This window comes from Meleagris gallopavo, chromosome 17 (genome assembly GCF_000146605.3).
Source record: "Meleagris gallopavo isolate NT-WF06-2002-E0010 breed Aviagen turkey brand Nicholas breeding stock chromosome 17, Turkey_5.1, whole genome shotgun sequence".
Taxonomy (NCBI): Eukaryota; Metazoa; Chordata; class Aves; order Galliformes; family Phasianidae; genus Meleagris; species Meleagris gallopavo.
Window position 1 is genome coordinate 3861430 of NC_015027.2, and position 72089 is coordinate 3933518.

A 72089-nucleotide genomic window follows, 5' to 3' on the forward strand; every position below is an offset into this window, starting at 1 on the left:
TTGTTTAACAGAAGGCCCTGGAAGTTCTTACTCCTCATTTTGTTGTAATTTGCATTTTCTTAAGCACTTGATGGCGCTGAGGGGAGCTGCCCCTTCCTGAGCAACACCAGACAGCCCTGCAAGCTGCACCACCTGCTTTCCATCTCCCACCAGCCAGGGCTTCCCCTGAACCCAAAGCCTTGTGATTTAACTCTCTGTACATCCAACGCTGCTCTGAGGGAGCACAGGGTGCTCTCTCTGCAGCAGGAGCTGAACTTAACAGCACACAAACTTCTCACAGTCACAGAGCAGCAAGTGTCCTGCGTTCATCACCAGGATCCAGGCAGCTCCATTTGACAAACCTCCGCCGAGACACTCCACAAATCACTTTCCATTTCTCTGCCTTTGTTTCCCTCCAGCCAAGGCAAATCACTCTGAAACAGCAGCTGTTAGCCACAAACTTCCAGGCCCGGGAAAACAGCGTAACTTATTTCATAAGTCTGTCTCGTATGATTTAGCAAAGAGGGAAAACCGTTTAAGTTTACTTGACATAACCAACAGCAATCATTGTGTGTGTCTGAATTTCATTAATACCCGTGGTGGTGATGTATGGAGGAGATGAGCTGAAGCTTTGGATCAGAGAGATGAGTTTGTCCCTGCAGGGCCCGATCATCATCCATGTCAGATGTGCATACACACAGCCAGAGGTGCCAGCTGTATGGCAGTGAGGTCTCTGACAGCAGAACTGCTGTGGCAGCAGCTTCCTGGGGAGGCTCAGGTGTGGAGGGGAAGGCTCCTACAGCCTGCAGTCAGCTTGCTCTAGGTCAGCAAGAAGAACTCATGCACGTTTTGGCATCAAGAGGCACACAAAGATGGCACGTGGCTGGGTACACCCTGTGCACCAGAGCTGCTCTTGCCCATCCCCTCCTTATGAAAAAATCACCTCACATCCCAGCCCCAGTTTCCCTTCGTTTTAAAAAGGGCAAACAGTCAGCTCTTCAAGCCATTCAATGAACCTCTATGGTGCTTTAAAGCACCCAACACCCAGCATTTAACACCTCCCTCAGCCCACAGGTCAGGCGCACAGCTGCTCCATTGCCAGGCAGTGTGACAGCCTTCTACCAGGGGCTCTATCCTGCTTAATTACAAAGCTTCTGCATCATAGCCCGGCTAAAGGCTACACTGACACTCTTCAGTATACATTATGAGGCAAAACTGAAGCAGGGTCAGAGAGGGCAGACCCCTGCCCCCAGCTGCCTTCAGTGGTCCCCGTTTCCCTCTGAAGTGAGGTCCACGTTCTTCCTAAAGCCACAGGGAGGTGATTTCCACTAACACCTACAAACCTCTTAAAAGACCCTTAAACCCCGCAGAGGAGGAGAACATGATCAAAAACCTTTTCCACTCCTCTGAGCCTCATCTTGTGATTAGGAGCAGCAGGGGAGCTGCCTGCCTCCCCTCAAGCTTTCCTGTCTCTGCAGAACCTCTTTGAGGAAAGGTTCCCTCCCATGCACACCCCCAGCTTCCTTCCCAAGGCAGTGGGGAGTTGGCACAGCACAAGCCAGGGCTGCTCCAGGGCTCTGCAGGTTAAATCCACTGCTGGAGCCATAGGAGATGCCTGAGGCCCAAAACAAAGAGTAGTAAAACACACGCAGGTACAGCAATAAAACTAGAATAGACCCTGAAGCCTTTGCCTGCTGCACTGGTATCTCCCTGCAAATACACTGTCTGGCCATTGCTATGTATTAAAGATCTTTGAAATCCCCAGAATTTCCCCAGCTTTTGTTTTGTAAAAGGAATGGCTAAGGAATGCTTCTCTTCATTCAGAAACACTTCTGAATGTGATTGGAACGCGGATTCCAAACCAGAATCAAGAAGGCACTTATAACAAAACTTCATCAAGGAGAATTTACCTTTAGACAAGCCATTGCTTTACTTCTATTACCTAATGCACCACAAGTGATTTAAGATGGTATAGAACTTCCTGCACAGAAATTAATCCACTTTATGGCAGCAGATCAGTCTGTGATTCTTTTCAGAAAGCACTCGCACAACAATTAAGCAAATACCAAAATGCTCAGCACCACCATGGATTTTATCCATAAAGATGTTTCTTCTTAACTTGCCAATATTTTCTTTTTTTCTTTTTTTTTTTGGTTTCAGTAGCAGTTTATAGCATGTAGAGAAACAAAACCAGTATAGCATGCACATACACAGAGTCATGGCAATAAACTGCAGAGCAAAGCCTTCGGTCACAGAAGGCCCAGAGTCAGGGAGCTCCAAGGATTTTGCTTTTCCCTTTCTGTCTCCACACGACAGTGCTTTGCTGCTTTGTTTTGCAGTTTCCAGCTTTTATGAGTGGGGGAGAGGGAGCCTGTGCTAGTGCATTGTGAGGGTCAGGCTTCCCTTTGATAGCCCGAGCAGAGAAGACTATAGAGAACTTTGGTTCCTAAGGATAAAAATCATTGCTTGGTTAGATAAATGATAGCATACAGCTACGTGAGTCATATGTGAGACTGGCCTACCAAATGACACAAAGCAGATCTGTAGTTGTCACAGCCCTCAAGTTGGAAGGAAAGCTTTCGAAGATTTCTGGGTAAAATCTGGAAGCACTGGTGAGAGAGGACTGATTTCTTCTTGGAAGAGTGATTTAAACCACACTCAGGAAACATTTGGCATTCAACCATAAAGACAGACCAAGATTTCTGAAATGTTTCTGGGAAAACAACGGAATTTTAAGATGTTTTTAAACTGCACTGTTTTTTTTCCCCCCCTCTATGTGAACACCTCGATCACATTATTACGTCATCTCTTACACTGAAGCACAGCTTTCTCCTGGAACAAAAACTTCCTTCTGTATGCACTGCAGATGTAGTGCATGCAATGCTTTGAGCTCAGTCAAGTTAAACATGCACATAATGGGGCACGAGAGGAAGCAGACAGGCTTCACTTACAGCACTGCAAACCTTCTGAACACAGAGCTGGAGGGTTCCAGCCCCATGTGAAGGTGATTATAGGCAGTGTCCAGGGCAAAGGTGCGCAGAGGAGACCAACACAGTGACAAGGGCAATTGAATGGAGCCTGTCAAGAAGGAGCAAGACAAATGTATCAGTGCTCAGGTCCCAGCCTTCGTGTTCCATTATCTACAGGCACCGGCTGAGTAACCCTGCCTATAACGAGGGCCTGGGAAAAGTCCCATGAGATGCACTGGACAAGATAAAAACTAAAGAGCTGGAATAGGAGATTGAGTGGCATAATGAGCTTCAAAAGCTGACCGAGCATCACAGGAACTGTCACTGGAAGGCAAAGGCAGCATTCCTAGGGGATGTGTCAGAGGCTGCAGACAGTGTTGACAACACAGGGAGTTCTACCCAAATTTTTTTGGCCAACATCTGTATTTAAAAAAAAAAAATCCTAGAAGTTTTTAATTGAAGAAAAATAACGTCTAAAATTATTCAGATCAGAAAAAAAAAAGACACCCTTGCAGCTGGGTCAGATCAAGTGATGGGCATGCATGAAATCACAAAGAGGAAACAATTTGAGAGGCATGAAAAGCAGCAATCAAACTTCAGAAGACTGATCAAAATTCAGTCTTCCTGAAAAGGTCATGGTATTTCCCTTACGTTTGTTCTGTCCCTGGTTCTAATCTGCCAGTTTTTCAGATCTTCCCACTCCCTGGAACACAGCAGCTCACTTTCCTCATGCAACACTCCCTGGCCAGCAGAGTCCAGCTCTTACCATTACCTTATTTCTTCTATTGAAAACAATGCAGAAGCACTTCCAAGAAGCACTATATAATGCATATGAAGCAGGTACACAGGTGCTCCAGTCCAGAGAACTATTGGCATTCTGCAGAGGTCAGTAACAACACTGGCTTTTCTGATCCTCTTTACACTGAGCAGGAATACAGAAAGTAGAAAAATAATTTTACAAGTGTTTTCTCCCTCAAATTACTTTTCTGTTTGTGAAAGTGGTAAGAAAAAATGACCAGCAGGAGCATCTATCTCCAACCTAGCTACAAACTTCTTCCCAGTCACAATTACAACTTCTCATCTTAATTTTTAAACTGTTACTCTTTCAGAAAAGCATTCAGTTCCTTCACACAGACATTTAATCCTTCTTCTGCAGCTACTACACCTGCTACATTCAAGGTGCAGCAAGTCTGATGACACCACATCTGTATTTGTAGACATGAATTTTATGCCTTCTCTAAATTCATGCACTACTGTGCTACCCAGAGGGCAATTCCTATTCTCCAGAGATATCCAGCAATGCCAAAATTACACTACAAACACCCAGGGTCTCTCAATAGAGCCTGAAAGTCACCAAGATCAAATGTTTCAGCAACAACTTCTCATTTGTAATAATAATAATAATAATAAAAAAAAACTCAACTATTTTCCTGGATGATAGAACTCTTTTAGGCATAAGGATGCAGCTCTTTATCAAATCCATGCTGTATTGATTATACAGAACTCCATACAATCAGAGCTCTGGCTCTGCGCATGCATTCCCTGCTACCCAGTAGATGAGGAGTGAGCAGAGAGGACTCTGAAATACGAGTGCCATCTTCTGGCAGATAGCACTGCATGCCTGTGATTGTACGTACAGCACTCCTACTTCACCAACGACAGCAACACTTAAGCAGCTAATCACATCTAACAACCTTAGGAAGAATTTCTGCCTAGGCGAGAAGTTGCTAGTTTCACTATGCCCAGTCAGCACCCAAGAAGTATCTTTGGACTATTCAGGATTATACCAGTTCCCCACTGCCATCATGGTTTTAATTAACCTTGAAATTTTAGAGCTATCTTTTTCTCATGATAAGTGCATTAGAGTTTTTCTTCATAAACATCATAAAGATGAAAGCTTTGGATGGATGCCCAGGGCAGGCAGTGCCCAGTCCTGGGGGGCATTCCACAATGCCAAATGAGCCCTGCTCTTTCAGCTTGAACATTTTCTGCCAGGTAATTGCTAATGTTTCTCCTAGATGAAGAGCTATGTGATCAGGACTTTCTGGAGCTGGATTTTACTGACTCAGAACTCAGTACTTGGCATGATTTTAACTGTTTTCCACTAGATCACGTCCTTGAATCCAAGAACATCAAGTTCTCATTTAAAACAAAGGACGTAGGCACTTACTAACACCCACATTTTGACCAACTGCCCAAGACTGAAGGAACTCAGTTCCTACAGCTCTGCACTAAGGGTCTGCAGGAGCTTTCACATTGCATTTTTAACCAAAGTCACCAATAGCTGAGGGAGATTTGGGAGTTCACAGTTCCAGCAGATCAGCAACGCTGCATGGGACTGAACTGATTAAACTTGTCTAACTAGGTGATGAGGCTCTGGTGTGAAACTGCTAGCAGGCATATCTGCAGGCCTTACAGAACCTGGCTTGCAGTGAGGCCTTGCTCAGCCATCCGTCACTGTTTAAACACACAGTTGCACTTGTTTGTGTGAGGTCACATAATTTGCTCCCAGGAGCAATTCCTGCATTACCTGTAAGTGAATTCCAGCTTTCCAATAAAGGCTCTGGGCTGAAATTCATGATTATTTTTGGTTGCCTTATTTTGCCCTTCCCACTAAAGGGCTGTAGATCCCTTTCAGAATCTGGTGTTTGCTCTGCCAACTCAGTGCAGTGAGATTCCCTAGTCCATGTGCAGCACACATTTGCAGACAGCATTTGAAGAGATGTTATTCTAAAGGGTGACACTACTAAGAACCCCAAAACCCAATGTACAGCACTACCCACATTGTTTTTTAATCTAAGGCAGGAAATAACTGTTACTAGAACGACGAGTGATGAGAGAAGAGATAAATGGGCTAATTAGGTTAATACTATTTCTTAAAATGATTTCTCAGCATATGAAGATTTTTATGTCCATTACCTCAGCTCAAAGGCTGACATCAAGCTTCCCGGCTGGCCTCTCCCTCCCTTCTCTCATGTTGGTACCAGCCTATTTCTGAAAGAAGATATGCTTACTGCTAACAGCAGGTTTTGCTAGGTAAAAAGGTCCTTTGCTATAGCCTTTGCAGTGCCACAAAGGATCATGCTGGCAGTGCAGGACACTGCTTCACAAGGATGCTGGTGCTGATGAAGAGAGGTGAGAAATAGCCAGCCTGATCTGCCCAAGTTTCCCCAAACGTTGTTGTGATAACTTCAAGAGAAAGAGACACTAAAACAATATGATGATCAGCTCTCTTCCCTCCCTTGTATGCTCTCTTTCTGCCTGTAACAGAGGTAGACATTCATACGTTCAGTAGTAACATCCTTAAAGCAAACACCAGGCTGTGAATATTTCCCCTTTCTAAAAAACAGGGAGTTCTAAAGAGAAACAGAGTGGCACACAGCTCAATCTCTGCCTCCAGATCTGGCTGGAATACTCAGTGTCATCAAAAGAAAGGAGAACGAGACCTGACTAAGCCACGCATTTGCTGCTGATGCTGGTATTTTTATACACCATGTACATGCAAATCAGCTTTCTGCATTCATCTGCACTGAGGTACATCCCTGGGAAGGGTTTAATTTAACGTCCCATCTGCACCTTCAGCCCACATGCTTATGCCCTTCACCAGCAGAAGGGTTCTGTTGGCCGAAGCACTGCTTTATATCATCAGCTGAAAGGACTTGGCTCCTCCATATGTTTTTCCAATGAGACCGGTACAGAGCAATTCCTCCTAGCATCAACCCTATCATTGAATTTGATTACCTGCTGGTTTAATTTGGTGAATTGTTAATATGAATCCACTGATTTATAGATTCAGTTTTAATCACAGGCTATGTTTGATTGCAGCATTATTCCATTCTGGTAGTTTAGTGAAATTGTACCAGATTAGTAACGTGCCTGCTTCATTTTATATTTATTTTCTTGTCTTTTTAATAAGATCTGTAAGTACGTAGAACTGGTTATTTTATCAAAGCGTATCCTGGTTCACAAATCCAGAGCTAAGGGCAATTTAAACTTGGGTATTAAAAATATCGAACTGAAATAAGCCATCACAAAAGCTGGGAAGACAGACAGCCCTTCTCTCCTCCTTCTGCCCTTTCATGTTCCCTTCCTCACCATGCAATCTTGTGCAACGGGGGCATAGCCTGCTATATGCATCTGTGCAATGTGTGCCAACTTACCCAGGGACAAGATAACTGCAGGAACATGTAAGCACTGTGCAGCTGTTCTAGCCCTGGAGATGCAGATCCCATGCCACTGCCCCTGTCTCGCAGTATCAGGAAGAGCCTTCCATGGCAATGCCCTGGTCATTTAAAAATTGAGGGGTGTGCCCATACCTGCAGAATGTGAACAGAATGGCACTGACAGCTTCAGCTTTAATCCTACAGCCACCTCAGTTTAACTAGACTGAGCTTTTCAGCCCAAATGGTTCCTGCTGGAGGGAACAGAGAAAAGATCTGAAGAGGAAAAAGAAAAAAGCCCAAAAGCACTGTCTTCAGCCTTTTCTAAACAAAACAGATGCGTTTCAATCTGCTCTTTTTATAGGTAAAAGCTAAATAAATACAATCCCTACTACAGTAATTAGTTCACAGCCAGATGACGCTACTCTAAGGACTTCCAGGAAGGAACCTGAAACACAGAAGGCTCTCTGAAAACCTGTATTACAGGAGGTCTGTACTCAGAGACTCACACAGACACAAAGCTCTGCAAAACACATTGGGAAATGCTACACTTCATAACCATTCATTGCTGTGAACCATAGCAATCACTCACAATCCCACTTTATCACAGCTGATAATTCACTCCGTCCACTTCCACAGAGTGCCACACTCTTAATTCTTACAGAAACATTTTCTTCCTACCTCAGCTGAGCTGCTTATCTCATTAGCACAGCCTAAAAATCTTCTCTTCAGCCATAACTGTTAGGCCCCCACCAGGTTGTATCACCCACGTCCAACAGCTTCTATCATAGGGCAAGAACCAGGACAGCCTCATGGGAGACAAAGTAAGAGAGCAGACATTCAGGTTCCCTCACTTCCCTTGCAATAAAATCCTCACTCAAGTACATTGACTACAGCTACCTGGGTCCCATCAGTACTACCTGATGGAAAGTAGAAGTCTACAAATCTCAACTCATTGCAGAGGTTTGGTTGACACAGGTCATGGAGAACAGCACTCCTGTATGAGAAATATGCCTGGATTTATTACAGTTGTTTTTTTTTTTTCCTCCAGTTGAGAATAAAACCCTCCTGCTGCATGTCTGGGGGAAACTTGCAATTTTTTCAACATGCTGTGTATCCAAAAAGCCTCAAAGCTGTCAGTTTCCCAACACACTCACTTCTCTCTTCCCTCGATATCATCTTGCATTTTGTGTTTGTAATTGTAGGCTTTAAAAAGAGTAAAACACAATGCCCTGCAAAGCAGAGAAGATTACTTTGAAGTGCTCCAAGAACGTGTGTGTAAAGCTCATGCCACATGATGGATGTAGTATGACGAACCTAGGGGCATGATGGCAAAAGTAAATGGCAGACCCCAAAATGCAGGGGAGGAGTGAAAGAATGGGAACTGGTGACTTGATTTGCCAAATTGTTTCTGTTAAAAAAATATTAATCTTTTCAGACAATCCACAAAAAAAACCCTGTAGCAATATCATATTAAATTAATAGAGCCTCATCATTACAGTAACCTCAACTCAGTTTTGTAAGATCTATAGTGTCATCATAACCAGAGAGGAGTCCCTGAATAACTCTGTTCCTATAGCAATTGCTGCTAAATGGCACTGAAGTGATAATTATTAGCTACACAGTGTTTTGGGCAACCGTGTGTTCAGACTGGGGCTTTCTGCCCACAGTGCAGTTAAGCTGGAGCCTCACACACAGTACAATTCTGTCTGGGAACGAAAATCTCCCCTAAGAAACATTTAGCCGCGGACTGCCTCAAAATAATGAGCCATCACAGAATCAGCCCTTACCAGCAATGCTGTTCACCATGCAGTTCCTTGCATGTTAGCATCAACTGTCAGACTGGATGCTCCAGTACCTGCTGCGCTGCTCCTACCCCACACAACAATGAGTAATAAGTAATCAGGAGGGAGAGTTATTTGCTAATTTGCATCATAATCTGTGTCTGTTGTTGCATTTTGCTGACAGCTTATTTTTAAACACTGAAATCCAATTTAGGAGCATTTCAAAACAGAACAGTCTTCTGGCTGCTATGGCTACTTTCCTTCCTTGCCAAGAAGGAAGGAAAATGAATATGTGCAAGCGTTGAGTGTCACTGTCCTACTGCCATCCCAGAAAGGAGGGCACAGCACTGTGAACTGACTGTTTTCCAGGTTAAACCAACATCAAAGCATTTCCTGAAGCAGAAGGCAAGTCAGCACACTCACTGATTGAAGGAACATGCACTTCCCAGCAGAATCTTTTGCATTACAGTTGAGTTATACTAGAAAAGTTCAGGATCCAGCATGTGATTTAAGAAGATTCACGTTGGCTTTCCTTTCTGAGGTGTTTCTGTGTGCACATTTCAGAACAAATGATAATCAAAACACTTCATAGAAACGATTCAGGATTTCCGTTGAAGATGTGTTACGTGTCACATGCTTATAGCCTAATGAACTGGCACTCTCAGCCCATCCCCAAGTCCTGGTCTCTTGAGCCCTCACGTGCTATGCAATCACCTATCACCTGGGTGTTGTTCTGAAAAAACCTTTGTAAAGTACATGCAAGACTGAGACAGGTCACTCCAAAGACTCCCTTTAAGTAGGCAGGGGGGACAAGATTTGCCAAGGGCAAGGCAGAAACAACACAGTTTCTCACTTTTCCCCTGTTTGGGACACCTAGTCAAGCAGGAAGATTTCTCCTTCCCTCTAAACAACTTAGCAATAAGAAAATCACAAAGAAAGAAGGACCTTTTCACCAAGGTCTACTTTGTGCCAGCAACTAACCTCCCAGTAACCAAGAACTTCTCCTCTCACCTTCATCCATTTCCTCAACCCACAACCACCATTCTCCTGTCCCACAGTCACTTCTCACAACATTAACACCATCCCACCAACTTTCCAGTCCCACCTACAGAAGCTCTCAAGCAGTGCTCACCCTTCAGCTGCAATAACCCAGGTACTCTTCTGTCCCCCATCAGGCTGGACTCCTCATTACTGACTGCACCAGCTGATTTCACTAATTACTTCCCTGGGGCAGACATGTCTAGGCCTTGCACAGGTGTAGCTGAGTTTCTGGGCCTCAAAAGGGGACTAACATGCTCTGTGGGTGCTGTCTCACTTGAAAAGCTAGGTCCTCTTTGGGCTGCTTGCAGCTTTACCCTTTATCAACAATTGGAAATCATTGATCTTCTCAGATGAAAGACTCTCTTCTAAGTGAAAATTATTATTAATGAATTTCTATCTTGGCTCCTTGACAGAAAATTGTACCTTGCAGGGTGTTATCTTTGCAACCATGCACCCCTGGCACTTGCAGATTCCCTCATCTGGCAGAGTGAGGCACACTGCCAAGAGTGATGTTCAGAGGGGCTTCCTGTGCCTGATCGCAGTGCCTTTGTAAGTGCAGCACAGCAAGGCTTAAGAAATGTAAATCCTGGCATTTGACCTAATGTGAATTTCTCAGATAAATATTTCCCAGCCTGGTTTCTTCCCAGCTGAGATTATCATTTTCAGAGTGTCGTTAAGAATAGGACTTTGACGGTATTTTTGGTAGTGGAAGATAAATTGAAAAATTTCAGCATCTGCCTCTGAAACTTTTTTTCTGTAGCTTCCAAAAATTAAATGCGAAGGCAGAGCTAAGTTTTTTCTTTCTTTCTTTTTCAATTCTTTCAGTTGTCTCTTGAAATATACCCCTTCTTCCTTGTAAAGAGCTAGATGTTATGAAGTCATGCTCCTGGTTAGCCAGCCAAAAGTTATCGGGGCCAAAACCAGTGGCCTCTTCTAGGCTTCTTCTGGGCTTGAGACCTACAAAGAACACAGAGAACCACAATACCATGAAATACAGCCCTTCTGTCCCCTTTTTTTTTTCTCCCTTTGAGAAAAAAATAAATATTTATTATTTTAGAAAAGTTCAATGACCACTTACTCTACATCCTACAGACAGTTCCCTCGTATTCAGAAAATCTATGTGGATAAGTGAGGGCTGCTCTTAATTTTTATTCCATGAAATGCTGGGAATCCTTAACACATCAAACCTACAAAAGGATGTGAAGCAGCGTTTTTGGACTGGAGAGATTTCCTGAGTGCTATCAATCCCCACCAGCACAGGCCTTGCACCATGTGGACTGGTTGCTGAATACCTCATGCCCCATCTGAACGGATTTACCACATTTGAATTGTTATCACACACACAGAACCTGGAGCAGTTGTTGTTCTTTTTCATAATAATTAGATGTCATTATGTCACGTGTCTTCCACTTGGTCTTTCATCTCCAACTTTGTACCAATGTGTAGATTAGCAGAAGTTCATTAGCTGATAACTCAAGGACTAAAAGACGTCAATAACAGGCATGTGTTAGTGAAAAGAAACACCAGAGAAAAACATTTCGAGTGCTTCGGGGATGTTCAGCTTACATTTCAGCCTGCTTGGGGAAGATGGTTGCAGTGACTGTTTCAGCAGTGCATACAAAGCCTCTCAAATTGGCCAGGCGTGTGCTCACGTGGGCAGTTGTACATGATTGATTGTCAGTTTGAAAAATGATTATTACAGCATAGAGAAGATAAAGAGTAAATCAGAATTGTAATGAATATCCATGGTAATTTTCAATGTGTGCAAAATGCTGTGCGTGTGTAAGTGGCCAACATCCAGCCCAGTGCTATAGGCTGCAGTCAAGGGTCTGTATGTGTGCAACGTCTCTGAAACCACCTGCTTCAGAGAGGCTCTAAGAGATTACATCTTCTAAGGCAAATAACATGGCAGAATACTGTCACTGAGAATTGGCAAGGGCTAATCATTAGTGAAACTTAGCTTCCAAGGAGGCATCGTTTGTGCTGGTCAATAACATAATGACCATGACTACACATTAAATATAAGCTCTTTCCAAAAGGGAGTTATTTCAAACAAACAGTCTAACCCTAAATCTGAACAGCAAGCAGAGAGCTATAGATGCAGTCAATAACTGGAAAGGAAATGATGATTATCTTAACAAGTACTGAAATAATGAATAAGCTATAATTTTCCTATTCTTAACAGAAGAGCTCTGTTCCTCTTTGGGAACGTTGAATTCAATCTGAGTTCCATTCATACAAGAATGAGACTTTCAACAAAAATTTACATCACTGTTTTTGAGAAGGAATTGCAAAACAGTTTCTCATGGGAAACTGATTTTTTCATTTTTTAATTACAATGACGATAAGTTCCTTACTTGAAAAAAACTTTTGAGGTTTTGGAGAGGAAGAGGTGAATTAGGAGTAATGTTTTTGTTCACTGTGGGATACATTTCCTGGACAATACAGTGAGATAGCAAGATTAAATATATATATGTATATATATAAATAACAACCATATGCATTTCATTATGAACATGAAGAGTAAGATGAATTCTCCTCAATAGGTTTTCTCACAGCAGCCAACTCTTTGCTATGTTGGATGGAGATACCCTTTTCTCTTCTGATCCTATATAGCCTCAGCTGCCAAAAGCAAAGATAGGGTGCAGGGACTAGAAATAGAGATGGCCATCATTCCTTTCCTCTCCACCAGTGCTGTACCAGTATCGCAGAGAGCGTTTGGAAGCACTGGTTTATTGTAGATGCCATCCTTCATGCTGTAACAGGAGCTGCTCAGCACATGAATAGCTTCTTAAAAACGCATTTTGAACAACTGCATTGTGTATGCCTGTGATATCATGGTGAGCTATTTTAGTTCCGTATATCTTTTTTGTTCCACTCCTGTTGTATTTTGCTGCTCGGCACTGTAAATGTCTTTTTCACCTCAGAGGCACTTGCATTTTCCCAGGAAGATATACTGATCCCTGAGGTGTGGCTGATGCATCACTGCAGTTAGCTTGTGAAGTAGCTCGGGGTCCTTTGGGATGCAGGGTGCTTTGTATTTGTCAGTTGTGATTCAGCGAAACTTGCTTCCATCTGAACCTGCTGTATCAATCAGAGAAGCAACATAATTAATCATGACTGGGCTGCACGAAAGTTGCACACATCAGAAGCAAGAGTCCTGGAGTTGTTCGTGCTGATGGTGGGCATGGAGATGAGCAAGATTAATAGTGACACTGCCATGAACTGTGCCTGACTGCTGTCTTCTCCTGCCATCCATCATCATCACCACATGTTGGGTGGGAAAGGGAAGCAGTTCACAAAAGAAGGATCAGAACAGTGAAAAACTTTCATACATCTCTATTCTCTCCTCCAAAAGCAGCTTAAATTTTGTTTCAGCTGTTAAGCAGTGGATGCAGTACTTCAGCACAGAAATGACAGAAGCAGCCCCCTCCCCTCAGAAAAGAGAAGTTAACTTGTCAAGCCATGTAAAGCATTTTAATTACAATTTGTATAACATGTATAAATAAATATTACATTCTTTCAGTCTACAATGCATACTAGGCTTATCGTGTTAAAACGTCCGTCTATGTTACTGGGTGGCAGGATTGATTTTGTCTCAGTAAAAAAAAAAACAAAACCAAAAACAAACAACAACAAAAAACAACAAAGGAACAACAGCAAAAAGAAAGCTCCCCTAACAACAAACTATTAGAAGTTAATAAATTAAAAGAAAAAAAAAAGAAAAAAAAAAGAAAGAAATACATCAGTAGAGACAGGACGATGCAAGTGCTTCCAGCTAACAGTCAAGACATAATACTGCTTTCCAAAAGGCTGGATATACCATCTTCCTTGGAGTTACCAAAGGTTTGGGATGTCAAAGGTTTTTTGATCTGCGTCTCACTGGTGTGAACTGGCACTGAGTCAATGCAGTTCTGCCAGTTTATACAACAAATAACTATTTTGTATTTCCTTCAGATTCATTACTGGTTTTGTATTATTTTTTAATACAAGATAATGGATGTACTGTCTAGTCAAAAATTTTCAATCTTAGCTGGGTTAATGGCAAAAATATAAGTGTATATGTATATTTTTTAGATCAATACAGAGCTCTAGGTATTCCTTGATCTTGCTTCAGTAATATTTCTCCCCCTCTGAACAGCTACAAGGAAACACAAGTCTGGGGACAATTCGTTCATTCTTCCAACTCTCAAAGCTTAGTGGGAACTGGTGACTAGAAGGAACAGAAACTTACAGAATGAAATCACGAACTCATGAACTTGGAACAAACCCCCACCAAAATCCAGATTGTATATATTTGACCTGTGACAGTCTCTGTTCCAGGTACACTTAAAATAAACCAGTGGATACTTCCTCTGGTTGTAACTTCGACATGGTAATGCAACACAGCACCTTGGTCCCTTGGTAAAACATGGGAATTTTGGTTGTGGAAACGTAAAACAAATAACGAAACAAACAATCCAAACCTGAAATTAAAATGAACATTTCTTCCAAATGGAACATATTTCTAGCTAGAATGAAACAATTGAGGCTTTTGCTTTCAGAAGAGACCACCATAAATGAAAACTGTTCAATATTTGTCCTCTGAACTCTTTAAGTGATAGGAGATCTTTATAGCCAACTTAGAAATAAAATATTCTTGGTCCACTGCAGACTTCCTATATTGAAAATTTTCCTGGTTTTAAGATAATTAGAAGAAAAATACAAAAGGGAAAATGACTGTGTTTCAATCTAGAAGACAAACAGAAAAGTAAAAATAAAAATAGCAAGTAATTTCTTTCTCCTTCATATTTAATGCCAAAGACATATCTTCACTTCAAATGAAAGAAGAGAAAGAACCAGACTGAGTTACAGTATGAAGTCTTCTTATGGGTCGTATGTCCATAACTGGGATGTTCTATTGGAAATATAAACAAGCAATTCTTTGCTTCTTGCTTATTCTTTTTAAGGTCTTATATTATCTTTATCTTTTTTTTTTTCCTGAATATTTTTGGTACTTTGAAACATCAGTATAATTATTGTTTCTGTGACCCATAATATATATTTTCACAACCTCACCTTGCCCAGTTCATTATACTGGCCATACCATCTCCTTGTTCCTTTCTGCTATTTATATCCTAAATCCATGAAAAGCTTTTGGGAAAGCAAAGCAAAGTGAAAAACCTGAAGAAAAATACACGTAGCCACAGACAGTTTGGCAACTTTCTTTCCCTGATTGTAAAAAACTGCCTCATAATTTCTCCTGGGGATCCTTTTCCCACCCCCTCTTCTGTCCCAATATATACTGTAGAACTGAAGGCATCAAGGTGTGGTTAAACCCCCCTCCCCCCAAAAAAAATAATAAATCCCAGCAAGGAGCTACACTTTATCTTTGAGCTTCTCCATGTAGTTTCTTATCTCTTTGGAGTCCCCCAGGTCCATATCCTGGCACACCCACTTAATGTCATCGTCATTGCTACTTAGGATTGAATTGACAGTCGGACAACCGTCGTCGGGTGGGATGGTGGTGAATGTTGTGAATTTTACCCGCTTCCTTTTAGAAGTTGGCGAATGTAAAGGTTCGGATTTCTGTTCCTTTACGACCTTGCCCCCTGAGTCAGCACTCCTGTGAATCTGGCTCTGAATGTTCTTCTGAGCACTGCCATTGAGGAGCTGGTTGCTCTCCTCACAACCCGTCCCTCGGTCAATAATAGTTGTGTGTTCATCCTGCTGAGGCAATGCATCTGCTGTGTTCTCCAGCAGTTCTGCTTCATTTCCCAGCCAGACCCAGTCGTGGGAATGGGTCATAGTGGTCTGTCCTTCCACCAGAACCTGCTTGTGACGGTACTTAAGTGCAAATGTTGCACAGTTTATTAGGAAGACTAGAATTGCCAGGCAGAAGACCCCTAGCAGAGCATACATCCCAATCTCCAGATCACTAAGGCCCCGAGGTGTCTGCACCAGATCATTTTCCTCCATGCCTGCGTTGCCTTTTGGGAGATCTACTTGAGCAGGGAAGTTGGTGAAGTCTATGGGAATGTTCTGCAGCTGGCTATCATCCGAGAGTTTGCCACCATCCAGCTTGTTGTTTTTAATCACTTTATTTTTTATTACAGATTTTGCTGTGGTGCCGACTTTCCTGATGGTGCTTTCCTCTCGCTCTGCTGAAGAGCCACCATAATACCGTCCCTCCTGGCCATAACGCTCCTGGTCAGGTGCTTTGTGCCGGCGGTCGCTGGCATGGTTTTCAATCTCCTCACCATCGTAATCTCCACCTGTATCAGAGTCTGCATCATTCTGGCCAAACTTGACTTTGATGTTGCCATTCCCCACAGCCAGGATACTTTTCCTCTTAGACTTCTGGCAGGCTTCAGAAATCATCATGTCCACCTTGACTAAGGTGCCCTGACCTTCACCTTCTGCTGCCACAACCGGCCATTTCAAGGCAGCATTCTGATGGACCGAGACAACAGCTTCATCTAATGATACAGCAGAAAGAGAGAAGTCCTTAGAGTCATAAATGTCCAACGGAGTAACAGAGCTGTCACTGAACTGAATCCAGGTGCTTACCACAGCTTCCTGAAAGGAGAGGGGTATGGTTAAAGACAGGATCTCAAACAGAACAGCTAAACCCACGGCCGCTCATTGATCTCTCAGCTCTGAATGAAAGCTGGAGGAAATGGGAGACAAAGTCTCTGCATTGCACTTAGAGCAAACCAGGCTTCAGCCGACGGGGCAGAAGGTTAGTCTCATTTTTCACTGACATTCCACTGCTACCCTTCCTGCAAGTATTTTGCAAAAGAACATATGAAATAATGGATGTCAGATGCCCGCAATACCGAATATCCATTGGTGAGCTACAATTTACATAATTCACAAAGAAAGCCATTCCTGTCATGCAAAACCTGGAAAAGACAAAACAGAAAAATTACTATAGGCACTTGAAAATTAGAAGTTTTCTTCATGTTGCCCATGCACAGGTATCACAGGAAGCTGTCAAATCCAACAAGGCATAAGTATCTTTGCAGGAATAAAGAGCTACCCAGGTATCTTGGCAATGCTTGGAGCAGAAGATTCACCTGAAAGAAAAAGAGTCATGGAACAATTCCATTTTTCAGATTTGTTCTATCAAAACACACTTTATCCTTGAGATAGTGAAAAACTCTTCTGCATTTCTGTGTCAAGGAGAGGAGGATGAGGATTCTGGTATGATCTCTGTGATATCAACAGAAATGGCTTGGATTTAATTGGACTGTCTTTGTTCTCTGCAGGAAGCACCACTAGAAGTCATCGTTAGAAGAAAATACAAAGCTAGAGGTCAGCTGTTTGCCATTTGAATCCAATCCAGATGATACAGATATTTACTTCTCCATGTCTCAGTAGCTTTCTTTGCAGGAGATTTCTTTATTTTTTCATTTGCTCTATGTCTTGCCTGTTAAGCCAGCAGACATGCAGGCAGATTGCTGGAGTGCAGCTTCACACAAAAACTAAGTTCTTTTCTTCACCAGACTTAAACTGCAGATGGCCCTAATAACTTTACACACGGGTACATCAGAACAACTGGGCTGAAAATCACCACTGGGGAAAAACATTGCCACCCTGTTACCATCCAGGCATAATACAAATTTATAACCCAATATGGTTTCCAATTGGTTACAATTTGCTATGCTATGGTTATAAACAAAGGGAATTGCTACCCTTCTAGTTAAATTTAAAGCTTTTCAATGAAAACAGCAAGGGGAATTTAGCTACTCAGAAGGTTGGACTATACTGAATACATGATTTCCAAAGTACTATCAGCAAGTTCCTGGGGGACTGAAAGAAGGAAAATAAGTTGTGGCACAACAAGAAAGAAGGCAAAGTTCTCAATGATTCACATGTGCTTCAAATAGCTGAAACAGAGCCAGAGTAGCTCAGGAGCTGTTAAGGGTAAAATGCGTATGGAAATTTAAACAGCTGATCTTTCATTGGAGAAACAACCCTAAAATGGCTGAAAAGGCTGAAGCATAGAGCTAGATGGCACAGCTTAAACATACATCATAGAAATCTGTAGCAGAGCAAACTCAGCCATGGGAAAATAAAAAAAAGTTCTATGGAGATGTGTAGGGAGAAAAAGATGCCTCTCCACTTGTAATTCAACACTATTGCCTTCCTTCACCCTAAAAAAGGAGGAGTCCAGCATTGAGAATTTCAGTCCAAATGGCAAGAAATTTGCAATCAAAATTAAAACTTTCATTTTGGCCACTATTTCTTTATTAGTCTGCATGCCTGATTTTATGAAGCAGAGGTAGAGAAGAAAGAAATGAGATGAGATTTCCAGACACACATGATTTACTACAAATATCAGCAGTATGCAATACCTTAGGTGCTATTTTTTCCATTACTGAGGTTTTTTTTGTTTCCAAAAGACCATTTTTTTCAAAGGAAGAACCAATTTATTCACAACACAACACAACACAACACTGTCATGCTTATACTATGGATGGTGTTAATTAAAAAGGGGGAGAAAAAGAGTGAAAAAGAGATGGAATCTCAAATCATGCCAAAATATATTGCATCAGTCCCAATATTCCATTCAGCAACAGATCATTTCCTCTCATTCACATTGTTAAAGGCAAGCTGAAGGCAAAGGAAGGAAGTGAATTTCCCAAATGATTATAAATTCTGAAAAGCTAAAAAGAAAAAGAAAAAGAAGTGATTTAGTACCATGTCCTTCAAAGAGCTGTTTCTGCAAATCCTATGTACTGCATCAATAAATCCCCTCCGAATCTCTGACAGGGACCTCCAATTACTATCAGCAGATGAAGATGGATTGGAGCCTTCTTACCTGCAAAGCTCTTGCCCTCAATCTGATGCCCTCAAGACTGAAGTGACAAATACTTGCATTCATTAATTATTAAGCATAAACAAATAGTCTGAGGGATTCTCTCTCCAGTCTTTCTTCCTTCCACTTTTCCTTTCACTTATGCACACACACACACACAAACACTCAGTTGTACTCTGTGAACAAATGAACCACAACTACACATTAGTGTCAGCCTCTCTTAGAGAGCAGGATGATTTATATGGTGGCAGTGATGATGTGAAGTGAGTCAGATACTGCATATTAGATCACATTAATGACAGCACAATCCAATCCAGAAGAGATGAAGAAACTACTTTCCACAACCACTTATAAATACCATGTTTTTCCTAAACACATAAAATATTTATATATTTTATATAAAGGACATATTTTGTCTATATTTTTTCTTGTGCTTTTGCCATTCTCCCCCATTCTAAGTACAATTACACAGCAGATCAACAAGTGTGACAGTTTTTCTTCATCTGCTGCAGTTTCACCACCTTTTCTAGCTCTGTATTATGTTGCTGTTTATCAGTCCAAAGATGCCACTTGACAAATCTTTTTGGATAGCCTTGAGTTTTGCTTTCTACTAGTATTGTTATCTTTTATTATCCACATAATGCTTAGGTGGATAAAAATAGGGGGAAATTACCGGGGTAAATAAGTGACATGATATTAATGGAAACTGAGAAGATATGTATTGCCTGATCTGGAATGCTCCAACTCCCCCTGTATGAGTCAACCAAAAACACCACTGTTTGCTGGCTATGCCTGTTCCACCTAGTGAAAACTACCAGGCTCACTCTGCAGAAGGCAACCTGAATGCAGGAAGCAGAGCTGGTTGGGAAGCTCAGCAGAAAGCACATAAGACAGAGATCTAATGGGTCCTGCGGAGCTGGGACTTGCACAAGTTGCCTGTGAAAATCTAGGAGCCATACTGCTGGTTATTTTGCCCTCTAAAGCCTCAAATATCCTTTGAAAGTCTGGCATCTTATTGTGTTCCACCGAGCCCATCTGTGGCATCACAGAAACCTTTCAGCATGAAAGATTGTGATTACAAAGTATCCTTGCTCAAAAAAACCTGGGGTTAGCTTGGTACCAGGGCATGATACCTTGTATTCTTCAAGCAAAAATTAGAGAAATAAGATATGTAGGACTGATTGCATTTTAGAGAATGCTGATGCTTAGAAACATGCATGAGAGGACTTATCAATATATTTTACCTCATCCCATGACAAGAGTTTTTCAAATGGCCTTCATTCACCAAAGCACATGTAATAGAAGCTGTGAATAAGCCTTAAACTTCTGGTGTCAGCTGCAATAGTCTTGGAGCGAGGCAGGACATCAAAGGAAAAAAGGACATCAGAACAGCTCTGCAGAAAATACCACCCCCCCAAAAAAAATAAAGGAAAATGTACACTGTTCTCAGCTTCCTCTATTAGACCAGCTCTGATAGTTTCATCTGGGGACTTGAATGCTGAAATGGGTTTCCCAAAAAATATCAAAGTATTACATGTCCATTTATTTTTAAGCCTGCGGCTTGTGTAGTAAAAACTCGGCTTGATCATTATGATGTGGAAATGAAAAGCAGCCAACACTCAGATCTGAATTCAAACCATGCATTCCTTTACTGCGTATTTCTTTCTCTCCTTTTTGTCCAGTCTGCTAATGTGACATTCCTTTCCAGTGGGAATTTGCTTGTATTTGTAAGGGAAGAATTCAGATTCTTATCTAACAACACATCGTTTCTCTTTCCCATGCTGCTCAATCCCTTTATCACACAAGGTGCCATTACATTCATTGCTCTATCAGTTTAAAGAATATAGAAACACAATTTAAAAGTAATTTACACTGCAAGAACAAAGTAATGAATTCACACCATAAAAATACCCTCAATATCCATTACTTAACTCTGAGATGTCAGTGAACTCCCAGAACTAGTTTTCATGAAGGACATAAGCTAAAAAAGGACAGTATTGTGTCAATCCAAAGGGCAGGGATGTGTAAGAACTCCAGCTTGTCATCCTGGCTCAAGTGACACTGAGCACCCTCACCTCCTATCAGAGGGAAAGCTGACATCTTGCAGGACACTTCCTGAGGTTACAGATGACCTCATAGTGCTGGGTCTTGTCACTGATGTCAACATGAGCTACACGCATGGAGGAGAAGAACTTGGCCTTTAAAAAGTGCTAACACTGCTCTTTTTGATTCCATAGAAAATATCTTCAGTTTTCTAGTAGCACTGAGAGATGCTTTAATACATACAGCTATTTACTAAGGGCTTTCTTTTTTCTTTCTTCCACTTTATCCACTGCCATTTCAGTTTATTACACTACATGCCATACCCTTCAGTGACGAAAAAGCTATGATATGACTGAGTTTCCCCTGAAGAGCTAGCAGAAATTTAAGAGTCCTTGAAGCTCATTCAGATCTCAAAACACTTAAACACTGAAGATTTTCTTTTATTTACATTTTGAAGAAGGCTTTAAGATAGCAGTGTTTATTTGAACAAGTCTGCAAGCCAAATAGAACAGCTTTCCTACCTGAGCAGATTGCCTCTAAAAACAGACTGTGCACAGCTACAGTTTCCAAATTTTCAGAAAATATTTCAACTTAATACTTAAAATTTGGTTAACCTCCACTTATTTTTAGGCACCTAAATCATTAGTCCACTTTCAGCATCAAAGAACTAGCCATTGATTTCAAGAAACGGAGTTGTGGGCTCAGCATCTCACAACGTCATCTCAGGTAATTAGTTGCCCAACAATAGATAGAGATACCTAATTTCAGGCATCTGAGAGTAAAAGGAAGGAAAAAATGGCTTATCTACTTTGAATTGCTAAATGTTTGGGAAAACTGTGAATCTTTTCAAGACTTGTGCTTTGGCTGTTGTTACCTGTGCAGAAATGATGTGTATAACCAAGGAAATAATCTAGTCATAATGTTCACTGAAAGTCACAGATAAAATACTGAATTCATTCCTATGATATTGAAGGATCTGTAATATCACAACTGCAAAGTGCTGTGTGTTTTCTACTGCATTACGAAGGTGTACTGCTTAATCTGGAAGGAGCAATATTGTGCCTGCCAGAGTACCAAATACCCAAGCATATTTGTTAATACATGTTGAGGCTTGGCCATTGAAAATACTAAAGCGGAGCTAAGGAAAATATTTGACTAAGAACACGCTGACATATAACAATATTGATATATATATATATATATACAATTATTCCTGAGAAAAAGGACTTCAGCTATCCTAACTTCTATTTTGTTTCTCAGCTGCATCAGTATGGTTCTTTGTAGGCTCAGGCAGTAGGGACAGCAGCATCGCTGTGCTGCTCAGCACTATACCACACAGAAGATACTGTTCAGAATGGAATATGCCCAGTCATTTCTGTAACAGAAATGTGCCACTTGGAGGAAACACATACTATTTCCCACAAGAAAATTCAGCTTCAACAAAAATATTTCACTAAAATTTTGTTCCAAAAGACAGACACTGGGAAAAAGTATTTCAAAACAAACTAGGTTTATATGTTGTCATTTTTTTTTGTTATTTCATAACTTGCCAATTGACATGATATAGAATGTCATTTCATATCATACTACCATGCCATAATACAATATGAGATGCCATACTGTACACTAATGATGTCATTTATTAGTATGTCTTAATATGTTGTGTTCTGATAAGTATCTTTGCATACTCAGGCCTACAAATCTGAGTAATTGATGATAAATCTGTCAAACTTTCCAGATTCACAAGCTCTTTTATCTGGAATCAAAGCTATGATTCTTCCAATGATGCTGCCACAGAAATGGTGTTCTGTCTACTTAATGCAATTGGGTTAGGCATGCTTTAGCTTTTACTTTTATGGTCTTTGAGGGCACCATGTCAGAAGTGGTTTCTAAGCCCTGGAGAAAGGGCATAAATGGGTTAATTAGATAAGATTCTTAGGTCTACAGGATACAGTAAATTGAGCAGATGGGCAGCATGTCCTCCTAGTTTGGACATTTTCCTGTCACTAAGTTATAAAACAATCTAAATTATTTTCATGTTCCAGAAAATTAGGTAGCAATAATCACAAAAATGGGCCATTAAGGTTGACTTGAGATGTAATACAGTTTCTCTTAGAGGAGTAAATGTAGTCAAAGTTAACTGCATGGTCCCCAACCCCACTCCTCAAATTGGCTGACTGAGCAATGAACATAGATACAATATGTTTTGCTGCTGTTGTTTTCAATCTGTTCCAATACAACTGTTTGCCTTGGTCTGGTGTTAATCCTCTTCCCTCTTTTCTACATGAGAACTGAGGACTGCTTGGAAGCCTCCTTTTCCAGAGATGGAAATTTGCTGGCTTAAATTAAGAATCACCATATTGACACCCTAATAATGAACTCCCCAAAATCTATTTGAAAAAGGACAGTGGAGACTGGAAGCCTGCTGTGAATCCAAGAGGAAAAAGAAACGTATTTGGCTTTCTTCTGCTTCTACATTATAGCTCTTCAAAATATAAAATTGTTGTGATACACAGAGCTCTTTGCTCTCTGGCACGGAAAACAAGGGCATGCTCATATAGCAAACAGAGATCACTGTCCAGAGACTGTGTTGCAAAAATAACAGCTGTTGCATTATTTAAAGAAAGGGTACTAAAAATGTAAATAATGCAAACTTTAGTATAGCCAGGACTCTTAGTGTGGATTAAGTCCATATCTGAAAGGAAGAAATGAGAAGACAAATCCAGAGTAACTCTATAGAAAAGCAATTGCTGTAGACATGAGCTAGGATTACTTGTACACTTGATACTAAAATATCACATGTACTTTGCGTTGATAAAACACTGTCCCCATTCCAAAAGGCAACAACAGTAAAATCTGAAGTATAAACTACCTGCTTAGGAGTGTGAAGTAGCTCTTGAGCAACAGTTGTAGCCACAATTGCACGACTACTTGCTGCGCTTGGCTGAAGAAAGAGTGAAAGCCCAGCCACCATCTGGACTCCAAGGTCTGTTATGGTCACTTTGTCATCTAGAACAGTCACTGTCTTCTCTGCCAGGATGGAGTCAGACAGAGGAGACAAAACCTTTAGAGAAACACAAAAGAATCAATTTAGAGAAGGGACAGTAAGTTAAAATAATATCTCTTATGTTCATTTTTCTTCTTGTCTCCAAAGCCTTAAGCATAAAACCTAGTAGGAGAGTGCACTGAAAAGGCAGTCTGATTTCAAATGGTGTGTGGGAAAAAACATTCAGTACAGAGGTTATTCCTAAGGGAGTTTAGACACATTTAGGATTTGTCCTTTGCTTCTTTGCCTGGTAATTCCCGTATTAAATTTCCCTTTAACAAAATTGGGAGACAAACTGCTGTCTTTACGGGAACTTTGGAGGGCATTGTTCACACATTTATTGTCCTCTCCACTTTCCCCATCTCATAGACAAGCTTTATTCAGATTTCGTGCATTGGGTTTCTTCAGCTGGAGAAGAACTGAGACATGGTACTGTCAATTTCCACTATCAGCCTTTCTGAGTTAATTCACCAGGCTGTATTTTTGTTTCCTGAGTTAACAATTAACAAAGTCAAAAGAAAATAGGCATTATCTAAAGGTCTTCATGTTATAAAGTCAAAATGATGCTCATCAGTTGACTGGTGATAGTCTGCATCTATGTGAGACAAGGACTCTGACTTCTCACAACCTGCAATTGCTGCCTTTTCTAAATGCCTCTGAAGGCTGCATGTCCCACTCCTGGTCATTCAGCATGTCTTGCACTGTCACTACCTTGGTTGAATGTCCCCTCATTAACACTGTGTGTGACACTCTAGAAGGTCACAGGAATGTGATGGGAAATTATCCTGTTTCAAGACAGAGGAAAGCTGTACTGTATTTCGTGCTCATGCATAGATTCTCTAAGTGAATGGTAGAATGTGGCAGTCCAGAGCACAGTACCTGCATTGTTGTCATTCCTACTTCCCGTCCGATTAAAATCCTTCCTTCTTGCAGCTTGGCAATGTGAGGTTCTTCCAGCTTCATAAAATCCATTACGAGGTCTGTAATGTCAAACTGCCAATCCGAGCCCAGCAGGTAGCTCAGCTGACCCCAACGGGCTAGAATCCTCAGCTACAAACTGTGTCAGGACTCGCACCACTGGCATGCTGGTACTGGAGAGTGCATCCTCTTCCTTTCCGTTCATCTTCATCTTCATCATCACTGTCTCTGGTGGGTCTTTTGATTAAAAAAAATAAAAAAAAAAAAGAAGTAAAGAATCGTTTTCAGGAAAATTAGTGAAACTAACTCTGGAGTGCTAGTGGAGAGGATTCCCTTAAGTTATTAAGCCCTCCCTTCTTTTGTGTTAAGATCACTGCTAATCTGTGGCTATTTAGCACGATAAAGAACAATACAAATGGACAACAACACTCCTTCATCTAAGTTGGTATATGTGAACAACAGTTACTATTACAAAGTTTTATACTCTGTTGCACGTGATAGACAAAACACTCCATAGGCTTTAAAACCTTTATTAGACCTGCAAATGTCCAGAGCAAAACTAAAGATTCCAGTGCTGTTGTTACACAAGGAAAGATGCTGCATTTGGTGCAGAAGCAGCTGTTCCTGCTGAGACTTAAAATCAACTCTATTATTTCACAAAAATACCCAAGAAATCGAGCATCTCAAACACACCTTTTGTTGGAAACCACGGGGACTCGCCAGCCTTTTATTTGGCTCAGTTCTGTGTCCGAAATGTCTATTTGAAGAGGCAGGCGTGGGACCCAGACTGTGATTTGCAGAGGAGCGCTCAGATACTGATACGTGAAGTTCACGAGCACATTCACCTTGCCTTTCATTTCTTTGCCATTGACATAAACATAGTCACATCTATCAGAAACCTAAGGTGAGGGAGAGAGAAAGAAGAAAAGGTAATTGTTGAAACAACACGGGCTCTAAGGGTAATCCTCAAAGCTCAAAACAAAACAAAACAGAAAAACCCAAAAAAGACTCTTTTTTTGCATGCTAATGACAACCTTTTAGAATGGGAGCAGATGAACACAAAAATTCATCATTGGCTCTGGAGGTGCCTGAAAACTGGATACCAATTATGAAAGTAGTGGTCGATTCTCTGTTTGCTATGCACTGTTCACAGTACTGTGGAATTTGAAATGAGCATGGCTCCTTCGCACTTGGCCAAGAGGAGCTTGAGAAACCATGACAGGTCTCAATGGTGGCAAGCAACAAATCGAAGCTCTACCCCAACAAGTTTTGACCTTCAGCAGGAGGTGACACTGCTTTCAGTCCTCAAAACAAAGCTGACTTTGGAGTGGATTTCAGCCACTGCAGAATAACAGAAGTCTATTCATTCCCTCTGCAATAAACATTATCTGTTTGTAAATGTTTTCATTTTAGTTAATGCTGTAAAGTATTTCTAAACACTGCAGTAGATTTATCATTAACATGTAAATACTGTCTTGAAATATAAGCAAGTATTATCATAGCCATGTAAGAGTTATATCAGTAATCACATCTTTAATCAATGTTGTAATTTACAGACCATTGAGTTTTCTCATTTATTACTTTACTGAGTACCAGTGATAAAATCACTCCCAAATATATAAATCATTAAGAGGGATGCAAATAGTATGAAGTGACTCCATGTGATAAAGTCATTGTCGTATCTATTCCTAAAGGTGTCATAAATGTCTGGGGAAATCCTGTGGTACATTAATCATATATTAAGTGGCTAGCAATGGGAGCTGTTATATTATTAAATGAGCTGGCATGTCTGGAGAAATTAACAGTAAACCCAGCAGATTTCTTCTACTCCTGTACTTGCTCCCATCCCATCAGATACATTTCATCACCCGTAACAAATATTGGCAGTGGTGGTAATGTGTCTCTCCACCTGAACACATACCATCATCTGCTCCCTTTTACTTCCACTCAACACCATTTTATTCTAATGAAGATTTCCAACTGGAAACTTTCACATCCTCACACTCATAGAACAGATGGGTGTCCTTTGTGATCACAGATATAGGAGCTGAATTTTTCCCAGTTTGACATATACACCCCACTTTGTATCCTTTGTCAGGTTTAAGTGCTGCCCACATTCTGGTAAAATAATTGATTGCAAAAGGAAACTTCAGAGAATATAATACAAACATTTTTATGACTCATTTACTAAGAAGGTTATGCTGTGGCTGGGCTCTGCTGACTGAAAACAGTGCTACAAGCTACAGTAGAAGGCCCACCAGCTTTTCTAGGCTTCTCTCTCAGACCAAGGTTTAAAAGTCTGATGGTATCAACACAAATGGCATGCCCCATTTTTACACATGTTAACTTGAATGGTAATCAGAAACAGTCTTTATTCACACTAGGCTGTTTCAGAATGACTGCTCAATTTAATCTACAGGTACTATGCAGCAGAGATGTATAATGTGATACGTTCTACAATAGAGTGATTCACAACCCTGTCCTAGATTTGCTGCTGTGGCTTTCTACAGTGCCTTTGCATCAGCTTCACCCTGGGAGAAGCAGCATCAGGAAAATGTTTCTCATGAAAATTACTACAGAACAGGCAAGTGAAGGCTACATGTCAGGAGTTCCAGCCTGGACTCCTTGACAACATCATCTCTGCCTAGAGCACAACTACTAGCACACACTGGGGCAGTCAGCTCCCATATTTGAGCTGCTGATATCTAACACAAGCCTGTTGTCCAGATGCTGCTGTCTCCCCTGCACGAAAACAAGTGGCCAGTGGCTGACTCTCAATGCTTGGCAGCATCAGACCCCCTCTTCCAGCAGCTGACAATGTCTCTCCATCTCTGACAGAAATTTGGGAATTATCTTAACCAGATTTTTAATTCTTTGATGGCTGAAGTTAAAAGGAATTCATATCTAAAAAAAATAACAAAAAAATTAATGTTATCTATAGCACAACATCTTCAGTGAAAGTACAAGGAAGTCCTGGCTGACATTGAATCAGATTTCTGTCTTCCTCTATGATCTCAGGAAAGTCAGTTCAACTCTTTCTCTCTGTTTTCTCCCACTATTGCAAGCAATGCAGCCCAGGGAGCCTTGGTCAGAAGAGTCAGAAAGCCATAGCACCTGGAGAGCAGATCGATTTCTAGAGCCAAATCAGAAATAGTGTTCCTGGAGGACAAGATTCTATCTCTGGGTCAGCTGATAAAGCAGCTTCAGATATGACTCTTTTTTCCTGAGCTCTACCTTCTTCTGAGCAGAAGTCTTTGGGGAGGCTGGTCAATGAGATCTAACTGAATTATGCTTGGAGCAGTAGCCAGTCCCCTTCTGAAACTGGCTCCATCCTGTTCATTTCTATGGAGCTGATCCCAAAGGCAAGTGCATGAGCCTTTGGAGTTAGCTGAACAAGCTTCTTGTTTATACACATAGTAAGCCACATGCACAAGCTGTTAAAAGATTCCTGATAACATATTTAGCTTCAGTCCTACCAGATCTGGTCTAGGTGTATGATTTAATATTATCTAAAGCCCAACATTGTCAGTAACAGAACAAATGTGTCTGTCAGGAAAAAAATACAATAACAATAGCAGCAAAACTGCAAGTCCTAAATGGTCCTGGGCTGAGATCCAAACTCCATCTATATTTGTAAAGCTGCTATATGCCTTCACGGGTATACGACAAACAAATGGCTAAACAAATACATATAGCATCCTAAGGTAGTGGCTGCTGCAACTAACAAGCAGCCCTTAAAATTGCTACAGGTTAATATTTAGAACTAGGCATGCATCAGCAACAGTGGCAGGTCTTTATGACTTGCACTGAGAAAAACATTACTCTCTTCACCAAATACAAGCAGTGCTAATGTCCTTACACATGCTCCTTCTTCTGTTCCTTTATTTCCTATAAAGACATAACTCAGAGAGAGTATAGGAGGAGCACAGCTGATATGGTATTACTGCATGCATTTCAACTTTGTGCCTTCAGGTATCCATTATTCTTGAAGTCACACTGATTGCTTTTTACAAAGAAAGGCAACAGACTACCCAACTTGTGCTGTACAGGGGTGAAAGGGAGAAGGGAACAGTATCTCAGCATCTAATTCACAATGTGAAGGCTAACTTGCTAAGCGGATGCCCGTCACAAAAAAATGCAGGAGTTATGTGTGCTGCATCAGCCCACTTAGCTCAGACTGACTCAGTCAGATGGAAGTAACAGCACAGTCAACTTGTTAGAACAATTCAAAGCAGAATAGATGACACTATTTTGATCTTTACACACATGGGGTTTAAAAAAGATGAAAACAAGAATGATGGGGACAACTAAAAGCACTGCCCCATGGAATCATAGAAGAAAGGTGAAAGGGAGATTAAAAAAGGGTAATAAATTAAACAGGATCATGTTAGAAATCACATTATTTTTAATTTAAAAGGGAATTTTGTTTATGTATTTTGGATAGATAGATGAAAGTCTCTGTTTCCTCCAGGGCTTTGCAATGCTTCTGAGAAGGTCACCAAACATCACAGTGACCAGCACTCGTCTGCCCACAGTACTTCAAGAAGTCCCTGACAGAGACTGCAAGGCTGGAGACTGAGCAGAGATCTGCGTCTTTTCTCTTGTTGTATTTATGCTTTGACTACAAAAACATTCTCTGTCTGAAATGGCTTTTTATTCTTTAGCTACAGAAGAAGTGAGAGATGATGAAGGGAAAGGCTGCTTAGCCACCACCTTTAAGTGATTGTTTTTTCCTTTCTGTGTAGCAGATCGGCGAGGAGTTTTGCATTATAAAGAGATTTCTGATGTTATTTCAGCAGTTTCTCTCATTATTAAGCTGCATTCAGCTACTTTTCTCCTTTTCTCCATTTTTCTAACTTCTTTCTCCAGATTAAAACTAAAATAAAGAAGCTAGTTGGCTAAAGATGGGGCTAAGCACAGTTCTCTGGGGATTTCTACTTTGTTTCTCTTTTTTTCTGGCATTGTATTTTTGTGTCCCTTTGCTACAAAGGCCATTGTCTTTCCAAATGGCTTGGACAGATTCACTCTGCAACAAATCACATTTTATTGAGCTGACAGAGCAAACTACTGCCTGGAAATCAAAAGAAGAGTCATTCTTGAATCACTACCTGTGGCACTCTGACTTTGTGATCTGGGGGGTGAACATACCTTTCCACCTAGTAATGAACAAATTAACTGCAACAGATATTGGGATTCCTAGTGGCAGTCAAATGTAAAACTTCTGGGTCTTCCTTTTTCTTACTTATTTCAGATTAAGGTCTTGATCCCACACTGAGGTCTGTATTGCAGAATTGCAAGAATCGAGATGGCTATCACAACATGAGCTGCCTGTCACCCCATAAGGGGTGTGACATGTACTGCCTTGGACTCTGCAGCTATAAAAGGGCTGCTGACACTTCTGAAAGATTATCTCCCCTTTGTTGGCTAAATTCTGCTACAGATTACTGAGAAATTTTCATCCAATTGCTGCTGGAGGCAGATAGTTTAAAAAAGACAAATATCATGTCAAATATAAGCTGGGACTGTCTTTCAAAAGATGGCAAACTCAAAACGCTGTCTGCTCTGGTTTGTGTCAGTTGTACGCAGGAGTGGAAAGAATGACAGCTATAAGACCCACAAATAAATGGTACCAACTACGTGAGCCTAGCATATAGCTTGTTTATCGTCCAAGCAGTTTTTCACCTCTAAAGACATTAATCCTTAGCAACAGGTCCCTGAAGGACAGTCCTGAAGGACAAAAAAGAGAAGCTTTTAATATGGCAATGCTGTTAAGTTTTATGAAAACTGCAAATTTGTGAAGAATCTATCTGTTTTCTAGGAACAAATCTCTCTGGTTTACCCTTAACTAAACACCCTGAGGTTTAAAATTCTCAAAACTTTTAAATGGACAGAAATGAAGAGAAATGGGAAAGCGATTCTAGGTTGACCTGCTTGAGTAGGGGAGCTGGACAAGGTGACCTTCAGAGGTCCCTTTTAACCTCACCTATTCTGCAATTAAATAATTTCATGTTATGATAACGGTAGAAGTCCTTCTTGTGTTCATTAGCCTTCTACACCTAGAAAGGCTAATTGCAAATAAAGACATAAATATTTCAATATCCGTGGGATAAATATTTTAAACTCTACTTTTGGTAGAGTTGCTTCACGAACTGATTGGCTTCCATCACTTGAAGGTATGAAAAAAGCAGTAGAAGTGTCAGAGAAATCAAAGGGAAGCAAATGCAGCTTGATAAGTACTTTGTAGGATGTTAGCTGGCTACTGCTCTGTACATACAGAGGAAGACTAAAATGATTAAAACTAACTTGTATTCTTAGAGAGAAGCTTTAGGTGTGACTGGCATGAGCAGTGACTGTGGGTGATGAGAACCTTGCTGAGATACGTACATAAAGTGGAGGCATATTCAGCTGGAGGCCACTTTAAGTAAAATAGGCCAAAATGACTTGTCAAAAACTTCTGCAGGTCAGGGTTAGAAATGTGAAGAGTTGTGTTCTTTCCTCCTAGATCGCTTTTTGAAAAGTGAGGCTGCTCAGCCTTCTTCAATGAAGTTTGCATTGAGGCAGTAATACATAAATCCAACGTAACCCTGGGTTCAGCACGTGGTGAACAGTTTGATGCTCCCAACTTCTCTTGGAAATAACATCAAGATGCCAAAAAAATCTGCTTCCCTTCAGAATAACCCTCAGAATAATGTCTGGGCTGCAAGAGCAGGAAACCTGCATGCCAGGTATGTCTGTGTGCCACTGCCCTTGCAGTCCTTCACATCTGCCACACCTGATATAGAATGCTTTTCTGTCACTCACAGTTTTAATACGATAGACAAAAAGAAGCTTGCATTTCTGTTAAGAGCCCATACCTCACAGAGATGTTACTCCTGTTTTTTTTTCCCCACCTCAATCTGCTTTTATTGTTGGAAGAACATACTTTATACTTTGTGTGATGAGACCAATATTGCAGTTTCGAAGAATCTGATCTCAGGTTTCTTGAAGGACATTGTCTCTCAACAAGACAGAGCAAGAATGGACATCCTATTTCTGAACAGGTCTGGCCTTGATGGGCTCTCTTCTTAGGGACCTGGCCAGGCAGGTTTTGTGATACGTGGCTTCCAATCTATTCTCTATGACTTGGGCTCACATTCTCCTCACTCTGTTATTTTGACAAGACAAAGAAGCATTGCTATGTGTCTTTAAACAAGTTAATCCTTTATTTAAAATAATAAACTTTGTAGTGGCTTCTCAGATGATCATTCCTATCGGGCTGGAAAGGTCCAGAATCTGTTATTTTGAGTAAACCCATTTGCTCATTTCTGTTATACTAATGTAAGTGTTGCTATGTATTCAAAGGTTACATAAATGCTTAAATATTTATGAAAGCACTTCTATGAGAAAAAAGCTTTTTTCAGTGCCTCTTAAAGGAATCTCAATTTCAGTGAGAAAACTTACAGGATAATTAGTAAAGAACAGTGATGCTCAGCACTTTTCAAAGATATGACTCTTACAATTTCAGCTCAGCATCATCACTCTTACATACCAGAAGGGCAATTGAAGTACATGAAGGTTAAGCTTTGTGCAAAAAAGTCATTCGTCCCATTAATAAATACAAAGCACCAGAATGACTTATCCATTAAGTATACTAACACTTAAATATCAGACAGAAAATGCTAAGCAGTGATAAACCATTCCACTAGATTTTGAGATTTTCTAGGATTTTGTAACATTTGTATCCTTGCTGTAGAATTTGTTTTACAATAATCTTACAACAGTATTTTCTGCAGAAATTTCAGAGGTTTTCAGGTTATGGTTCTATAGATTAAGAAAGTCTACATTACATTAACATTACCTGATGGCAACTGCTTCATAAGAGGGATTTCAGTGCCTGATTGAAAAACTCTGAGTAATCAGTAACCTGCTGCTGGAAAATGGAAGCAGTCTCAAGGTCCTTAGTACTTATTTCCTCATGCTAGACTGTTTAAACCTGGTAAGAGTTAAAGCTTCAGACACGAACTCTTCCATGATCTCTGGCATGATATTTACAGCTCTGTCACACTCAGAGCAGCCTTTATAAAGGAGGTATCCATTACAGCAGTTGCTAATTGCTAGTGTGCCTTGACTTTACCAGAACCACTCCCTGTTTCCACTGATTTCAGCTGGAGCTGCGCTCAGTGACTTGGAAAGTGAAGCCAAAAACTCCCCTCACCAGGAGAGCATGAAGACAAATACAGCAATGAAGACTTTACCCTGATAAGGCTGTCATAATAAATGAAAGGCTTGGTTTTTTTCCTATTGCAAGCCAGAATAACGTTGAGAGTTGCTTAATACCTATGACCCAGCAGAATAAAATGAATATGTTTCTGGAAAATATTGAGACTAATCACCCCCACTCTGGAAACAGTGATGAGGGAGCAGGGCAGACATTACACTTTAATAAGTGATTAAAGCCACTCTTAGAATTAACTCTCTGCAGTTTTCAGTGGACAACATGGCTTCTGCTTTCACGTTGCATTGTGCTTGTGAACAGCTGCCATGTTCCAAATGTGGTTTCAGTCCCTGCAATCAGCCCTCAGGCAAAATTCCCAGCAACCCGCACTAATAATGCAGGGAATGAGCCCCGAGCACTGAAGAAAAGGAGAGAATTCTGTAAAGTCAGGGCCATAGTTTAGAAGCAATTTGGACTCTGTCCTCTGAGAAGCATCTGCATTTTCAGTATCAGCAGCCAGATTAGCAAAACTAACTAGAAAACCCCCAAAGCTAGAGAGCATTTCTTAGGGAAAAGGCTGTACATTATCTAATCTCATTACAAAGATTTTGCTGGCAGCTTTGCAGAGCAGAAGCAGTACATTTAACTAACTGAATATCATTCACTATGACAGAACTGAGAGAGTAAAAGGGGCAAAAAATGCCAGCTGAGGCTGGAGGGCATCTATTTGCTCCCAAATGACCAGCTTTTGAAGCTCAACTGTAGCTGTGCCGAGCCACAGGAGCTCTCTGCAGATACCATTATCACGTAAAACAAAATCTGTCTTATTTTGTGCACTCTCAAGTCAAGTAATTTCTGAAAATGGGGCAGAATAGAGAGTTTGGCTACTGCTCACTAGGGATGCACCAGTCTACACATACAGCGCAGTCCCAAATTTCTTGCGTGTCAAAGCAGGGTGAATGAAGAGACTTTTAATTTCTTCCAACTACATGCTTTGGACAGTAGCTGCACATCTGAGAACATCACATTGCTTGTGGTTACCTAACTTCATATGTATCTACGGTATACAAGTTCACACTGTGTATATTACAGTTATTAGCAGGAAAAAAAGGAAAAAGAGAGGCAAAACATCACTTTTTCTAACTATATTTTTCAAACAGATCTGGAGAAAACATCTAATCCTCCCATCAAATCTATAGCTGCCACAAGACTCATTCTATTTCTCCCATTCTCTTCCCTAGTCTTGAACTTGCAGCTTTGAAGTTGATTTTGAAGCATTTTCTGTGGATTTTCAGGCATTGTTATCGCCACTTTGCTTTGATTTTTCATTTGGGATGTATAGGTTTTCCACTCCGGCATCACTAACACCAGCAGTGAACTGCGTGAAGGCATGAGATGACAGGGAAAGCAGTCTGCAAGGGTATGGCTCAAATGCTTCATTAGCTGCCTTTGAAATCTTTGCCTATTATGTGATGGCAAGGTATTTACACCTTTTATTGCTGGATTCAAGTAGCTCAGATTATGTCTATTTTGAGTTTCAATTTCAATTGAGACCGACTGTTTGGACAATAGTGTTATACATTAATGGCAGAACATCTTCCATGAAAGCTCCACATACGGCTGTCCTCTGTGTTGTATTTGCATCTGATATTACTGTGCAATCAGGTTTCATTTTTCTGAAACTCCTCTGAAGTTTTTTCACTTTGCTGATATGTATTGATCCCTGTAAATCACAGGGCTATGAGAAGTATGGAGGAGGGCAAGGAGGTGGATTTTCTCTTTGTAATTCTGTTCAGAATACATATCGTATTGGATTTACCGGAAGAAAAGCCTACAAAGTAACAGGGCTTAAAGAACAGCAAAACAATGGAATGTCCGTGCTGTGACTTTCCTTGTGTTTTCAAAGCTTTTTACTTTCAAACAGATCACACAGAAAAGCAGTATCAGAAGCAGAAAGAGGAACCATCAGATAGAAAAACTGCTAGTTTTGCACTCACAGAGATACAGCTTCTGCTTTCAAGGCTATAGCAGAATGTGGTGAGTTGGAACTGTATTTGCAGTTCATCAGCCACTGCACGTTCATTTCAGGAAAGCGATTTGTGCTGGCCCTCGTGGTTTCTGCACCATGGGGGGAAGCATTGACAGATCCTATGCTTGTTCAGAGCCTGCTGCTGTGTTCCCTCAGCAGGGAGCATACCTAGCTCACAGTCCAAAAGCAGCACGGTTGTGATGGTTCTCAGAGCAGTGTCACATGAACTGGGCATCCTGCTCTCACTTCTGGAGCTAACCAAGGGAAGGCATACCTGAGAATGAACACAGACTCCTCACAAGGGAGAATGCAACTTTTCTATTTTCCTTCCAGAAAGTTTCAGCTCCTAATTTTTCTTATTTTTCCCAGTGAGAGCACTGCTGCAATTTTGGCTATGTGAATGATGCACCTGAAAGAGGCATCAGAGCTCTGTGAGCAGCTGCCTCCGTGCCACAAGAGGAGGAGGACTGCTTGTAACTATGGATGCTTTGACTGAACCCTTCATGCTCCCACCAAACCACAGAAGACAACATCACATTCAAGCATATGGTCATAATGGATTTCAGGAAACCCTGTTTCATTTTTCCTTTCATCTCACAGGACTGAGTTAGGAACGAGACATTTTTTAGTCTAAACTTCATCCTCCTACTTGTTATTCAGCATTGACATCTCTAGAACAGTTGCACCTACCTAACAAATTCCAAATAGAGGTTTCTTTGACCTAAGTAAAAGTTGAGCAATAAATCAATTGCATTGTAATCACTGTAGCAGCTTTTATTTGGGGGGTAGCACTTTTCCTTGATCAAAAAAGCTGTAGGAACAACAGGTTAGTTCACATCAGCCCCTTATTCTTATCTTCTCCTACAACCTCAAAGCAGAACGCTAAACCCTAAATCCTCTGAGTCTTGAAGGCTTTGCAGTAAAGCCCCATACAAAGAAAACATGCACGTGCTGAGGTGCAATAGAGGTTTGGACACTTCTCCTGCTACGTCTAGCAGGACTTGGAATGTATGAGAAAAAAATGCAACGTGCCCATGATGTGCCAGGGTTTCTAATGGACTGATTTCTTCTGAAATTCTGCTTCCCTGTGAAATCACCATCTGCATCATCACACTTCATCACAGCCATCACCACATCATTACTCGCCTCCAGATGCAGAGAAAGCAGAGGGAAGAAAGGCTATGGGAAGCTTTGCTTGGAGCAGACTTTTCTTGCCTCTGACTAATACAGAATTTCTTAATTCTTGTATTTTGGCGTTATCCATAACTTTTCATTGAACTAAGTACAGTTATCTACAAATTATGCTTAGGAAGCACTGATTCTCTATGAGACCACTGTAACACTAATAGTGTAACCTTTTAATTTCAATAGGAAAGGAATCAGATCTTGAATTAGTCCTATGGAAAGTGACACAACAAATATTTAGGTCATTCCTCAACAATCTCAAGCATTTCCATACCCTTCCATAGATATTTATAGATGCATATTTTTATAGAAAGCACTTATTTTTGTTACGGGATTTGTTTTGCACCACGGTACTATGATGAGCCATGAAGGAGCCCGAGGGACTGTCCCTATACTGTTAAAAATTCAGGGTGAGCTTTCCTGATGGCTTTAATGAGTGCAGCACTTTAATGAGTGCAGCACTGAGCTGTAAGAGTTCGATCCTTTAGAGCTGCCTGCAGCTCAGCCTCCCACCTTGGAACTGCATTCAGTCTACTGACAGAAAAACAGGTAACGCAATTTCTAATAAAACTACCTAAAGATGATGCCAACTAGTGGTTCCAAACCAAAGTAAAAGCAGTGCTTTCCTTTTCTACTTGCAAAATACACTGTACATTTTGCTAATACTGGAAAGCAGTGACATTTCTTTGCAGTTATCTGAGCAGCAGCCCCTGTCCATGGCAGGGGGGTGGAACTAAATGATGATAGAATCATAGAATCTTTAAGGTCCCCTCTAACCCATATCATTCTATGACTCTATGATTACACGAACTGAAGAGGTTGAACAATAGCTATTTGTTTAAGATTGAGTATATTAAGACAATAGAAAAGTGTCTTCTAAATATGTATCTTCTTAATAAATGCCCATGACTTCTCTAAGAAACAGGTTTTGTGTGTCATATGGTGCCAGACGTAAAGTTTAAAAATTAAGTTACTACAATTAGCATACAACTATTTATTTATCTATTAGGAACCCAGGTCCATCTGTCAGCTTCCTTATTGGCAAACTGAGATTTTCCTCCATCAGGTGTCATAAAGCATCCAGTGTGGTCTTTAATCTGACTGGAACACAAATGAACAGCAGACATTTGAACATAAGCTGTGTCTTTTTAGTAAGAATTAATTCCATCATATAAACTGTTTCCATCACAAATGACAAAGTCTATGAAACATTCATGAGCCCTAAATGACAGTTTCATATGAGTAGGTTCCCTGATGTTAGTAGTATTCACAGCAAAGTTACTCATGTGTGTAAATGAATACTGCATTGAGCCTTTAAACAAGATCCACAACCTGGGCAGTTGTCTGCAAGTCCCATCACTATTGCTTTGAAAGCTTTGCAACCAGCATTGCTTCCAGTCTTTTAAATACTAAAGTTCAACCGCAAAAACCCTCAGCGAAAATTTCAGCCCCCAACAGTCCAGTGTTGCTTTGATCTGGGATTTTGTTTCAACTTACTGTGATAAGAGAGGGACAGCTGTGACACGTTGTCCCAGATTTGGGTTTGTAAGAGAAATTCCTAACATTCTTCCAAGGGCCTTTACCTGCAGTCAGTGTCTGCCTCTGCTCGTCGGTTCCAACGAAAACAAGAGCCCACTGTGCATTAACAACTACCAAGGGATATCTTAAAGGTGAGATCTGTGTTTCTCTTCTCACTGATGGCCATAGCAGCTGCATATTTGAGCAACTGTTATGTGAATCTACATTTTGATCTTAAGACATTATTAAAGCTATTAATGTCACTTAAGAATGAAAGGAAACTAGTAAATAAGGTCTTCAGAGTATTAGGCTACTACATTCAATTTATCATTTATAAATAATAGCAACATAATAAAAAATATGATATAATGTGTGTAACATCCCTTCGTGTAGCAGCGGGATACAAGCTAGCCCAGAAATGACTCCTGAAATACAGACAGCACAAAAGATTTTGAACTCAGATTATTTTCATGGAAAAAAACAACCACAAACCCACATCCACAAGCTTGTAAGCATCAAGGGTTTTCTGTCTGGAAATGTCACAAGGTAATGCAAGTCTCCTGATATTCTGCTCTTCTTCACAGCACGAAACCACATCTGTTCCAGCAGCCAGGTGACCTGGGAACCCGGAGCAGTGTTTGCCCTCAAGCAAACCACACAAAAGCTCTGGCAAAAGCAGCCACATTCCACTCAAATTTCTAGGAGATGAAAAGGAGCCTACATATGCAACAGCAATCACTGTTAATGAATCCAGATACACGGATCCTACCAGTAATTTCCATCTTAGCAAAGCAGAATTTGGCTGTTGCTTGATTTTTAGTACCATAATAAATTTTTTGTCCTCTTTTAAAGGTTGGACCCCTGTGTGAAGGTCTAGAGCACTCAAAGACTTTTAAAGGTCAGGAAATCAACAGTAAATTTGGAAGTAAAGAAGAGTGCTGCTCTGAGCTGAGAGCAAGAGGTATTAAAAAAAAGTAAAAGGAGTAATAGTCAGCAGATTAAGACAGGATGCAGACAATGCATTGAGCTGCCTCGAGACCAAGCTTATCACTGGGGAAACTATTACCTGTAACTTGCAGATATATCTTATCTTTCAATCTCCACTGGGCTCTGTTACTGAGAATAATGTAACAGAAGCCAAACTGAAGGCACCGTAGAAATTAATAAAAATAAGCTTTTATCTGATGGCCATGTAGCAGGGCAAAAACATTACCTCTAGGCTGTTTGCATGACCCATACAAATGGACACTTATCTGTTAGACAGACGATTCTGCTATGACGAGGATGCTTGGGAATATCAACTGTAGACACATGCACACCTTTGTTGAGGATTTCATGATCTCGTACAAAGAGGTATCATTTATTAGGACTAGACTTCATTTTTTTAAAAGAATGGTAACTCCCAACAGGATATTCAAATGAGTATTTTACAGAGGAAAATGATAAATCTACAGAATTCAATATAAATTCTGTCCAAGGAGGTTGTGGATGCTCCATCCCTGGAGTCAATCAAAGCCAAGCTGGATGCAGTTCTGAGCAGCACTGTCTGGTGGTTGGCAAGCCTGCACATAGCAGGGGTTTGAAACTAGATGATCATTGTGGTCCTTTTCAACCCAGGCCATCCAATGATTCTATGATAAAAGCTTAATGGAGAATTTCAAAAGGAATTAAGGATGGAATGCTTTTGTGCTCCATGTGAAGCTTTCTGAATATTTTTTAAACTCAAAATACATAAAGGCATTTTAGTTTAACTCAAAATCCAACTCAAAATGAAGTTTGGCTTCATTTCCCCATGTAAAGAGATACCCTGGAAACTAGAACATTCTAGATTTAAAAGACCAAAACCTATTCCTTTATGATGAGATGATAATTTTTTTGCTTAAAGCATATCGTTGAACTCTACTTTTTAACTTGCTGTATGATTTATAGTAGTTAGCATTCATATTTCACAGATGCATTCCTCCAAGGATTCCACTTATATTTCTAAATATACAGAAGATATTTTCCCTATTCATCTGAGCAATTTCAGAACTTTTCTGAAGAGGAAATTACACCTGAAAATTTTCTCTAGTCAATTCCAATAATCACTGTGTGTTAGCCTTCAGTTATTTGTTTCACTTTAACTTCAGAGTGCCTAGATAGGGAGGCTTCTAGACGCCACTCAGAAAAGTTCCAATAGTGCAAACAGACTCCATTTTAAGAAATCCTTTTAGTGGAGATAACTTATTTCTGCAGAAAAGAAGAGCACAGCAGGATCCCAAGTGCTAATCAAAGGATAGAGTGCTAAAAAAAGCCCATTTTTTCCAAGCAAATGGTTGGAGAACTGCAGTAGTCCAGGATATACTGCAATTACTACAAGAAGAACACTCTCCTCTTTGTAAGGTTTCGGAATTCCATTTCTCCTTGATCAATATGCTCCAAAGCTATAAAGCTCAACACATATCTTTGCAGATGAATTTTTATTTTGGAAATCATTGTGCTGCCAATTTCTATGCATTATCTGGTGGTATATATCAAGTCCCCAGGAAGATTTTAACAGTGGTCATTTTTACTCTTAGGAAGAAGAAATTCCTGTGAGGCTGGAGTTACATGGTGAAATTCTGTAAGCTCCTTAAGCAAGAGAGCAAGTCTAGATGATCACAGTAGGTCTTTCTGCACTTAGTTTATTTAATTTTTGAATGCTATCCTGTATTTTAAGTTTCTCAGTCATAGTTCCCACGTGTTTCTCAATAAGGTTACAATCAGAATGATACTTAAATTAAATTCCGGCTACAATTTTGTAATTAGATGGGTAATCAGATGTAATTAGGAAAAAGTTAATAGGAATTCTTTCAGGAAAAAGCTCTGTTAAGCATCTGATATATGGGAATACATCAAGTTCCAGTGAAGTGGAGAGATTTGCTTGGCTGTGGCAGATCCACTGGAAGAAGAAAGCTATCTCTGTACAAGTCTTATCAGTATAACAGCTTTATTAGTTCTAAGAATGTCTATTTTTCATAGAACCATAGAATATCCCAAGTTGGAAAGGACCCATGAGGATCATCAAGTCCAACTCCTGCTACCACACACGACTACCCTGAAATCAGACCATATGTCTGAGAATGTTGTCCAGACACTCCTTGATCTCCAGCAGATCTGTGATGTGACCACTGCCCTACGGAGCCTGTTCCATGTTCACCACCTTCTGATGAGGGACCTTTTCCTGATATCCAACCTGATCCTCAGTTCAGGCTCAATGATGTGGCAGTACTATTTGTGTACTATCCATGCAAGAGAGCTGATAGCCCTTTAAAGACACCTAAAGATTATTCTCACAAAGCCCAGTGTGCTGTTTGATATAAAGTCACATAAACAATAAATTCCTCATCCAAAGACCTCATGGATGCAGGCTAAAATCACCTTTGCTCAAAGAACATGCATTATGACAACCTCATTTTGCAAAGCTGCAACAGGATTCATGCACAGCAACTGCCTTTGTGCTGACTCTGCACACCCTTAAATTCCCTTCAGGGCTTTCACTGCAGTCACAGTAGAGGTAGCTGTGTTGCTATAAGACAGTACTACACCACTGGTGTTTGTTTCTTTGTGACATCAAGCTGCTAGTGCTAAATTGATGTAATGGGTCATGCAAGTGTTTTCTAGCCACTTCTGTGCAGAATCAACTTCTTAATTCACAACAGAATTCAGCAGAACTTGCATTTCACCAGGATAATTTTGTATTGCAGTTGCTGGGGAACGCACATCCAATCCATTCCACTGATGCAGCTGTGGAGGTGATAATAACAGCTGGCAAGGTAATAAGAAACATCTGGAGAAGCAGAACTAACAGCATAGCTGTTTTTGCAGTGAATGAACTCTGTGCACAGAGGACCTGAGGTGGCATGACAAAGATATTTTAAAATTAGAATACAAAAATTAAACACTGAAACGTGATTGAAACTCAGTATGGTGGCTGTACTGATGCACCTAAATCTCTCTTTTTCTTAAAAATCCTCGTCTTTGTGCTCTTGAAACAAAAGAACAATTAATTTGCAGGAGCAGACTGAGGGTTTTTCTCAGGTTGTTACTGTATAAAAGATGTGAAATTTCAGAAGCCAACAGGGGGCATGAGCTTACTTTGATGACGTCTTCATCAGAGGATTTGCACTCAACTGATTCAGAGATGTCAGTCACAGCACTGTTCTCCTCAATGGAGACCACTTTGATGGGCACTGCCACAGTTTTTCCTGTGAGAATTGCGGTGTTCACAATTTCTGTATCCTGTATACAAAACAAAGCACAGCACTTTTAAGAAATGGCTAAAAGGATTTCCAAAGAGCAAGCATCAGCTCTTCAACAGGACATGTACTCAAGAGGGATGCATTAGTTCTCAGGAGCTAATGACTTAAACACATCTTTTATTAGGCACAGCCTGGTAATACACAGTAAAAGCCCTTTTATATTTTACCTGTTCAATAAACACAGTCACCTGCGTCATACACTGATAAGTAGCAAGCAAAATGACTGCAGCTCAGCTCAGTCTAAGCAGGCACACATCACAGGTAACTTCTACATTTAAGAATGTGGGGCTTTTCACAGTATTTGTCTTCTACAGTGTTTATTTGGGGTTATTATAAAACTGAGCTCGATTGTCAATATTTGGAATGGGTTGCGAGAGTACTGAAAGTAAAAATATTACTCTCAGAATTGAAGCCCATTGCAAAGACAGAGCCTTTCTGTGAACTTTGCATCTGGAACTGTTTCAAGGTGATTTAATTTCCATTGATATGGCCAATGAAGAAATATAAGGAATCCAGAAGGAGTTACAAATGCTATTAACTGCAGGGAAAATAACATGGAAATCCAAAGTTTGCACTTGGGTCTTGGCATATAAAAGCCTTTAGATGTACCATCAACTAAGCTAACTCCTCTAACTGCTGGACTGTTTCAGCATCATTGTAATCCCAAGAATCTCAAGCAGGAAGAACTTCAAAGTTTTCCCCAATTTTTTTGAAATTCCAACTCCATAAAGTGAATAAAATATTCATCAAAATTCTCAGCAGCAAACTCAACAGCAGTGCAGCTGTTGATGTCAACCGCAGGAAAATGGGGCACTGATACTACTGACAGTGGCTTTAATTCAGGTTTAGTGAGCTTGAAATCTAGGTCAGATTTTCTTTTCATCTTGCAACTTGCTATTTCTCAGGTTCTCCTACTGCTCACATAAGAAACCCCACCAAACATTAAAAAAATATATATTAAAAAAGAGATGTCGACTGTTCAAGGAAAGTCATTTATGGAAACAGAGAGACTCAACACAGTAAATTAGAGCCAGACATAAATACCATTGATGGAAAGTCTAAGGCCACTCTTAGAACCCCTTGACCTTCAAAGCTGCTCTTCTATCAGCAGACTTCCAAAGCAACAAGCATGCAATTACCTGCATAGCTTCACCAAAATCAGGTTCAACAAAATTTTTGCTGTATATTTGGCTATTGCAAGTGCTGCATGTCCTTTGAAATTAATCTTTTGCCTCCATTCTTTAGAGCCTTATTTTTTGTGACCCAGAGTGTTAAACAGTGTGAACAAAGGACTGCAGGGTGAAGGAACAGTAGGAGAGTTTGTGGAAATGACAGGACATCTTCTCAGGCTATCTCAGCTCCGCCTTGAAATGATTCTACTCAGATCCACTTTGTCTTTAGCAGCTGATATGAGTTACAAGTGGAGAAATCTAATTTAAAAGGACAGGTTCAGAAGAAGAGCAATGCCATAAGTAGAACATGCTCTTTGGCTTGGGGATCCATTCGTGTTTATATTTAATGGTAATTCATGAAGTTTTACACAAAAGTAAGAAAATCAGGCATACAAAACAAACAGAAACAAACCCCATATCACTGTTACAAAGAAGATGAAAAACAAAATGTGATTATGCAGTGAGATGAAACTTCTCTGCTACAAGCAGTAGAGTAAATTCATTATCTGGTTTTGACTTGCAACAAAGTGCTTGGGAGTCACTGGAAATAGCTTTGCCTATGCCACAAGTCGGTAATTGCTTGTTGCTTTGGTTAAAAAAACAAAACCCTCCCACAAAAAAAACAAAAAAACAAAAAAAACAACTTTGTAAGAGGAATATCATCTGTAAGATGTGAAGTGCTCCTCAGCTGAGCACCAGCAAGATTTAAATGACTGAACTAAATGATTGTGTCTGGTTTTGAGAAATTCTTCATTAACGACTGCCTCCATATACAAAAGTCTTCTAAAACCAGAAAGAATAAACTATTTTAAATGTTCATGGACAGGGCTTGAATAATAGGCTTAAGCTACAACAAGGAAGATTTGTTTGACATTAAGGCAGTCTTTATTATACAAATAATGGTGGAGAATTTCTGGAATAGATCGTCTGGGACAGAATAAAAGACATCATCTATCATGAAAGAATTCTGAAGAAAGCTCATACTACGTATCTTTCAGAAATAACATCTGTTCTTTGAGCAGGGTAGAAGAAGAAAGGGAGCAGGTGACCTCTTGTGCTTTCCTCCACCTCTCTTTGTTATGATTCTCCAATTTTCAGAACTGAGTGGTAACACAGTAACCCATATATCTTATATCCTAAATAAGCTTATTCTGCTTCATCTATTCCAAATAATATGATCCATCCTCACCAGACAAAAGAAAATGACCTATACCTTTAAAATGAAAAACCTGATAGGCAAATGTGAGTGATTTTCTGCTTTCTGCACTATTTAGTGCAGAACTGATGCATCAATTGCCAAGTAATAATCTGTCACTTCTGTTTCTCTCTTTCCAATAAGTCATTATTGGTGTATCTCAGTTCTAAGTGGGTTTGATATAAAGCCACTGCTACAAAAGTTTGAAAAACCTTTTGAAATTTCTCAAGGCCTTTCTATAGAGAAGACAGGAAATTTGACTACTAGCGCATTATCAGCAATTAGAAAACCTCAATCTTCTGTCCTTTGCTAATGGTTTCACTAAAGGAAGTCGTGCGCATATGAATGAATTTATTTTGATTAATGATTTCAGAGCTGCATCTGCACCAAAAACCTGTAAAAGGAGGTTTGTTGTGATCAAGGTTACTGAAGTTTTACATCTCTTTACATCTATGCATGATGTGCACAAAGGAAGGAAAATATACTGGAAATGTTACCCAGTACCTTCCTAAATAGTACCACTGCAATCATCAGAGAGTCTCAGCATTACAAAGAAATTGGTAGCCACCTCACCTCAGCTTGTTGTATTTAATATCCACTGATAGCAGTCACAACTCATTGCTATTACACAGATTTGGAAATATTGAAATACAATTAGTATACTATATAGCACGGTAAAAGTAATTTTCAAATCTGTCCTTTCCCTTATTTGGTCTGTAAGTGCCCTGTGCTCTTCATCTGCAATCTTTAAATAAGCAAGATCAAGGAACAGAGTCTTCATTCTTCTGCCTTTTTCTTTAGAACTAAAATAGAGTAACAAATATCCTATATCCCTCTATATGGAAGAGCCTTGTGGCACAACTTCTGCCTCCTCTATGTTTCCTTTGTATTGTTCCAATACAGCCTAAGGCTTTAATGTAACTCAGAACTGACCCAATGTCTGCATCTGCACCCACACAAGAGCTGTCAGGCAGAAAACTAAATAACATAAGGAAGGATTCATTGTCCAAGACTCCCTAAAAGCTGAATTGAAATTCATAAAAATAAAAGGAGCTTAAATAGAGAGGTCTGTCTGTCTGCTCTGTAACACTGAGCACTCTGAATGTGCACCACAGACAAGAGAGAGAATAAAAAAGATTTAATCAAGAAGCCCACAAGCTAAAACTGGTAGGTTACATCAGTCTAATTGTTTGGAACTCCTCCATGCATGACTGTGGCAAGCTACCACAGTAACAAACCCTGATTTTACATCTGTGCAAATCAGAAAATGAATTAATGTCCACCTCAAAGAAAAATGGTGAGATTGGAGGCAGGCAGGAGTCAGATTCCACATTACATTACATTACATTACATTACATTACATTACATTACAACCTGTGTTCAGTGAGAGCAGTACACAGTAATTGAGGCAAACATCACCAACCTACAGGAAGGATCAGAGCTTTCCAGCTTAGAGCCAGGTGGAATTTTGGCTAACCCTGATGTCATAACTTGAAGGTATTGTTGCTCATGCTCTGGTCTTGGTTACACCGGAGTTAATTTGATTAAAGCCCACTAGCAGTAATGTTGGTCTAAACATCTCCTTCCACAGTTGCACTCACTGTGCTGCTTCACAGAAAATTCAGCTGAATTGTTATTCAAAAACATCAGTACATTTCTAGAAAGGGAAAATGACATTCATAAAGTAAATGTGTTCCAGCCATTTGAAATCAGGGAGAGCTATGGTTGACTCTGCAGGAATCTGACTGCTTATCCCACCACTGCTGCAGTCAGGGAACTTCCACCAATGTCAGTGGGAGCAAGAACACAGAATCTGAGCAATAGTTGCTTGAATTTAGCTGAAGAGCAAACCTCGTGTTCATCCAACCTCTCAATTGTAAGAAGGCAAGCATTCAGCCATGACTAATTTAGGAACTAATTCAACATTAAATTGCGGCAGAATGTGGAAGCAAAGTGACAGCTGTTTAATTAAAGTCTAAATCCGATTAGATGGTGTTATCAAGAGAAATCCATGGGAGCCTGAGGTCATGAGAATGGTCCTGTTTGCAGGCAGAAAATTCTCTAAGTGGAATCTCATAGAATGATGTTAATCATAGCATTACGATTTCTCCTTCACAAACACAACACCTGATGAGCAACAAACCCACTTAGGCCCGAAATGGTAATTATGTTTTACTTTATAAGGAAAGTTTATTTAAAAACTTTGTAGAAAAGAGACAGTCAAGGCACTGCCCACCTTAAAATCAAGAGAGTATTTGCCTTATGGAAAAAGGACAGAAGAAGAAAGCCCTTGCATGTTGTTGACAGCACTTCAATGACTGAAGACAGTGCCTTTGCAGGAGAGCTCCAGGAACTGTCCTGTGCTTCCAACTGTTGTTCAGCCCATCACCCTTGATGAGCAGTGACACCCTGGCAAAACAGTCACAAAAGAAAATGGGGATGTGGGAAATAGAAAGTAAACTCCACACATACCAGTTGCAAACAGTATAAATATTCTATTGATGAGCAGTAAGTTATGCATTACAAGTTTCCAGGGCATCCTAGTTAGAGAGATGCACAGAACTGTTCTGCTCTGCAGACAATTGTTATGCTGATTTGTGAGTCTGGTGACATGATTTGGGTTATTAATACCACTAAGATTACAGCTGATTAACAAACTGACATTGTTAGGCAGCAGATTCTGTTTATCTACATAATTCCATGATTAAAAATAAATTACACATTGAGCTTTCTGCCAAATGGATTCTCTGACACTCACATTCACAGGCAGTATACACAGAAAAAAAGGGAAAGAAGTTGACGTTGTTTCTAAATTCTTAGCACACACTGCAGAAAAACAGGCAAGTTCTTACAGATGAAAGCTTACACCAGAATAGAGGACTTCCCTGAGGCAAACTGACCTCACGGCAGACAGCTGGGGAGGACAAATTTTGTTCGTGGGATTTTGGCTTGTTCTATTCTTTCACTTGATCCCAATGCTATCAGCCCACCACTTGTAAATCCTGTTCTGCTTTGCTCATCTTCACATAAACATGAGGACTTTTACTTTGTGAGTAATGCCACACTGCAAAAGAAATGGGGTAATGCTGTTAAGCAGTAAAATCAAGAGACCCACTCTTACTTAATAGCATCTGTCAGTGCTCAAACATGGATCCATGTGGAATCTCAGTGATTCTACAACCCTTAGATCCATAGCGTGATGGAAAACTGAAAGAAATGAGCAGGTAAACAGTGGTGAAAAATCAAGCCATTCAAAATCCCTACAAGAAACAGATCCATTCAATGTAAGTGGCCAATTCTGCAGCCTGTTTTTGACTGGGATAGCAGCACAAAAGATCCCTGTATCTTTTGGAAGCTAATTCTCTTCGACACACGACAGCCCTATGAGATATCTTCTTTTTGTTAATTCTTTGTTAAACAGCCAACAAAGGGACATGGCACAAAAAATTAAGGACAATACCTTCCCTAAAGAACAAACAATCCAGAAGTCAAACACAGATAAAACATCATCCATGGAAAGACCCGAAGGTGGATGTTGGCACTGTTCTGTCCCCAGCATGCACAGCATTTTTTTGAAGAGTTTGATCAACATGATGTCTGGGGTTCTCCAGGAGTTTGAAAGAAGGTAAATGGAGGAAGTTTGGAAACGGGAATGTAAGGAAACAAACTCATTTTTCATTTCCCAGAAGAGTAGCTTTAACACAGTCAAAGACCATCAGACCAAGCTGGGCACTCTCACCCTTTCCTCATAGGTTGGCCCACTGATACAAAAACAGTGGCTGGCACCAGAAGGAGAGAAAGCAAAGTCAGGCAGGATGGGAAACGCTCAATCTTTCCTGTAGGTTTTGTGAGCCATGTAATTTATTACAAAGATCCGAGTGTCTTCAAAATGGGAACTCAGTGTTCTGCAAATGCAGTGCCTTTTTAATCAATGATCTTGTCTCTGTTTACAGCCTATATATTGAGATAAATCTTAATTACTGTCCCCCACCCACATTAGCAACAGATCATTCCATTTTCTTCCCTGCTTGTATGATTTTCAAATGCACTGCTAGTGGGAATTTTGAAACCTCATAAATTAAATTCTGCAGGCAGAAAAGGGGAATGTAGAATATATTAACAGTTATGGATGCAGAAAAATTTATTTGGATTCTTATATGACTAATCTACACTTTGCAGCAAATCCACCCTGCTAACTTGCAGACTTGTGAAAGGGAAAGTGCTCAATAATTACTTTTATGTAGCAGATGAAGACTCAATTGGTAAATGTAATTCTATCATCTCTCAAAAGTGAACATCTCCTTTAAAAAGTAAGAAAAAAACAGAGCAACTGAACAAAATTAGGTATGTCTGGAATTGCTTTGTTCGCAGTGCAGTTAGTGACATAATTATACAGATAGATTCAAGTTATAAAGCCAGTACTCAGAGCTTTGTATCTGTACGAAGGCCACAATGACTTGGTCAGATACACTCTACCCCCACTCTATCAAGCTTATTATGACAACAAGAATTCACTATCTGTTCCTCATAATTTTGAATAAAAAAAGGAAAATCTTGTTAGAATAAACTATTGCCACCTGCGAACTCTACAAGTGGCATTCTGGGTAACAGATCAACCTGCAGTATGAGAATGTTCTGCTGTAAGGAGAAACACTCCAAAAAATACAGTAAGAAACATTTTGCTTCAACTCGGAGGCTGAATCTTTCTTCAAAGCTTATGGAAATAGCAAATTTATCACCAGAAAGGCAGAGCTTTGTGATCGTTAAAGATGACCCTTCACTTCAGCTGTGTTTGAAGCTAAGTGGAACAAAGAAACCTTATTAGCTGGTAGGTCCAGAAAGGTACCGTGACTCTAAAGGTCTGTATAAACCTATATATCTCCTATATATCTCTTCTGCATGGAAAGAGACGTCAGAGTCCCCTGAAGCTGCAGACAAGTGAGTTAACTGGCTCCAACACTCCTTCCTTCCACCTGTCATAGAACAGTTACACTACTTGAATCATGAGTAACAGGCTCAGCTCATGCGACAACACATTGCACTTGCATTCGCCACATTTTTAATGAATCAGGGCCACAAGAAATAACTTCAGAACTTCCCTTCCACCCCAAATTATTCTGACAAGATGATCTCATTAGATAATCTGACCCCTTAGGTGAAGGGAAATGCAAATTAATGGCATGAAATTCAATCCACAGAACATTTTCATGCTTGACTGTGTCTTCCTTTACTGTCTCAAAAGCTGTAAATGTGCATAGTTTGTCTTTTCTAAGTGTCTATCATAATCAATGTGTATCAACAGTGATTGAGCCTCTGGCTGGGGGACTCTGCTTTGTAGGAGCTGTGACACTGAATTCAATGAGGTATAACTCACTAGAAAGACAAGTATTTTGCTAAAGCTGTCTCTAGTTCCTGTTATCCACAACGAGTACGTTAGGATTCAGTGGCTGGTATATATTTTCAAAGAAAGATGGTATTTTCTGCTGTGTGGAAGAAGAGTCTGTAAGTGAAAATGATTTCAAAGGCAACAATTCTGGAACCACTCAAAACACAGATTAAGGACATAAGGATAATAATGGCAGGAGACAGTAAGCAGAAGTACACATTTCATCTTTCTATAACCAAAATGTAGAATAAGGACATATAGGTGACTGAAAAAAGATAGGGAGCAGAAGTCCACTTTCTATTTATCTTTGTTTAGGCATAAATGAAGAACAAAAAAAAAATCCTGATTTTTAAAAAGATGCATATCTGTTAGACAAGAAAGAACCTGCCTCATCCTCCTTGTATTTTCATTCCTTACTTGCAGTAATTTGTTAAACTGACTCAGAAAGAACTTACATAGAATCATATCATGTAGAGAGAAAAATCTGTAGTAATGGGTTGAAATGTTTGTGATTACCTGAGATATTCCTACTTCAGCATCATTACTGCTCACTCTGAGTTTAAAGAATGTAAAGAGATGAAAAGATGTGAAGAGACAGGTAAAAAACCCTTATCTGGAGACCAATATAACTGAGAGACTTTGCCCTTCTTGTTTCGGAGCACTGCCACTTACAGATATAAGCAAGCTTACAGTTACTTCTGAACACATGTAAACCTCATGTATATAAGCAATCAACTGTCCTAAATTCCTCCAAAAATTCATGTTTTTAAACATTTATATACTGCAAAAACTATATATGTGTCATTTATGATAGACAGGTGACAACAACCACAGTTCGTATCCACACATATAATTACTTCTAATGAGCACTCTTAGTAGAGAAGGCAAATGTTTGGAAAAGAGTGATGACAAACATATCAAAAGCAGTAGCTCAGTGACTAGCTACTTACAGCATTCCCAGGGAAGGATAAATATTTACTACTGATTCCAAAAGCTACATCAATAAATGGCCTCAGAACCTGCAACATGTTCTGTTCCTTATAATCTCAGAAGTGGTTTTTCATTTACTCAAACTTCTAAGGAATAATTGTCTGAGAAAGCCTGCAGCTATGATGAATACCTCTCGTGCTTTTCTCTATTGCTGAATGGTCCTATTAAGCTTATCACAGATGGGAGTGGGAATATTGGTAAAGCCTGAATGGGAGAGAAAAGCAATAGCCACCTGGTGATCCTATAATGGAATGGTTCATGGATGCTTAAGCAGCCATGGATGGAGCTACATAATATCTTCTTGCTGAAATCATTTCATGGCTTACAGTTCTCTTTTGTTGCAAAAGGACTAATATGTGAAAATTGTCAATTTAAGGCATTTCCCAGGCTCAAGACATGTCAGTCATTTGCTTTCCTTTTTCATGAGTTTGAGTTATTTGGAAAAGGACCCCCTGATAAATTGAGTTTGCTTCATCATTAAGCAGAACCAACACAGCTCTGGTGACGTCTCCAAACTGTGTGACTACCATGGGAATACAGCCAGTAGTAAAAAGGCAATTTTCATTAACAGTTTGAAATTCTTCCCATGCTCATTTCAAATAAACCTGCGGCACTGTTATACGGTTGGCTATATATCTGTAATAATATTGCTGTAATTGCAGTAATCAATAGGTAGTCGCAAAATGAAAACGTACAAGCATATTAGGACACATGCATGGGCACACACAATTCCACTGCGTGTGGAATTATTACATATGTGAGTAATCCATATCCTCAGATGCACATATATGTATATAAATACAACGGAAAAAAATATGAGGCATTCTGTCTTAACAGAGCCACATACTTATTTTTCATTTTATACATCGTATCCTTTCCATTTTATACGTAACATACTTCTATCTTGTGTGTTTCCTATATTTTGCAAACATCATGCTTTAAAACTCTAACCCACCGAAATCAGCAGTTGGCTTTAATAAAGCCAAGATCTTTTCCATCAATTGTTTCATAGTAAACCCTAAGGAGTGCCCCTCAACTTGCTTTCCTCTAGTCAGACCCCTGCACTTCTACATCACCTGCTGACTCCAACCTGAAGTAGGGGTGTTCCATTCCTCAGATAAAACCGGCTGACATAACTGCCTGTAGCACTAATAAGAATGACACACACAAGTGCTTTTCCACTTCTTGGTGGTGATATGCATCAGAGTGATACTTTTGCTGTTACGAGTTTATTCCTTCACACATTACAAAAGTACACTGTGGTCAAAATGCAACTACTATTATCACTGACATGAGCGAAGTCTGTGGAGACACGGAGAAGAGCAGTACCTAAAATTATGCTGGGCAGTAAGGATGGAAATCTCACTGTGATTTCTTAATGCTGGGAGTCAAGAAGGCTCACAGTGAGGGCCTGATGTTTACAAATACCCATGTACACTTTTTATTGGCTTCAGTGTGCAGTGCTGTATTGTTTAGCAGTAGCAGAAGAAATGGCGAAGAAAGTACATTCTGTGTAAAACTGAATTGTTTTGTGTCAATTAGACTATACACCAAAGAAATCCGCATAGTTACAAACAAAAAATTCTCATTTTCAGAGATGTGCTTTACAACAGCTTCACTTGGCAGTTTGCAGCTCTGAGGAAAGATTGCAATGCCTAAGAATAGAGTGTCATTTAGATGCTTGTAGGTATTATGCCTGGCCTCCAGATGTTCTTCCAGAAGGGCACAGGTGTCCTGTAGGCCTGTGTCATACCTGGCAGTCCTGGATGGATGGCTGAGACTCTACAGCATCTATAATGGCATTAGACACCTATGTGCTGTCACCTGGATTGTTCCCTCTTTTCTTCTCCTTGAATCGACTTATGCAATTTAAGTTTGTAATTTGCCAACTTCACGCTACAGGAACCTACAGCCTTTTCTCTTTCATGACCACTATGGAGCACTGTGAACTTGTTTTATTTGTGTAGATTGATATGTTATTGATTATTTGTGAGTTACTTTCTCTCTCCGACAGGGAGTATTCATTTTCTACAAGTTCTTCAAAGTCCTCAATCTTTGGCCATGGAGCGCACATGGGCGCTTGGCTCAGGTTTCGGGATTTCAGAACTCTATTTAGAACACAGTGGAAGTGAAGCAGACAGCATCTGCTAAAATCTTTCATTTTAATTTAATCTATTTTGAAACCAGCTAGAGAAAATTTCTACTTGCTCTTCCCTATTTTGGCTGTACATCTTTAATATTTGATAAGCACAATCTGTAACCCATACACAGTAGAGCTTCTTATAGAGCTGCTATGAGAAAGTAGTAACAAAAATGCTGAAAATAATCTTTCTAAATATTATTATTCCCTATCCTTGTCCATAGATTATTCTTCCTTTTCTAATAGTTTATTGATCTCACTGACTTCACAGCAGGTCCACATAAGCAAAGCACACAGAGGGCAGGAAAAAAGACTGTTGCACTGTTGCATTAATGAGAGAAGGTACTGTACGGACGTCAGAAACTTAGTGCATCAGAAACTGAAAAAGATGAGAGTATGACAGACAGGAAAATTAGATTATTGACTTGTCACATGTCTAACCATTGTCACCATACATAGGGAGTAAAAACAACATATATGAATATAGGGGCGAGGACTAGAGACTGTGTATAACCACAGATCCCATTCTTTCCTCCTGATTCAAGCAAAAATGTCCTTTACCTTCAGAGGTTGCTTTAAGACATCATGCTAGCTAGAGATTCAGGGCTGAAGAAGCATCCTTGAGAGACACTGCTATGACAATTTTGTGTCAGTGACATGAAGGACAAAGGGATCAAATCCATTTGCTTAAAGCAGTATTTCATTTGTTAATGTAACCTACAGCAACCATAGTGACCATTATCTTTATCAGAGCATCTCACAGCAACTTATAACACTGAAAGGGATTTGAAAAAAGGTTTGTGTGCTTGAAAGCTTGTATGTTTTTTCTAACTTCATTGGATGGCCTAATAAAAACATTATCTATAAACCTTGCTTTGCTTCCATTTTTACTCTTCAGGACTAGAACATAATTGCCAGAACTGAGTGTGGAAGACCGGAATTCATTTTTAAACAGACAACTTCCACTTTTAAAGAATTTGCAGTATGAAATGATCCTGAAAGCCAAATATCTACATTGTGACATAGGAAATATTAATTACTGTGTCCATTTTAAAGACGAGCGGATTGGGGTCTGAGTTTTGCCAAGATCCAAAAGAGACAGAAACGATCTCCAGACGTGTGGCTCCTGCTCCATCAGACAGCTCCTACTTTTGCACATCAGAGTCTCCCAGTGCTTAATGAGTAGTCTGTAATTTGAATGAGGTAAGAGCAGTGAGGAGGAATTACTGAGTCTCAAATGACTTATTTATTTCCACACCAAGCTCACTCCTGAAGCTTCCAGGCATTCTTAAAACATATGCCATGGGACATGTGGTGCCAGCTGGCAGCTCCTCTGTTAGTCACCACTTTTCAATGCTTGCAATTGACATTTTGTCCCAGATCCAGAATCTAAAACACAGTGTTTTCTGCAGGCTCAATCGAAGCTTCAAGCCCTATGAAGCTTCTTGCTGTTGGCACACAGGCATGTAGGATCCTATACGAGATGACTCCAAAGTACATCCAGGTCTTAGACTGATCGGTTTGGTTTCTGCTGATGACATAATACATGCCACAGGAGGCCTTCTACCTTCTGTTGGCTCTCCAGAATGAGAATTCAAGATCACTAAGAGGTTATAGCAGACCTTTTGGATTTCATTCAATTGTGCAATGTTTTAGAACACAAAAAGGGAGACAATTCACCTTTAAACCAGACAAGGTGATTTTGTCCACATGCACTTTCCCTACCTGCATCCTGGTAAAATCTGGTTTATGCAAATGGAAATAGAAATGTTACGCCTAGGTAAAATATTTCCACATTAAAGGAAAAAAAGAAAAAAAAGAAGATCAACTAGTTCTCTCTGAAATGGCATCCTGAGAGGAAAACTTCATAATGAACCTGAAGGTTTAGACTGTCAGAAGTAGCTAGGGGGTACCAGAGTATAATTAAATGGGCAAATGCTGGCTGAGGGCAGGAGAGACTATGCTGCAAAGCCATATTGCATGTAAACAAAATATTGACATGGTGGATTAACATACTGGTGTGTTTTTTAACACTGAATTTACAAGTTTCTGTTTCTCTTTCTCCTTTCTCTCAAAGTCCCCAACTACCTTTTTTTCACACTCACTTAGCTTAATCAAAATACTCATTTCACATTCTCCAAAACTTGTATAGATCTTGTCCTACAGGGCCTTGTAGAGCAATTTAGAATGTATTCCCTAATCCTGATAGTGACAGTCAGCATTCAATACTCAACTACTGTAATTAATAAAACTGCACTGTTCCTATTTTTCAACAATAGAGGATTTCCAAAACTAAATTGCAGCAATAAATTACTTCATTACAGCCATATTATTGTCCTGTGAGGTAACAAATCTTGTGGAAAGACAATCAGCGTTGATAAAGAAAAAAATACAGAGGACAGATCAGATGACAAGGACTTGATTAAAATTAATGCCAGTGTTACTTTTGTTTCTCATTTGTTTCCTGAAATTCAGTGTGCTGATGTGCTGACACTCACAGTACCATGCTGGTGCTTCAAATATTATGCACAACTTGTTTCTGATGGAAAAAAAAGTCTTGATAGATTCACTGTGCTGATTTACAGCAATGGGGCCTCTGATAATGTGTATGAAGTTTTGGTCTGCTAACTCATAGTCATGTAGCATAAGTGTGTCAATCTGGAGTGCTTTGGCTTTGGAGAAGGACCTTTGCGTGCTGCTCCTCTAGCTTAGCAGAGTACTATCAGCAGCCCAGACTTTGGTGCTGTGTTGGTACCTTTTGATTCGATTTTGATTATACACAGATCAAACCCTGCCACCACTGCTGCTCCCCATGTCTTCATGGCAGCTGCTGCGCAAAGCAAAGAGAAAAGCCAGAAGCACAGGGCTAGCCTTCTCACCAGGACAGTACTGAACTCTGTCCTAGGTTTTACTTTTTTTATTCCCCTCAGGCACAACAACATAGTTCAAAGAACAGATTCCTAATGACTTCCACGACAAACATCCTCAGTGTTGAGAGTATGGCAGGATAATGAAGTGTAAACTGAAAGCAGGGTAAGGCAAACGTGCATCTAATAACAAACCGAAGGTGAAAAGTTGCTGGGTATTTTAATCCTTGGGGTAGCTCATTATAACACTGAGGCTTATGAAAGTCCTGTTTTTTGTTGTTTTTTTTGTTTTTTTTTCCTATACTCACTCATTACCTTACATTATAGTAAAGTCTCCTTGTTGCCTAGTTACTCTCACTGTCCAAGCTAGAGCACCTCAGGACCTCATTAATTAGGGTCCAGCCTAAACAATTCATAATTCTGCTAGGTGAGCATTACAGTGAAGAATTTAGTATTCCCCAGAAACTTTAAAACTGTCATTATAGATCAAAACCAAAATTAAGAAGTTGCCAATTAAGAGAAATTGTTCTTGTTTTTCCATATGGGTCACAGCTAACCTACTTAATGGTTATGTTGGCTGAGTACCTGCTGTGTTTGCAAATAAACCTGGTCTGCTCTGACTGTCACCACTCCGCCTAGCATCACTTTCAAGTGACAGCATGAGAAGGTGGAGGCTGTTTTACTCCCTAGGGTAAACCACAAATATTTGTCATCTGGAATAAATGTGGGCAGTGTATGGACTTGCATTTATCAGTTAAGACAATTGACTGATAGCTAAAGCTAATGAAAGAGCATTAGTTTAGACAAAAACCAATACATCAACTTTCACAGGAGAAAGCATTATCTAGCAATCAAGCCTTCCCTTCCAGCAGCTCATGAAGGAACTCTGAAATATTCTCTGCTCTTCTTTCTCCCTTTCCTTTTCTTCCAAGTCCTCCACAGCCAAAGTGCAGTGGAGCAGGAGAATCAGAATGAGGCCCAGCATTTGCCTCCTATCATTCGTTATGGGTGAACTCTGGCCAAATCACCTAACTCACATTTCAATCTTACAGGTCAGTAATTTCTCTGCCTTTAAATTCCAGTTGTTTCAGCTGCAAAACCGGGCAGAATGTCAGCATCTTAAAGCAGCCTCCTGTCCCTGCTGAGAAGTGCTTGTCTTCTCTCCGTCTGATCTGGCACTGAAGGCAGCAGTAGAGGACACATATGGTGAATACAGTCCTTAGCAGATACAGCATCAAAACACACAGCCCTGCAATGTCCTTCTCAAGCACTCATCTGGGTCCAGAACTCAATTTCTGCCGGCTCATTACTATGTCTGCATGGTTTCTGCTCACATTTTCATGGCAGCTGTGAAACTCCCTTTGTGATTATGTCAAACAATCAAAATTTTAATCAGTGTCATTTCAAATATAAATTGTTACCTCAGATATCTTCTTCTGATGGAGATGTACCATAAACCTGAGCCAATACCTGCAGCAGCCCCCAAATCTAGCCCAAAAAAATCACATGAACCGAAGCATCTCCAGACTTGACAAGTCACACAATCCAGTGCCATGAACCAATACCAAATAATCTGCAGCAGAAAAAGGATTTTGCTAGCTCTCAGTGCTGAGATGCAGCTTAGAAGCACCTGGCCATGTCTACACAGCCCTGCACTGTGCCATGCTGTCAGAAGAAAGGGACCACGACCAGAAGACTTCTGGCAGCAAGCACAGACTGGTAGAGGGATCCAGAATATCTTTCACTGTGTTAGGATGAAAACATGATCCAAAGTCCAGTACCTCACGGAGTACCTCTTTTCACCTTCAGTTTCATCCGCCCTTGAAGCTGAATTTTATCAGCTTAGCTTGTGGACTGAGAATTTTCTAGAGAGGATTCTGACATGTCAGTCATCCATCTGTGCAACACATAGTGCTAGGAGAAGTCCCTGTTCAGGTGTTGCCATAAAACCACAAGCCCCATTGAGTTGCCAGCTGTCTCACTGCACATTCTGTCTGTTCTGCAAACTTTTATTTGGTTCACAGGATTTCCCCCTTTTCTGAGACTGAGAAGCACATCTAGATTGATATCTCTCTACTACAAACAGGGATATTGCCAAAGAAAACCAAAATTTCTCTATGTTGTAAAGATCAGGTAGCTAGCTCGCCCTCCTCAGCTGTTTAAAAATTCCAAAGTAATCTATTCAACAGCATTGTCAGATATGAGAGATGCTGAAGGAAGAAATTATATATGCCGTTTTGTGCTGCACAGAAAATGACTTACAAGTCGATCCAGTGAAAAAATTAATTCCAGCCAGCTGAGATAGCCTTATTGATCCATCGCCATTTCCTGCAAAGGCAGGACTGAATGTGACTATAGGAAACAAAAGAAAAACAGAAGCTAGAATCAAAAGTGCAGTGGTTATGGAAATGATGACTGGGACTTTAAGAGAGATTGTTAAATTGAGCCATTCTGAGTCCTTTGTTTGCCTTTTCTGATCAAGTTAGGATCGATAGACAACAGGTCACCATTTTTTCACTTTTGTTTTGGGTAGACAAAAAAGAGCCCATTCTTTGCAGATAAGATTAATCAATATGCATTGCTAGTCTTAGCTCAATGCACTATGACATGGCCAATTTGTAAGCAGAATCCTGAGTTTGTCTGGTCTAAATGTAGAGCAATGACAAACTTTGCTGAAATTATATATCCACTGTAAATCTAAAAGAAACAACTAACCCACCATGATAAAAACTGTAGGCAAATAAGTGACCTGGGCATCAGAAGATTTTAAGTCCACACAGAGCACACTCCTGTAACTAAACCATAAAATCTTTTACTTCATGATATTAATTAGGGCTCTACAGTTCATTTTAGTTGTTAGTATTACTAACAATAATGGGATAGGTTTTAAAAACCAAATAAGTTTGTTTCAACTTACATTATTTATTTGATGTGATTCATGATTTCATTATCTGATACAATGCCTGTCAGCTGGGAAGTTTAGCATGCAGGTTATCAGTTAGTTTGTTTGTGATAAGCAAAGTGGAAAATGGATGTGTTTGGACAGCCTCCTCACAGTGAGCCTGTTGCCTCCTGCTTTGTTCAAGTCTCAAAGACAAATGGGAGTGAGAATTCTGCACTTCTGTGACCTTGAAACAATGCAGCTTGACAGTGAGATCACAGACGGTGCAAGGATGAGAACTTTATTTAGGGCTTTATTTTAAAAGCGTGTACAGGGACTTAAGTTTCCCTTTGTTGCAATGAAATACCTCAAAAAGTCTTTGTCATAAAGAATGGTATACATAAAGCAACCAAAGTTTTGGGAGCTAAATTTTCAATCGTGTTGTAATGGAAAGCAAACTAAGAGGCATGCATAAAAATGTAAAATGGCATTTTCAACTGAGTCACAGCTCTTCATCTTAAATGTCCAATCACTTCTGCAGCAAAATCAGCATTACATTGACTTCTAAATGTAAAGAAAGGCACCTGAAAACCAAACACTTCCTAATGAAATAGCTGACTATAGAGCAAAAAGAATGCGTGAAACTGTGCTGCCTAATGATAAGTAGTGCAAACTCAAACAACCATCTCCTCTTACCTGTTCTATCCCAAAGCACAATTTAGTGGTACTGAAATATGTATTACCCAGTTAAAGCATGAAATCTCTTGCTAGAATTCCTAACACAATTTGTGTTGAACACAAATATATAGGCTTAGCTGAGATTCATGTGTGCGTGCATGCTACAAATGTGAACAATTTTGGTTTTGTTTTTTAATCTAATCGAGTGGCAAAATCAATGCAGTTGGCTGCATTTCCACATGAGAGGATGGAAATCTGAGGAAAATAGGGGAAGTAAATTAAGCAACCCTGTATACTTTAATGGTAAGCTCTGAGGTTACTTGTGATTAATTGAAAAGGTTTTCAAAATCAGCTTAGCAAATAATTAATTAAGCTCCTATGAAAGCACTTTTCTAATTGATCCTGCTACAAGTAACATAAAATCAGAAATGCTTGAATAAGACACAACTCAGTAGATTTTCTCTAATGGAAGGTTAAATCTTTGGGGTAGATTTTTCTTGTCAGAAACAGTGGGTTCTATCCTCAGTTTGACTTTAAGAAATCTTTTCATTTTCTTATTTAATTCTTCTAATTGTTGAATTTTACATCCCTGGGTTTCTGTAGCTGTAGTATTTTGCAGCTGTTGTGATTTGGGTAAGTGAGGCAAGAGATCAGAAGGAGAGATTGTGTGCCTGAAATAGCAACTATCTTTCTCCATCTGTATCAGCTGGTTTAATAAATAACATTACCTCTTTATAAATCTTGCCTCTGTTAATCATTGCTACTCAATGATGGAAATATAGCATATACATTTAATCTCATCCTTTGATGAGCACATCAAGCAGCCTGCAAGAAAGGTACAGGGGATGGATGGTTACACCAAGTGCCATGCTTAAGATTTTGTCAAAGAACAACATGTGTATACCCCACAATACATACCTAAAAAAATCATCATATGTGAGAGTTCGAAAGCAACAGAACCTGTTAGAATTACATTTTCCTAACTTTTCTGCCTCATTTTTCTCTCTAATAACTTGAAGGGTAAAATGTCCTCCAAAATTACTCAGACTGATCAACTTCTGAGCTTAGGAAAAAATATACTTACTTCTAACTTGCATCTCATTTTTTTTCTGGGAAAGAAGTTCTTTAACTCATTCTCAACTTCTCTTTCTCATTTTTTTTTTCACTGTTGGGTTCACTGTAATAGTGTCTCTGTGCTGCTGCTTCTTAAACATATACACTATTTAGCAGCGTACTTAAGCACACAGAATCTGAATCCTACTAAAACCCTCTTTTGACCGTATGACGAATTTCCACTGATTTTTCAGCAGCTGTGTCCTACAACTTGCTCTACTGATCCAAGCTCTGTAAGGCTCTTTTAAAATTTCAGATTCAGTTCTTACTGACAATGTCTTTTCATTAATCTCTTTCAATCCAAAATACTGAAGCAGCAATACGCTAATCTTTAGAAGGCACACTTTTTCTTCATCTTACTTCTTTTTGTACCATAATCAAGCACTGGCCAGTAGAGGATACAAGGCCTCTCATGCTTCATAAGTTTTAGCATTCAAAATGGCTCACATGAGAGATGTTTTACTTCGTGAGTCAAAGACAACTGTTATGTGACTCACAAACCACTCAAAGGTTTGCTGCTTTCATCTCCGGAGCACTGACAAGGACACCCATCAGACCAGTGGTGTGGACTCAATCAGATCTTGGGAATCCCACATTCTAATCCAGTACAATGCCATTAGGCAGCTCCTCCCCTTCCTTCTCGACCACCTCCTTCTCTCTGTCTCTTTCATGTTTTAATTTTTTTTTGGCCAACTTTAAAAACTCTGAACAACAGATTTTATTTTTGATGTCAGCAGTTTTGCTGTAAGAACACTCCATGCTTAAATCAATATAATCTTCTTTACTCTCTAGAGGATTTATGAAACACACTTGCTGATAAACACTGCGATCTAATTTCTGTACACAATAACATGCTGTGGCTTTACAGTGTGCACTGGAGATAAAGAGCAAGGTCTGACTTCTCAGTAGATACAGTATCCCCCTCTCCCTTTTCAGTGTGGCTCTTGTTTCTGAACAGGAGCATTGCCAGGTAATCAGCTCAGCCAGCGATTAATGCCTAAATGAAGAAAGCACTCTGGCTGGATCTGCAGTCTTAGCTAACAGAAAACTGTGAAAATTCCCTTTATCTACTAATATCCTGCTAGCAAAGCCAATTTTGCATTGCTATCCCATCCAACTGGATTCTATTAACACAGTATATTTTGGCTCCTGCCAAGTGTTATCACAAGGTACAGAAATGAGATAAATAAACACAAGAAAGCTTTGCAAAGAGAACGGTTTAATGATTTCATTGCTTGAACCCTTTGGAAAGCCCACAGTACATCTGCTGGGAATAAGGGATCTCACTTTATATGATTTATACACCACGAAATTAATTAGTTCAAACCTTTAGTTCTTTGAAGAACCTTTGTAAATGCAGAAATTTTAATCTAGAATAGCCACAAGTCTGGGCATAAAGCTTGAATCTTCTATGCAAGAGCGAAGGCATTAGATCCTGCCATGAGATATGAAAAAAATCTTGCTTCCCTCAGGTGTGGGAAAGATGGAAAAGAAGCTGGTAAATTCTTTCAAAAAAAAATAAAAAGAAAAAAAAAAGAAGGAGATGTTAAGTCTGCCAGCAGACAGATGCCTATCATTTGGTACTGAAAGATACACAAGGCACCTACTGCAAAATAAAACCTGACCAGAATAAACATCCTTACATATATTCTTAAGTCTTTACAAGACAGACACTCAAATACACTTAGCTCCACAGATAATGAGGACAATTATTTCCCTCCCAGATCCGGAATGCTGCACAGGCTTTCTGCTGACTTAACATACTTTGGATCAGGAAATTGCTGGGCATGACCTCATTTGTTATGAGCAGCAGTTTCACTCTTCAAAGGGGAGGCATATATTGAAGATTAGGACTTCCAGGAAATAGTACTCATCTTATTATCTCCTGCAAACCATAGAATATTACTCAAAGACTGCCAGAATTTCAGCTCGAAGGTGAAGAATGTGCACGAGAGGCAAAACTCACAAATGGGGTGGATATGTCTAACTCTTCTTCTATAGCCTGATCTCTGACACTGATTGTTCCTCTGTTTAACTGACACTCTATCCTGCTCTAGATATCTGTCAGTGTTGTGCTTCCTGAGGTCTGGGACTTCTAAAAAAGATGCTCAGAGCTACCTCTGCATGCACCTATACCCCACTGAAGATAAAGTGTTTGCTCAAAAATAGTGCACTAGAGACATAGGTTCTTGATTTGGAGCAGAAGTGTAATCCCAGGTTGTTCATATGAAGGAGTGGTTCCTAACTGCTAGATCTCAGTGCTTCCACAGTTCTAGCATTGCTTTGCAGAAGTAATTTCATCTCCATTGAGCCAGAGGAAGGGAAGGAAACACCTGCTTTCACAAATCACATTTGTGAGCCTTGTAAAGACTGGCAACAGTTATGATGTCACTGGGAGGTAAGTAGGCCACAAAAGCATGCTACAGGGCAGGGCAAATAGATTTTAACCCAAGGCAATTCTTCACATGTAACTCTATACTATGCTAGTATAGAATTTTCCTTAAATACGTTATTGAGGGTTTATTATTTTCTGTTTCTTCTCTGAAATAGCAGGCTCTGAAACCACCAGGGAAACAGCTAGCAAAATTATTATCAGCTGCAGCCTACTAAGGACCGAGCAACTCATTCTTCAGCAAAAGGCGTTCAAGGCACCTTGCAAGTTCAAACCATGTAACAGCAAAATAAGAAACGGGAGGGTAAATCTACCTGGCTCTGTGTTGCCAGCTGGTAGCGTGGAGAGAACTGATCATTACAGAAATTCAAGATTTAAAGGCTGAGAGATTTCTTCTGTGCTTTTAAACTGTGCGACATACAGGCAACTAAAGGTGAGTATGATTTTAGCAAGTATTCCTATAAAGTTCTGTAACAGGAGGCAGGGCAGAAAGCATTCCTTTGCAAATCTGTCTGAGGCCTGGTATGCGTTTTCTCAGACTACAGAGAGATCAGATGGAGCAACATGCTGAAACAGTTTCTTACCATCGCCAGTGGAACAATTCCAACAAGATCCTTTTGGCAGATGAAGATTTCAGACAAGGTTATGTCTGTTGTCCCCTTCCGAGGGTATTCCACCTGCCAGGTGATGGGCTGCGTTCCAGACAGGCTGCTAAAACTGGCTATTTCAAAGTCCATCTGCACAACCTCATTGAATAGACTGTTACTTCTGAAAGAGGAAAACAGGGAAAGGAAAGAGCTATTACATTTGCTGAAGAAGGCAAATGAAGTGAATCATATTAGCTACTGGAGAATGCAGCTATTTAAATGCAGATATAAAACAGGGCCTTTTCCAACCTACGACTTCTTCAGAACATACAAACTGGAATTGTTCAAAATGGTTCAGGTGCTCTTACTGTGAATACCACGTAGAGGGATAAAACTCCTGACTTTGTGTCTAAAGAAAGCAAAATATACTTAGCCCATTACACACTTCTTATGATTTTTGCAAGAATAATTCAACCTTACTACAAGACAGATTTGACCCTGATCAGACAAATTTAAGCCCAGTATAATTTATGATAAGAGAGACCAGAATTAGCCTAGGCAAAAAGAAACAAGCTTACTTGAATATGTCTAACATCAAAATCGTATAAATCCTCAGCATTATTGAAGCTGATATACACAGCATAGAAGCCATTAAAAAAAATAACATGGTTTAATGGCAAAATGAGGAAATTATTGTAAGGTTAGAGGTATGTTCTGGAAATATAAAGCCCGTACAACTGAAACCAAGTAGAAAGAGCAAAGCTATGAGTGGTAAAGAACACCTTAAATCAGGAGACATTTAACTATTTGAATAATAAATAGGAAATAGGCTGAAATTCTTTCCGTCAAATTTCTTTAACTACATTAGAATTGAAAAGAATATATGAAAGAAATTTACTGGACTATCTGCTAGTATAATAATTTAAAAAAATAATTAGATGCACCAGAAAAGAAACATGCACTTTTCTGGTACTTTCCAGGCATCTTTTCACATCATAGGAAGTTCTAATATTTAACAGTGTTACTTCTACCAAGTCCTGTGCTGTAACAATTATAAAATGAAGAGAAGGAAGGGCATCATTCTAACTTCAGTAGCTCACAGCTTCATCACACCTTTGGATGCATTCACCAAATAACAGCTTTTCCTCTGATTTTTTTTTTTTTTAATGTACCATCAAAATACACAAAGATAACCCATAACGAAGGGATCACGTACAAAGCATTTACATTATCAAGTACTAGATTTTCTTTTTACCAGCAGAAATCACCATTTTTAATTACTTAAGACATATTTTGTGTTATAATTTGCATGATTATTTTGTAAGTAAAGGTGTTCCCCTGATAATTATTATTATGATCATGGGTATTTATTTCTGTGGCTTCCTCTGAAAAGTCCTAATGCTGCCTAATGCTTGTAATTTATTTCCTTTTGCTGTTTTCTTGCATTGTAACACTTCTCCAATAGTGGCATGGTTCTTTCATGCATTTAAAGAGTGATTTTTTGTAGCAATGGATTAGAGGATGGGTTTAGCAACTCATAAGTCAAGACCAATCTATTCCCAGTTGAAGAGTTCCTACTAAATAAATCGTATAGTTTGTAAATACATGATAGCTGTAATAACTGCAGTTTGCACAGTTCTGGAGCATCCCAAAATGAACACGTACTGGATTGAACTTTGTAATTTATTTGAAAGCATGATAACATGCAAAGATACCTGAATCACCTGAGCTACAGCATTCATTTAGCTCTAAAAGACATCATTATGCCTGAGATTAATGACACCTGAAAGGCCATTATTTCCTCCATTTCTAGATCTGGTGCTTAGTAACTGACAGAGGAAAAGTTTTTACATGTGATTGACTATCTCAGTGCTTTCATTTATGTTAAATAGGGAATAAATTTGTGCACACATCAGAGCTGTCGTAAGAAAGAAAATGTCAGGAAAATTTCCCCGACTGAGATGTCTTTAAAACGTTGCTAAAATATTTATCCTCTAAGATACATGCCAGAAGCCAAGAATACACACAGTACAAGAGAAAAATTTTATTGGTACTTTCTCAGAATGACCAGCAATTATGTATTTCAATGCAGGCATTTGTATGGAACGTACTCATCTCGCTTTCATAGCAATAAAAACTCTATACAGTGCCACTCTGCCACCAGTTTCCTCCTTCCCTCTTCATATGGAAGAAATGGAAAGATATCAACAGCTGGGAAAGCATCCACTTGAAAAAAATATGCCTTCAGAGATGTGTAATGGCTGAGAAAAAAACTTCTCATGAAGCACATTTAATGTTTAGAGCTTGCTCACTGACTGAAACAGCAGTTCCTTAATATCTAACATTTAGAACTGTTCAGCAGCCGAAACAGCAAGCAATTATAAAACTTTTCTGAAGTACACAACACGTAGTGATTACAAATGAAGCTTTGTGAGGGCAAAGCTTCTATGAAATTGCTCTGAGGTGGATATATGAGACTAATTTGAGTGGACTGAGAGTTCCCCTGGGCCAGTTCAATCCTTGGATTTATTCTGATTTATAAACATGCTAATAATTCATGGCTAGATTGGACTGAGCAATTGCAAAAGGGAGGAAGAACTCCCTTTGATCTGCTAAGCAGCCACTCCAGCACACGGGCATCAGTGCAGAGCGCTGACCCCATGGCCACTCCCTTCCAGGAGCAGATGGGCAATGATTATGTGCTACTTACAGGTTGCAGCAGCTGAGCCAGCAAGCCAGTGATGGGGTTAGTAATTTACTACTGGCACGGGCTAGCAGTTAACCCATTAACATTGTTAGCCCAGGAGGATGAGGGGAAACTGTTTGCAGAGCTGTATGAACACTTACAAGGAGATCAGTTTTAGAAAAAGAAGGGCGATCGGAAACATTCTGTTAATGGAAAGTTAATAAAAAATGCATTAAAAGCAAAGCAGAATAAACACTGGGAGAAATTCATGGAACTCACCAGCTCTTGCTGGCTGTATTGACAGAACACACCCTTTTGCTATCAGCTGGCGTAAATGTAACCATATTCTTGATTTTAAAATATTTTTGAGCATGACGATAACCATTTCTTTAAAACAATGAATCATCCAAACCTTCAACACCCTGAGATATATTTTCTTTTGGAAGGACATTTTCCTGCCACAGGAACTCAAGTCTGGCCGTATCCAAAGCTACATTTAAGTCTCTTCAACATGGGATACACGAGCCATAAGATAGAACATAGATAGTACTACAAGTGCTAAAATGAAAAACAGGTTTTGTTTCCCTGCAAAGGTCTAGTGTGAAGTGGAATGGTGTTAAATATGTGGGTGCTGAAATGGCTTGTGCTGGGCTCACATGGCACTGCTCAGCTCAGCCTAGAAGGCCCAGGGCTACAAAGGCTTTCAGGGTGCAGTGGGAGAAGGAAGGAAGTTAACTGCTTAAAAAAGCAGTGTAGAGTCCTCAGCTGATGTAAGATCCATACACGACTGGAAATCTTTGTTGAATGCCTGTCTACATGTGTGGACCAGGAGTCTCTAGTGAGAGATTTCAGAGTTGGGTTATTGCTCTGAGTAACAGAGCAGTTTCAGCTCTTAAATAAGTGAATCTTAAGACTGCTGTAGGCTAAATCAATATTCTTGATTTATTATGGGGGCTCTCAAAAGAGAAATTTTTAAAAGCTTAGATTAAAAACATTTTTTAGACATCCTTTATTCCAACAGATTTTCACTGACAGTCCATAGAGAACCAAGAATATTTTGACCTCCTGAAAATTTAGCAACTCTTTTCTTTTTTAATGCTGCCCAGTTTGACACTGACATCTTAATGCAAGATGAGCACTTAATAAATGACATAAAAAATTGAAAAGATTACAAACCTCATTTTCCCTCAGTTACACTGCACATCCTAGTCTTCACTAAAATTAATGCATGTTACCACCATGAACAGAGTCAAGCTCTCATCAGAAGCCAATGGCCAGACCAAGAGTGATCTGTGCTTCAGCCTGTGAATGCCTCTTCCCATCTTGGGAAAGTCTGTAATGGAGTAAGACATGCATTCCTGCTTTCTTCAACTTCTTGCTCCTCCTGCACTCCTCCTAAACATATTTGATAATGAATTACAGCAGTTTAATTAAAGTTATAACAGAACACAAAGATTAGAACCTGATCTGGAACGTGACTTAGGATGATTTTAAAGATGATGAAATTATGCACACAGCTCTGTACACATCAATTCACCTTCACAGTTAGTGCTCAGCTCTAACAAAGGCTGGGTCATTAGCAGCCCAGGTCCCGTTGAATTAGTCACCTCTGAGCAAAGTGCTGTAATATCTACCACTATGACCTTGAGCCATCCACTCCTATTCTGAAAGGTCTGATCAGCAAATGGAGGACAAAATGCTTAGTATCAGTTTCTTTCAGCAGAGCTGTTGCAAAGGTAATCCCCTTTGCAAAACCATAGAAATTTAGTAATTAAAGAAGAATGTCAACTACTGTAGGCACAACAAAGTTTAAATTTCTTATTTGCAATATTACCCTAGCTTTCATCCTTAAACCATAAAAACTAGCAGAGGGGAAAAAAAAGGATGACCTATTTTGGGAATTTACAGACAGGGAGGACAGTATTTCATGGAAAACTGCCACATTAAAAGTATTGTGGAGCTCTTTGAAGGAAAATATCTGAGGTATAACTTAACAAACTCTAGAGCAACGTAACAAAATATGCATGCAAATATTTAAACAGATGATAAAAAGCTGTACTTGATTTCTTCATACAGTCCAGATAAGATCTGGATTAGTTAATAAGGTTTCTTAGCTTTCTTGTCATAAACTGTGATATAAAACAGTTTTTTGATTAAGGGATTGGTCTGAGACAGGAAATCTTATTTCATTTCCCAGCTCTTCCATGGGGTTCTTTAATGACCTCAGGCAAGACAAAGATACAGATCCTTAAAGCCAAAATAAAATCAATAGGAATTAGGCATCGCAGAGCTTTAAAGAAAAAAAAAAAGAAAAGAAAAGTATGTCTGCCACTTCAGGTACCTAAGTATAATGCCTTTATAACTTTGATACTGAGCCCCATGATCTCAGTTGGGTTCATATAGGACAGAGGCAGAAGACCACCTGTGGTTGAATTGCTGCACTGTGCTGAGAGCTCCACATGACAGTGAAATTCTTAGCTGCTGAAATGCAGCTAAGTCATGTTGTTAATCAGAGTACAGAGAGGGGGAAATTCCCCTCTCATGGCCAAGGAGAAAGCTGAATGAGACAGTCCCCAGAGAATGAAGACCTGACCTGATCACAATAACTCACCAATTTCTTCCTTTTTAGCAGAGCATTTTTTTAGAGTCACTAATCACTAATATATACTGCAGTCTCATTAGTTTTCTCTGGTACTACATCACACCCAGTCACAAGGTACATGAGATTGATTTTCCCTTCTCCCAAAGGGTGGGTGACCCTCCACCTCAGACTGCTGCCATCATATAAAGGCTACGTGCAAATACCCCAAGACTGAGCTATCATCATCTCCCACTTCTATTTCATTTTCCATTCTGTTTCCACAGGGTTTTAGTCTGTTAATATCTTCATTATAATTTTGGAAAACAAAATATGCAGACAGATTGGTCAGGAAATAAGCTTTCTCCGTGATTCGCCATCTCTTCCTGCCTTCGAGAAGGACGTTTTCTATTTAGTATTTACTCAGTTCTGGAACCTCTCCAGAACCCCTGTATGTAAACAGGATTTTCCTCTTTTGGAGATGGCAGTGTTAAAGCACTGAAATTATTGCAGAGGACATCATTGGAAAGGAGACTCTGAACATAAATTTTCAGAGGGATTCACTGCAAACTTACTACCTTCAGATGGAGCAAAGAAGTCAGAATCTTTCTGATCATCAGCATTACATTGTATGGCTCTTTCAGCCTTCTAAAAGCATCAGGATGAGAACAAATACACAAAAGCACATTTTAGCATTCACTTCTAATTGCTTAGTTTAGTAGTTTGGCAGCAGCCAGAATGAAGGATTTCTGCTAACAAATAGCTGGTGTGCATGTGTTTTAGTCCATTTATATGGGACAGTGCTGCTGCAATTGATACAGAACAGAATACTCCAATACTAAATCCAAAACGAGTCACTGCTTTTGTCCATCACTCATGCCAAGCCCTATTAGCAGACACCACAATACAGCACGAGTCAGAAACAGAGCATCAACTTCTTGGGCATGGACTTCTAGGTGTTAAAGGGAGTTAAAAACAATCAGGGTACCCACAACTAGCAGGGAATTTTTGAAAATCTGATCCAAATGGCAAAGAGATGTAGAGAGATCTGGTTACTGGAGTAGCCCCTAAAAGGCTATCCTGTCCAATGAAGATGTGTCAGTTGCTATTGACATTAGCAGTTGCTTTCTTTATCAGATAGTTACTAATGCTGGATCATGTGGAAGACATGTAATCTGTTATGCCCTCAAATGGCACATTGATCAAAGAAAGCAAAATAGCCAAAATGCTGATTGCTGTGCAAAACAAGCCTCCAGGCATTGCTTGTGTAGATGTGTGTATATTAGGCATTCACACCTGTTTTGTAGTTGTAAGTGCATTATGAATCTGGTTGCAACGCAAATCACATTTCTTTATAAGTAACAGTTTAGGTAAATCAGATGTTTGATACACACATCTAAGTTAGAAGTCAGATGTCTTCAGATACCAATTCCTGTGGGGTTTTTGTTCTGCTTTGCTAGCATACCTGCTGCTGGGCTATGCTTGAAATACAAAAAATATTTGGGCATACAGATCCCCATTCTTTTTCAACTACATAGTTGCACATGCCTTCTGGTAAAAAACACTTCCCAAGTTAACAGTCTATCAGGCAGGTAAAGCTGATAAAAATATCTGCATTTTTTACATATTAAGAGTATAAAGGGATGTAAAGGAAGCACGCATTTAATGGCAAAATAAAAAGGAAAACAACAAATAATTAAGTGTCAAATATGGTGAAACAATGAAGTAAATAACCAAAAGATGATCTAAATTAATTTTCCAAACTTGATGGCCACAGGCAAAGGTCAGGGGACAATGAAAAGCCCCAAGTTTGCAAGTGATTGCCCCATGCTCCTTCCCTACACTTCATTTGGGCACGACTGCAGCTTTTCTAATTCAAGTGTATGAAGAAGGTAAAGGGATTTTTCATCTCAGAAGCAGTGATCAACAACTGTTCAGTGGCAGCTATCCAGAGAGACCTCCAATTTACCTGAAGAGCTTTTCCAGGTGCCTGTGAAGCTGCCTGAATAGAGTAAAAGATCTTGAAATGAACCACATCCTCTGAGAAATAAGCTCAACAGATGCAATTTCATCACAGAGCAAATTCAGTTTGTGCAGAGTCCCTCAGACTAAAAGCTGCAGGGAATTGAACAATACTGTGTACAATCTAGAGCTAGAAAATGTCAGCCTGGGGAAGGTGGAGAAGTAGTTTTATTTCTTGAAAGTCAATATATTTTTGCAAGCTTCACTAAGGAGGAGTCTGCAGCAAGAATATACTCCTTTTCCTCTAGTCTTAGGTCATATCTCATGTGTCAGACCATATTGTTCCCCTTATTAGTATTTGCAGAATACAAGCTGAGCTGTTTCAATCCTACTCGTGCCTTGTAAATCCTCTTTGGTGATGTATGCTGCTCATGCATCCTCTACCATGCTAAGGTAAAATAAAATTAGCAGAAATACAAAGTAGTCTAAGAAAAAGTCTAAGCATTGATAGTAAGATAAATATTGAACTCAGATATAATAGCATATATCAGGTGAAGCACCACATAAATTGAAGGAATTCCATAGGAATTCTTCAGAGCAGGAGAGCCAGGCAGGGTGGCCTAATTCAGTTCCATTAAATATTTGTAGGTATGCTTACTGTTGAGGGCACTGCCCTGGATAATAGCAAAGGCTGGTCCACTCTGTGTCCAAAAGTTATCACCACAATGATGAGTAATAATATGTTGCTCTCTTTCAGACTCTGTTGATTACAATTATGCAGTATGACCTTGCAAGGTCAAACGTGCAAAGAAACATTTTATTTATCTCTTGGCATGCCTTTGTTGCAGTGCAGTGAGAATTTATATAAGAAAACTGCAACAAGCACTGTAAAAACCAAGGCTGTGCATGGGAAAGTGTGAAGAACAGGAGGGCAGATTTGAAAGTGCTGTTCACATTAAGCCTCCTAACCCCAATTCACAATTTTGGCATCATCAAGCTGGCCTGTGCATGATGATTATTTTTAAAAGTTCAGAAATCTAGGCAGAACACGAGTTTAATACCCCTCAATGCACATTATGCAGCTTAACAAACCTGCCCTGACATTAGTAAAGACCCAGCAGAGACTGGACAAAAATTCAATCAATTCTGCAGTTATAAATCAGCTCTTATTCAGAGTTACAAAAATCATGGACCCTAGGGCTTTCAGCATCTATAGCTCTGGAAATCTGATGGACAAACCTTTATTTTACAGTTCATAAAGCAAAGCTTAACAACGCTGCCTTTCAAACCATCCACAGCTGTAAGAAAGCTTATTAAAAGCTAAACCAATATCAATATTGGAGGTAGATCCATTAGATTTCATGATACTGTTATTTGGTGGCTAACTATAGTAGTTCATTTCTCTTGTTCGAGGATAATAAAAGGAAAAATGTCCCCATGACATTCAGTGGCAAAAATGTCATTGCTTAAATGCCTATGATGTGCAATAAACATTTTTAAGGAGTTGTTTAAA

At 39.7% G+C, this 72089-nt stretch overlaps 1 protein-coding gene across 1 annotated transcript; it reads right to left on the bottom strand.

Annotated features, from left to right (window-relative positions):
* Positions 1–15269: 15269 nt before the first annotated feature.
* LOC100549845 (transmembrane protein 132C) lies at positions 15270–45781 on the bottom strand. The gene is given in 8 exon segments (XM_031555951.1): positions 15270–16491; positions 23652–23843; positions 24705–24858; positions 24860–24900; positions 24902–24980; positions 25437–25642; positions 41786–41929; positions 45744–45781. Coding segments are annotated over 6 exon segments (1830 nt in total). The 5' UTR covers positions 25601–25642; positions 41786–41929; positions 45744–45781; the 3' UTR covers positions 15270–15291.
* Positions 45782–72089: the final 26308 nt, after the last annotated feature.